Raw genomic sequence first — 72,089 nt, 5'->3', positions numbered from 1 at the left:
GTACCCAATTGCCAATTATGTGTCTACACATAGGTTGTCCAAGTCATATGAGTCGTTTGTGCATTAGATTTCCTCTGTATCTATTCCTAACAAAGTGCAGGATGCTTTGAGAGATCCCAAGTGGTCAAAAGCGATGGAAGAAGAGATGGAATCTCTACAGAAAAGTAACACTTGGGAATTGATGGCTCTACATAAAGGGAAAAGACCAGTTGGATGTAAATGGGTCTACACAATTAAACATGATGCAGATGGCTCAGTTAGTAGATAAACGCGAGATTGGTAGCAAAAGGGTTTACACAGACGTATGGTGTAGACTTTGATGAGACGTTTGCACCTGTAGCCAAGATCAACACTATAAGGGTGCTTCTTTCTTTAGCGGCTAATCTGATTGGCCTCTCAAGCAACTTGATGTGAAAAATGCCTTTCTGCATGGAGATTTGGCTGAAGAAGTGTATATGAGTCTACCACCAGGATATGAGACTGCTGATAAGATAGATGTTATATGTACGTTGAAGAAGTCACTCTATGGGTTGAAACAATCCCCTCGTGCATGGTTTGGGCGCTTTACTCAGGCAATGAAGCTGTTTGGTTACAAACAAAGCAACTCGGATCATACTCTCTTCCTTAAGCATCAGAAGGGTAAACTAACAGCGTTAATCATCTATGTTGATGATATGGTGATTACAAGTGATGATCAAGAGGAAATTAGAAAGTTGCAGCAGCAGTTAGCTTCAGAGTGTGAGATGAAAGACCTCGGTGACTTAACATACTTCCTTGGGATAGAGGTAGCCAGGGGGAGTAAGGGGAGTAACAGCATTTTTTTGTGCCAACGAAAATATATTCTAGACTTACTGTCAGAAACGGGCATGTTAGATTGCAGGCCAACAGATACACCAATTGAACAGAATCATCGGTTAGCAGAGTACCCTGATCAAGTTCCAACTGATAGGGCGAGGTATCAGAGGTTAGTTGGCAGGTTAATTTATTTGGGTCACACTCGACCGAATTTGGCGTATGCTGTGAGTGTGGTGAGCCAATTCATGCACAACCCAAGTGAAGAGTACCATATGGATGCAGTCGTGTGAATCCTGCGGTATCTGAAGCGTGCTCCTGGGAAGGGCCTTATGTTCTCGAAACATCACTGTTTGGAGGTGAGTGGTCATACTGATGTTGATTGGGCTGGTTGTATTACGGATAGGAGATCGACCTCGGGTTAGTTTACATTTGTTGGAGGGAACCTTGTCACTTGGAAGAGTAAAAAACAAAAGGTGGTGGCAAGATCTAGTGCAGAAGCCGAGTATAGAGGAATGGCACATGGGGTATGTGAGTTGTTATGGTTACGTAATTTATTGCGTGATTTGGGGTTCAAGCCAAAAAAAGCTATGAAGTTGTTTTGTGATAACAAAGCAGCCATTGAAATTTCACATAACCCTGTGCAGCATGATCACACAAAGCATGTGGAGGTTGACCGACACTTTATCAAGGAAAAATTGGACGCAAACCTGATTACCTTCCCATTCGTACCAACTGAGGAGCAATTAGCAGATGTTCTGACTAAGGGTGTGTCAGTTAAAGCATTTCATGACTCACTTGACAAGTTGGACATTCGAGATGTGTATGCTTCAACTTGAGGGGGAGTGTTGTGAGTCATAGATATTTTAGGATACTATTAGGAATAGAATTATGTTAGTTGTATAGAATCAAGATTGTAATTGTGTTTGATTACTTTTCTTGTGAGCCCAGTTTTAGGGTTGTATAAAGTTGTATAAATATGCCTCTGTATGTTGATTGGAATAGTACGTGAGAATTCATCCTCAAAAGCTTCTTGTTCTTTAGAGGTTATTAGTTTTAACTTCCACCCGCAAGAAGAAGCTCAATATCGAGATCTGGCCTCCGTTCGGCAAGAGCATCGCTGCTGTCGGTGCCTGATCGCTGAGAAAGTATGGACGTCCGCACTTTTGCGGCACTGTATACGTCCGCTTCTGATCCTCTATGTTTGTGTGTGTCTATAAGCACGACTAGCAAGTAATTTTTTCACTAAATGATTTACTAATATTGGGCGTCAGGACTGTAGTTTTCAATGAATAATTCTCCTGCAGATTAATTTTATTTTGAACATTCTTGCATACTACATTATTCAACCACAGTTAAACAGCTGAATCAAACACCACATTATCACTTGGCTGGCTAGCCATCAAGTTAAGTCAAGTCAATACCTACCCGGCCTGCTTCATTAACCAATATTTCCACTGACGAAATTGATATGAAACACAGCTCGAAACCAAATAATATTTCCTAATTTTATAATATCTCATAAATAAATAACAAGAAGAGGTCGGTATCAACACACACCAAAGTTGAATAACTCATCACAGAGTTGAATGTACAAGTTCTCTAATTCATTACACAAAACCAAGAAGCGTTGAAGCAAATCTAATACCAAAAGATCGATATTTGAAGAATACGGTGGCTTTCCCGTAAATAGTTTTAACAGACGGTGGCATTTCTTTAAGTAATGAAATTCTAAAAGCTGATATTTGGGATTTGGCGGATCAATAGCTCAAGCGTGTGATTTTTTTTTTTTTTGTTAAACATATCATTAAAGATTTAAAGATCCCTTGGATTGCTGCTGGTCATATTCTACATAACTTTGTTCAATTTACTTTTTCTTTCTTTATTTTGCGAACTAGTTTTAGCCATTTAGGTGTGTGTTTCAGATATATATCTTATAAAGTGAGACTAGTGGTTCATGTTATATAGCCTGTGATTAAGAGGGGGATTGCTTTAACCTAGATTAATTTTAGTTATAAGCATGGGCGGATGCTTCTAACTTGTTTATGCCTGTATCCCTGTAAAGAGTCAATACTGCAAAGAAAGTTAACAATCAGCATTTCTTCATTATCGAGTTTTCTCATCAGATTGCAATGCCACGTGTCACAAATCTAGAGTTTCAGTTAGTAAGGTTGTTAGAAGAAATGTGTGGCTTAGCTGGGTTGAGATATATAGAAGGCTCTAAGCATTTTCTTTATTTCTAGGCTTCATTTTCATTCTCTCAAATTGTATCTACGACTGCTGTAACCACAGAGTGGTTTTACTGTAATTCTTCAATTCTTGTAATAAAATCAAATACAAGCTTTATTATGATGGTATTAGAGCCAAGTTATCTCACGTGTACATGTAGGGGTCATTATTTGGCTTTTTGGCCCTAAACCCGCCCAGCCCGTAGAGCCGAAGCCCGACCCAGCCCTTGCATTAGAGCACGCTGGGCCGGTCCGACCCTTTCTTAAACAGGGTGGGGTATGAGCCATGCAAATGAAGCCCGGCCCTTTAAGCCCACCCAATTAACTTATAATTTTCTATTTTTTCTATTTTTAAAATATGTTTCTCTTTTTCTATAACATATATACAATTAACTTATCTCTTTCTTTGTAATTGATTTCCTAAGCTTTATTTTGTTTCCATTGTTAAACAACAACTAATTTTAGGAGATTTAGAGACATACTTAATTGAATATAACCATCTTCACTAATATTTATAAATGTTATAAGTTAATTTCAATATATATGTATGTATGTATGTGTGTGTGTGTGTGTATTAAATATGATCAACAAAAATAATGAGTCTTATATTAACTATATAATCATTAAGCCACATTTTGAGAAAAAAAAAATAATGTATTTATTTTTGTTAAACAAAATAAGGCTCCTTTTGGCCCTATTTGAAAGGCTGGCCCTACCCGGCCCTTTTAGTCCTAGCACTCGAGCCTTTCGGGCGGGTTATGGTTAGCATATTTAAGCCTCGGCCCGACCCTACCCGGCCTTAATTTTGTTGACTTTGACTAGGTCCGACCCCACCCGACCCTAAGCTTTAAAATTTATGGTAGGGCCGGCCCAAGCCCGGCCCATAATGACCCCTATGTACATGCCTTGCGACCACAAAACTCCACTTCACTAAATATAAGTTGTCTACGTGTATAACCCTCAGCTCCAAACATTTGATGCAGCTTATGAATGAAATTATCAACTATGTCAACCTCCACTTCAAAAGAAATGTCCTCCACAAGATACAAATCCACAAATCTTTGAAGCTAAGGTGAGCTTATAAAGGGCTTTTTCATCAGTATGGGGAAGAGGCAGCATATTACTGAGATAGAACAATCTATTAATCAGGTAAAACTCCAATGATCATATAACCTGATTTGATTCCATAATGTTTGTAGCCAACAGGATCTACTAAGCGGGATAACGAGACTCAGGGGAACAGGCAAGCAAAAGCAAAATTCATAGGCTGCTACCAACATATCATATCAATAAGCCTGCTTAACTATTATGCCCTAGGATTATTATGCAGGCAATATATATATATATATATATATATATATATATATATATATATATATATATACAGATCATAACCAGAGCGGAGCTCCGCTTTGAAATTAACGTGTGAAGTTCGAGTTTTCGGTCACTTTTCGGTCGCATATCCACATCTTGACAGTTTAGTTTTTAGGTACTAGTGTATAAATCATCTCTGTAAATTTTCAGCCAAATTGATGATCGTTAAGGTATCTAACTCGCTTAAACCAATGGACGGACTGAATCTGTCAACCTGAACCGTACTAGCTTTAAGGCAATTATCAATGCCTTAACGATCATCATTTTGGTTGAAAAATTTGCAGAGATGATCTATACACTAGTACCTAGAAATTGAACAGTCGAGATGTGGATATGTGACCGACAAGTGACAAAAAACTTGAACTTCACAAGTTAATTTCAAAGCGGAGCTCCGTTCTGGATATATATATATATATATATATATTTTAAATGAACATATGTTTTATTTTAATTCAAAGGGTTTACAGATTTAAATGAATATGAAATTTACTTTTTGGTAATTTAAACTTTCTATTTTAAAGGTAGATTTTGTGTTTTTCATCAATTTACTTGCAATCTGACTTAAAGTTAGAGGTTTAAGTTTTTAACCTATCTTATAGGTTTTTATTTTAATTACAACCTAAAGATTAGACGTGTATGTTTAGCTAACCTCACTTCTTGAAATTTTCATATCAATCTCTTTCTTAGGTATTCTATCAATGTGAGTTTACCATATTTCTTAGGTTAAAAATCTCTAACTTATCCCTATATGCATATATCTATCGATTAGGTAAAATCTGATAATGAACAATGATCAAATTAATATGACAATATACAAAAAGAAAAGTTTAAACCTAGAACAAAATTTACCATAAGAAAATTAAAGGTACATTGATGAGAACATAAAATATTTGAAAAACTAGATCTCTTGAATAACATACCTTATTAGTAGATAACATACTTTCGAAAGAGAATATGGTCACGAATGCATAGGTGATACACAAGTTCACAACAACAAATTTGAATTTCTTTCCTGTGGCCTACAGAAACTGAACTAGTATTTGTATAGTTTGACAATCATGTTGCTATATATAAAAGTTTTCCTCAATGAAAATTTGAAATCAAAGCATGCATGAATTAAGCCATAAATCACATACTTTTCAAAATGTTATAATTGTACATCAACACTTTGTAAGAAAGATTGCCTATGGGTAAGTCAGGCATATAGAAAAACAAGAAAAAATATGGACTAAATACTAGTTACTACCTTGGGGTTTAGTTCCAAAATCAATTCAGTTTCTGGACTTCTAATTTCATCAAAAATATCCCTGTACTTTCAATTTTGATCTAATAGGTCCAATTCGTTAATATTCTGTTATGAGTTCAACTTATAGTTGGATTATTTGATGAAAAACTTTTTATTTGATAGATTTCTAATAGTGAGACCCACTCCTAAATTGATTATGCATGCCACCGCAACACCACATCATAAAACATAGGCTATATATGAGCCACGTCAACAAGTTAAATGACTCAATTATCGGAAGACAAACAGATTAAACCTATTAGATCAAAATTGATACTGCAGGGGTGTTTTTGATAAAATTAGAAGTCCAGGAACTGAATTGATTTTGGACCTAAATCACCAGGTAGTAACCAGTATTTAGCCCAAAAAATATTAATTATACATCAATACTCTACAAGGAATGTTGCCTACATGGATTGGGTATAGATTGATAGAAAAATATGCATGAGTTTTTCCCAATACCTCTTTAAAAAATTGGGTTTATATCTAATTTTCTCTTCTTCTTTTTTCATTATGAAATCAATCAACAAATTCATGTAAATAAACAAAACAAGAGATTATGTGTGGGAAATACTCTTTTTTTTTGTTCCAAAACTTTATGCAGCATAGTCTTTGTCATGTTTCCTATAGTGTGCTCATTTGTATAGGAATTCCTTTATTTGATTTAATCCCTTGTGCACTATACAGTATCATTTGGAAATTTTGTTGTATCTGCTACTATAGCTAGAATTGTGGATCCATACGAGTTATTATTTCCACAATGCAATTGTTGCCTAATATTGACTCGACTTAAATAACACATGATAGAAATACTCCATTTTCCTTTATCACTTTGTTTTTTGTTGTTGTTGTTTTTTTTTTTTTAATAAACATCATCATAGAGATTTCCATTAATAAAGAAGGTCAGGCCACAGCAACCATTACATACCCTCCCGCTGCCATCGATAGACAGACAAGGAGTTGTCGAGGTAACACGATAGTACATAGGATAAGTCTACTTATTCGACATGTCTTGCTCACTTATTTAAAGCAAGCCTATTCAACTATGAACTAGATAAGCATAGTAATAGGCTAAGTTTAACAACAAAACTAAATTTCTCCTTGCCCTTCAAGCTAGGTCTAGGAGGCTTGCCAGAATAGAGCATGTGCAACACCTCATCAGCAGGCACCTTGTTGGATTTTGGGGGATTTTTGTTCTTGGACCCGAGAGGCCAACCTCTCTTCTTTATGCCATCTGCTTTCTCAGCTTAAGTGCCATCCTTTGGCATCATTGCTTCTGCAGGCAATAACATGCCTCCTGGTGTCTCTACTATGCATAGTGACTTGGCAGTAAAGAGCATTGCACGAATCTTCACCTTCTTGAAAGGTATAGTAGTATCTCCCTTTCCCTCAAGTCCATTGCTCAGCAGGAGTTTTAGTTTCTTTGGAGAAGAGAATGGTGAAGTAGGCCTACCTCTTTTCTGCGATTCCTGTGACTCATGCTCCGGAGCGAAACTTGTGCTTCTTTAAAGGGAACCAGCGTGGGGTCACTCATATCGGAAGGTTTCAATTGTGCACTACAAATGACCGCCGGTTTTCGATGCTAATTTGCATCCTTGGTGCCAAAGAGATTTCGATCTATGGGAGGCAAAACCGGTGTCTGGATGCCCTTGAAACGAAAAGTCCCATTATGAAACATTCTCTTTGCCACGCTCTGAAAAGGGCCAAGTAATTCGAGTTTCTTTTCACCTTTTGTTTATCTCGACCTGCTGCAATTCAGGCTGAGTTGCCATCTTACATGCACCTTCATCATGAAGAATCAAGTGACATAGCTTGCAGACTCCATTTAGATTCTCAAAGAAATAAGATATCTCCTCCACAATCCCAGGAGCTAACCTTAGGGTTTTCTTTTGGAAGAAAGGCCTTGTGATCTCAAGGGAGACTTGAACCCTAATTCTACCGGTATTGTCGAAGAGCTTCTTGTCAATGTCCAGGAACTTTCCAGAAATGTAGGCCACATTTATAATGGTTTGTTTCACCTCCATCGCCGGCAGAATGTTCTCGATCTGGACCCAAAAGAACAAAGTGTCCATCTTCACTACGCTGGGAGCCATCAAACCATCATACTCCTATATAATCTTCAGTGCACGATTGAAATACCAGGGCCGTCCCCACAACACCATATTTCGATCCTTTCTAAGACCAAACACAAACACAAAGTTCCTCTGGGCACGTTCCTGAACTTTGAAATGACCATCGAGGACCCACACTCGTCAGAAATTGCGATGCAGGTTAGGCAGCAAATGACTTCGCCATCAAAGGCTTTTCCAGCAGACAGGATTGGGAGATATGTTGTGGTGCAGAGTCATCCGAGATATGTCTATGACGTCCTCCCCTGCCAAAGCCAAGGACGCAGCAAAACTGGCAGTAACAGCATCAATGGAAAAAGCCATGCTAGGAAAGGATCAGAGAAGAGAAGCATGATCGCAAAGAGGATAAGACAATGACGTAGGTCGCCATATTTAGGTTTAGGGTTTGGGAGCGTCAGAGTGGCGCTTTAGGGGTTTTTCCTATGTTTTTCTTCTTAAACTAAATAGCACAAGAAAAATAGAAAATTCTTTCTTAAAATTGTTAAGACAGAAATATAAAATGATGGATGAATTCCTCTCAAACAGCCCTTCATCTCTGGGATTGAACCACTGGACTCAAATTACTGTAAAAGACAATGTAGCATTTTCTCTAGCTCTGTTTCCCCACTTAAAAGTTTAGTGGGATAGTATTACTGCAAAGTTAATGTGATGTCTCACAATTACATGCATGTGCTCCATTGTCACTCAATATACATTGTCCACGTATATGATTTAAAATTTCAACACACTTGTAGGGACATGTGTTTATATGCAGAGTTTATCCTAAGGTGAGATTTGCAAAAATGTTTATAAGAATTTGGGTCTTTTCAACTATTTTCAATTAGTTTTGGTTTGATAATCATATTATTTTATCAACACAATAAGCAAAACTTGCATGGATTTTAAAAGAACAAATCTATTTCATGAAGGGGGTGAGGATAAAGAGACATTTTTGGCACATTTTTTTACATCTTTTGTTAGCCTTTAGATGTAACTACATCAAACAGTTCTTATAACTCCACTAATGATGTGATAGTTGAAATTAAATAGATTTTTTTCATTAAAAATAAAAAACTAAAAAATAAAATAACTCCCTGGGCCTATGTCCCTAGGGATTGCAATAAAGCAACTCAAAGTGTAGCTAATGTTGCTCATTCACTTCCTTTCCCTACCTATTGGTGGCAGATGGTGCCAGAGCGGTTGAATTCCATTCTAGTTACTGAGTTGAGCAGGGACGGATCTAGGCCCTTTTTGGGGGGACTCAAGTCCCACCGAGAATTGTGGGATGAAAAAAAAAACTATATATATATATGCTACTTCTCCCAATTACCCAAAATCGAACTATATATATGCTATATTGTCATTGTTAGTTACTTGTTATATGTTAATTTCATAAATTATGTGGAGCGAGGAGCAATTGCAAGTAATCGTGTGAACAAGAGTATTATAACTTGTCTAGAAGGGTGTATATTTTTTCTTTTAATCAATAAAATTCTCTCACACCGTCGAGATTCTCCACAGTAATTTTTTTCTTCTTCTTGTTAAGAAATTCAAGCCCCACCAAGGTTTGAATCCTGGATCCGCCACCGGAGTTGAGTGATTGAGTTGTATTATGGAGTGTGGTACTCTTCCTTATGTTTTGTAAGATTTAATGAGGCCACTATATGCTCCTTGATGTAGTTCTTGATGATTCATGAATGAATTATTCTTTTGATAAAAAAATACTTTAAAAAAAAATCTCTCTCTCTCTCTCTCTCTCTCTCTCTCTCTCTCTCTCTCTCTCTCTCTCTCTCTCTCTCTCTCTCTCTCTCTCTCTCTCTCTCTCTCTCTCTCTCCCCTTATATTTAGAGAATATCTGGGTGAATACCAAATTCGGAGGAAGTAGAGAGGAATGTTAAAAAGGGTCAGTGGTCGATGATATAGATGGAGGACTCAACCTTTTTGGCTTAGATATTGAGCATTGGTTCGGAACATGAAAAGCGATGTGGTTATTATGGGAGTGGAGGAAAAAGAGAAAAGAAGTATAAGATGATGAAGAAGAAGCCTATTGTTACTGTTGTGCAAGACTTATTTTCCAAGAAAAAAGGTCGTCCATCTACTCTTCTCCATGACCATATTTACTTACCTTTTCATGACTATTATTTTATACCCCTTTTTTAGTACACCAATCTAATCTTAGGCTATCTATTAAAAATATGGCTCTGCGCTCCAACCCTAGCCTCCTAAACTCTGGCCTCCTTGGCTGTGCATTCCAACAATGGCTGTCGACTACGGTCTCCGTTCTAAGCCATCTGCTGATCTATGGCTCTCCAATGCCAACCTCGTGCGGAAACCACCCAATCTAACCCTTGAACCTTCATCAACTCTTTTGACTTTCGCCTAAATAAATTGGATGAGGTGAATGAAATGGATTGGTGGTCTGATCTGTGTAGACCCAAGGCTCGGTAGATGCAAAATTGTTTGTCCCGGATTCGCCCAAGTAGAGCTCGACTCAACATAGACCTAGGCTTGTTTGGAAAGGACTATTTCTTGAGACCATAGGCGAGGCAATCGTCTATATGGTCTGGATCTAGAGATGGTGGTGATTGGCATCACAAATCTTGGATGGCAAAGAGCTCCTGGTGTTTGGCATAAAGGATAGGAGCAGAAGACATATTGGACAGACTGGCGGCGGCAGGGCGGCAGGCTACAGATCTGCCTTTGCTGTAGATATTTGAAATTTGGTGAGCAATGTCTCCATTCGACTGTGATCAGAGGTTGGAATCGGCGATACAGCCTGATTGCTCACGACCATGCAGACTAAGGATGAAGAGACACATACATTGATCATCATGTGCGACAGTAGAGTCTGCTTGTGTGGCAGCGACGGATGATTACATGGCAATGACGCGGTTGGTCGACATGTTGAGAAGCACCCGTTCGGCTAGAGATTGGAGGCCGGGTTTTGATAGGATGCCCGAACCATGCTGGGTGCCCAAAGTAAAGTCTGACTTGGGGCAGGGACGGAACCAGAAAATTACATTGAGAGGTGGGGGGCCGGAAATTTACCTTAGGTTGCCAAATTATTTCTTCAAGGTAAATTTTAAAATAGCAAAAAGGGTTCAAGACAGAAGAGAAAGGCTTTATTGGGGTTAGCATATGAATGCAGAAAAAGGTTGGCATATCAATGGAGAAGATATGCTTATGCATATTCACCCGAGTTATAAAACATAAAAAGGTTTTACAAAAAGAAAAGCAGGAGAGGTTTCAGGAAAACCTCTTAGGGCCTCAGGCTTTGTTCTCTATACATATATACTTTTTCTTTTCAAAAAAACCTGGGTGGGCTGCAACATAACCCAATCTCACCCTAGTTCCGTACCTGACTGGAGGCCCAATAGAAGTTTCGAACCTAAATGGGTGTAGGCTTTGAAGTGGGCTCATCTAGGGGCTCTGAGCTGGAATTGGGCATTCTTGTAGGCCAAACTGATGAGCTCTAGGGTTTCGTATTTGGGATCCAAAAGATTTTGATCTAGCAAAATATGTTTACCTTGACATAAGTGGTACTATTGAATCTTCGATCTGGAGTAGTACTGAAGGAGGATTCAAGTTATTCCGTATTAACAGAGCATGAAATGTCAAATGAGTTGACCTTTTTTTATGTACCACCGTGGGTACTACCACATCTTCTTGTTCTGTCTGTAGATAGCGAGGGAAGGGTATGTAATGACCACTCTGGTTTTAGGCTAACACAAATTTGTAGTAATTTGATAACACTCCACAAATGTTATCTGGATGTGTTACGATATGCTTGTAAGTTGTAACCAAGCTCTATTAAGTTTCTATCTATAAAATTATTTCCTTGTTTTTTGTTTTTAAAATCTAATCTTAGGCTTAATTACATTTGCAATTTTTTTCTCATTGATATATGAGTGATTCTAGTTGGACCTCCAAATTTGATATTTGGATCTCCAATTTTTTTTAGTTATTAATTGACTTTGTCAACTTATATGAAAAGACAAATAAGGACAAAGAGAGAAAAATGAAAAATTATGTAAGTAAATAAATAAATACTCTTCTTACCTCCTCCAACCAAATATAACATTTAATTAATTTTTTTCCCGATATTTCCTTATATTGCCTATATAGTTTTATAATTTACTCAAAACAATTAAGTAAAAATAATAATTTCTATACATGGCCTATCATTTATTACAAAAGTAAATTCAAAACAATCTGATTTGAAATTTTCTTAAACTAAATTAATTGAATATTATGATATAGTTATTATCGATCTTCCAACCCAATACCCTTGAAATCCTTCTTTTAGCAAATTCAAAGGGGTTCTAACAACATATCAAGATCGAGAACCAATTATCTGATTAATTTTGGTGCAGGAGAGACCTACTCATAAGAAAGTAATGTGATTTTGATTAATTTTTCTTCTCGTAGTTGAAGATAGAGATAAAAAGTACAATAACAAATTGTTGTATGTCATAAGGGCATTTTGGTAAAAATAAGGAGGTCTGCTTAGCTTTTCAAGTATTATAAAAAGTAAATTAGAGGTGTACTAAGTATGAGAGGTCTAAATAGCAAATTTGGAGGTCCAACTAGAACCACCCTTGATATATTCATAGTGATAAGAAAACGAAAGCTACTATACTTATCCACTACTTCTGTTAATTTAGCATTCTGGCTTGTGGGTATCGGGTTGTGTGGTTTATGTTTATTTATTTTTATGATTCTTAATTTTTGTATTTCAAGGAAAATTATATATTTATATTTTTACATTATTGTCACATTATTTAGTGAAACTATAAGAATCATTGAATGTAATGAAAGTTAAAGGCTAAAAAAGAATGTAAAAAAATTATGTTAGATAATGTGTTCCTTAATCTGAAGTATGTTAACTAATTAAATGAATCTTCTTTATGATCAAAGATATCATTTTGAATTCCTGCAATCCTGCCCACCCAAATATTAAGATAGCAACCTACACAGTTCCACCAAATCACCACATACCTTGAAGATAAATGGAGTCTTCTTTATGAAAGCACCCCGACATAGGTGAGTCTTTACCAAAAACCTAATACTCTTTCTGATTGACCGAATCATAGTGTTATCAAAGCCATATCTTCCAAAAGTGAATCTCTTTCCAAAAGTGAATCACACAAACATATATATATATATATATATATATATATATATATTGTTGTAAAAAATATGGGACGGAATTCCTGTCACATTAAAACATAGAATAATATGATAATATCTTGGGAAATAAAAATTGAGATATAGATAAGAAAATGAAATAAAGTAAGAAAATAATATAATATATAGGTTTTATATAGGAAAACTTATCGAGTCGAGGCGTGCAAGCGCACTGTCCTAACAGAAGATTCGTCCCCTACTGCACATTGTTGAATGACGAACTTCCCCCAAGATACAACAACTCTTCGAGCTCCGTCATGCAGGTAAGAAGCCCTATTGAACCTTAATCATCCGTGCACTCAAAACGGTATATATTTAAAATAGATATATGTATAATATGGAAGAGGACTTTAGATAGCTAGGGTGTTGTGCTAGAGTGGTTGCATGATGGTGGAGTGCTATTTCTTCCTATGATATCCCTCATATATATCCGACCATCTTGATATTTCATATCCGACAATATGTCCAACCACACATGCCTTCCAACCATATACCTTCCAACTCTAGCCATGTACCCTTATATAGGCCACACTTACCATGACCATAATTAGCCTCATAAACCATAAAACGGTCAAATAATAATCATATATTTAAAACATAAAACCGTTAAAGCATAAATAGAGAAATAAACAAAAAATAAAAATAACCCCAAAAATAAATAAAGAAATAAATAATATATATTTTAATTTTAAATCATAAAATTTCTAACATATATATATACACAGATCCTATCTAGAGCGGAGCTCCGTTTTGAAATTAACGTATGAAGTTCAAGTTTTCGGTCACTTTTCGGTCGCATATCCACATCTTGATCGTTCAAGTTTTATGTACTAGTATATAGATCATCTCTGCAAATTTTCAGCCAAATTGATGATCATTAAGGTATTGATAACTGCCTTAAAGCTAGTACGGTTCAGGTTGACAGATTCAGTCCGTCCATTGGTTTAAGCGAGTTAGATACCTTAACGATCATCAATTTGGCTGAAAATTTGCAGATATGATTTATACACTAGTACCTAAAAACTAAACTTTCAAGATGTGGATATGCGACCAAAAAGTGACCGAAAACTCGAACTTCACACGTTAATTTCAAAGCGGAGCTCCGCTCTGGTTATGATCTATATATATATATATATATATATATTGCCTGCATAATCCTAGGGCATAATAGTTAAGCAGGCATATTGATATGATATGTTGGTAGCAGCCTATGAATTTTGCTTTTACTTGCCTGTTCCCCTGAGTCTCGCTATCCCGCTCAGTAGATCCTGTTGGCTACAAACATTATGGAATCAAATCAGGTTATATGATCATTGGAGTTTTACCTGATTAATAGATTGTTCTATCTCAGTAATATGCTGCCTCTTCCCCATACTGATGAAAAAGCCCTTTATAAGCTCACCTTAGCTTCAAAGATTTGTGGATTTGTATCTTGTGGAGGACATTTCTTTTGAAGTGGAGGTTGACATAGTTGATAATTTCCTTCATAAGCTGCATCAAATGTTTGGAGCTGAGGGTTATACACGTAGACAACTATATTTAGTGAAGTGGAGTTTTGACAAGGCATGTACATAGGGGTCATTATGGGCCGGGCTTGGGCTGGCCCTACCATAAATTTTAAAGCCTAGGGTCGGGTGGGGTCGAACCTAGTCAAAGTCAACAAAATTAAGGCCGGGTAGGGTCGGGCCGAGGCTTAAATATGCTAACCCTAACCCGCCCGAAAGGCTCGAGTGCTAGGACTAAAAGGGCCGGGTAAGGCCAGCCTTTCAAATAGGGCCGAAAGGAGCCTTATTTTGTTTAACAAAAATAAATACATTATTTTTTTTTCTCAAAATGTGGCTTAATGATTATATAGTTAATACAAGACTCATTATTTTTGTTGATCATATTTAATACACACACACACATACATACATACATACATACATACATACATACATACATACATATATATTGAAATTAACTTATAACATTTATAAATATTAATGAAGATGGTTATATTCAATTAAGTATGTCTCTAAATCTCCTAAAATTAGTTGTTGTTTAACAATGGAAACAAAATAAAGCTTAGAAAATCAATTACAAAGAAAGAGATAAGTTAATTGTATGTTATAGAAAAAGAGAAACATATTTTAAAAATAGAAAAAATAGAAAATTATAAGTTAATTGGGTGGGCTTAAAGGGCCAGGCTTCATTTGCATGGCTCATACCCTACCCTGTTTAAGAAAGGGTCGGACCGGCCCAGCGCGTTCTAATGCAAGGGCTGGGTCGGGCTTCGGCTCTACGGGCTGGGCGGGTTTAGGGTCAAAAAGCCAAATGATGACCCCTACATGTACACGTGAGATAACTTGGCTCTGATACCATCATAATAAAGCTTGTAGTTGATTTTATTACAAGAATTGAAGAATTACAGTAAAACCACTCTGTGGTTACAGCAGTCGTAGATACAATTTGAGAGAATGAAAATGAAGCCTAGAAATAAAGAAAATGCTTAGAGCCTTCTATATATCTCAACCCAGCTAAGCCACACATTTCTTCTAACAACCTTACTAACTGAAACTCTAGATTTGTGACACGTGGCATTGCAATCTGATGAGAAAACTTGATAATGAAGAAATGCTGATTGTTAACTTTCTTTACCGTATTGACTCTTTACAGGGATATAGGCATAAACAAGTTTGAAGCATCCGCCTACGCTTATAACTAAAACTAATCTAGGTTAAAGCAATCCCCCTCTTAATCACCGGCTATATAACATGAACCACTAGGGGTGTGCAAAACACGGTACAAACCGTCCTAACCAGTCGAAACCGACCGGTAAATATGGTTTGGTTAAGGTTTTTTAGCGTTAAAATATGAAAACTGGTTCAATACTGAACCAAACCGTTTATGAATTGGCTTGGTTTGGTTTTTCTTTTACTTAAACTGAGAAACCCGAACCGACCGGTATGTATTAAATATAATAGGAAAAAAATTTAAATTTATATACATAATATATATATATATATTTATTTGTTGGTAGTCTTTTATAAGTAAGTTATAAATCTCCAATTATAATTTGATTCTCAAAATGATATACTACCATATTGAATCGTAGACCCAAAAGGCTTAAAACCCAAACAAGTGAATCATTTTGAAACTATTTTGGATTTTGTTCTTTGAATATTAGTTTTGGATTTTGATTATTAAATTTTTATTATTGAGATTGAGCTTTAGTATTTTTACTATGAATTTTTCATAAACAAAACGTCAATGCTATATAGGTTAAAACGGTAAAACCGCCTTATCGACCGAACCAAACCATCTTTAAATTGATTGGATCGGATCGGATTAAGTTTATTTTCTTCGATGACCGGTTGTCTAAAATGTCTAAACCGCTTACTTTGGCATAGAGACGGTTTGGAGTCAAAATTGATCCAATCCAATCCGCGTGCAGCCCTATGAACCACTAGTCTCACTTTATAAGATATATATCTGAAACGCAGACCTAAATGGCTAAAACTAGTTCGCAAAATAAATAAAGAAAAAGTAAATTGAACAAAGTTATGTAGAATGTGACCAGCAGCAATCCAAGGGACCTTTAAATCTTTAATGATTATGTTTAACCAAAAAAAAAAAAAATTCACACGCTTGAGCTATTGACCCGCCAAATCCCAAATATCAACTTTTAGAATTGCATTATTTAAAGAAATGCCACCGTCTGTTAAAACTATTTATGGGAAAGCCACCTTCTTGTTCAAATATCAACGCTTCTTGGTTTTGTGTAATGAATAGAGAACTTGTACATTCAACTCTGTGATGAGTTATTCAACTTTCGAAGAGGACTTTAGATAGCTAGGGTGTTGTGCTAGAGTGGTTGTATGATGGTGGAGTGCTATTTCTTCCTACGATATCCCTCATATATATCCGACCATCTTGATATTTCATATCCGACAATATGTCCAACCACACATGCCTTCTAACCACATACCTTCCAACTCTAGCCATGTACCCTTATATAGGCCACACTTACCATGACCATAATTAGCCTCATAAATCATATAACTGTCAAATAATAATCATATATTTAAAACATAAAACCGTTAAAGCATAAATAGAGAAATAAACACAAAATAAAAATAACCCCCAAAATAAATAAAGAAATAAATAATATATATTTTAATTTTAAATCATAAAATTTCTAACATATATATATACACAGATCCTATCTAGAGCGGAGCTCCGTTTTGAAATTAACGTATGAGTGCTAGCTCTCTGTCAGTAACAATCACACTTGGAAGACAGTCTTCATTCATCACACTCTTCAATCTAGATAAAGCCCATACATAATTTTCTTCTTTCTCAGCATGGATGTATGCAAATGCAGCATGGAATGTTAACTCTGTAGATGTCACCCCCACAATCTCTAACAATGGATATCGAAACTTATTTGTCTTGTATGTGGCATCCATTATTAAAACATAAGGAAATGCACGTAGCAGATTTACACTATCAGGATGAGTCCAGAACAAGTCACTCACAATGTTCTCTGTGTCATAACTCCTATGCCACTCCACATAATTGTATTTCTGCAAATTGTTTAGCAATATTTGCATCTCTGACCTACCAGCTTTTTCAACCACCCTTTGAATATGTCGAGCATTGTAGATTGTCTTCATAGTGCTTGAATTGAGTGGGTCATTTTGCTTCAAAGTGTATAATATTTCTTTTGGATTCACCAAGTTCTTTGACATATCAACCAACAAATTATTTTCTTCCTTGGTTAATCACCCCAGAAAGGAATGCCCTTCAGGATACTTTGCAGCATGATGGTTATGCATCCCATTAACCACCTCAAGGGTCCACTCATCCTCAGGGCCAACATTTTTTCCCTTCAAGCGAAATGGGCAACCACACCTCTTTGTACCACCACTCCTATCACGCTTCTTCTTTTGAGGATTCAAACTAGCATTAAGTTTCTTCTTTTGCATGCATTCTGAGGCTATACTATTCTTTTGATAAAAGCCACCTCTCTCACAACCAAAAGTTATTCGCCCTCTTTTTAACCTACAATTCCCTGGAGCATCAGACCTCCTGATTACAACTACTATTCCACACTTTCTTCCTTCTTCACGAGTCCAGTTAACTAATTCATTCCGACTTTTGAATACCTGTACAAACAAACATTTACTATTCAAATTGGAATTGAAACCCGAAGCAAATCATCCTGACGTTTTACAAGCTACTCACCTCACTAGTTATAAATTGATTTGTTGTTTCAAAAACACATTCAGTCCAACCATTGCCACTTTCAATAGACTCAGAATTAATCTATTAAGAAAAGAACACGTCACAGTAATAAATAATTAAGCTATAAATATTTCATATAAAAGGAACTGAAAACAGTAAAAGAATAGCATTCGGTGGTTAAGTACCGAAATTATACAAATATTCGGTGGTTGTCACCCGAAAGAAGCAGTGTTATTCGGTGTTTATGCGCCGAATATATTGCCCAATTTCGGTTATTATTTGCCGAACATTTCGGTGGTATAGTACCGAATATTCTACTGATTTTCGGTGTTTATTGACCGATTAAAATGCGATAAACTGCAGTAAATTTTTTTTTTTCTGGTTCTATGATAAACAAAATACACAAACCTTATTTGACGCCTCCGAAATCATAATTGCAGTCACAACTTTGTCAATATCATGCGTATTAAACCCTTGAAGCAATTATAAAGGAAAGTGAAATTTGGGTTTAAGGCTTTGCTAGAAGAAACAACGTAAACACAGTGAATTGCTGGGTACAACTGAACTGCTGGGTTCAAATAGAAAAAAGAGTTTTAAACTTTATGGTTTCTTTTGTTATTATTTTTATTTACCATGACTATTATTGTCATTTCGTACGAGGATATAAATGTCTTTTCATGTAAAATTGATTTGCTGGGTCTAGATAGAAATTTGCTGGGTACATTTAGAAAGACCCTATATATATATATATATATATATATATATATATATATATATACACAGATCCTATCCAGAGCGGAGCTCCGCTTTGAAATTAACTTGTGAAGTTCAAGTTTTTTGTCACTTGTCGGTCACATATCCACATCTCGACCGTTCAATTTCTAGGTACTAATGTATAGATCATCTCTGCAAATTTTTCAACCAAAATGATGATCGTTAAGGCATTGATAACTGCCTTAAAGCTAGTACGGTTCAGGTTGATAGATTCAGTCCGTCCATTGGTTTAAGCGAGTTAGATACCTTAACAATCATCAATTTGGCTGAAAATTTGCAGTGATGATCTATACATTAGTACCTAAAAACTGAATGGTCGAGATGTGGATATGCGACCGAAAAGTGACCGAAAACTCGAATTTCACACATTAATTTCAAAGCGGAGCTCCGCTTTGGATAATATATATATATATATATATATATATATATAAGGGAAAATAGTCCAAACAGTGTCTGAACTTTTCCAGACTATTAATTTTCATACCATTAATTTTCATACCTATACTTTAAAAAACCTCATAATGGTACCTGAAGTTTTGGCCCCGACCCAATTTCCATACCTAGCAATAGTAAAATCGTTAACAGAGTTAACTTTTGAAGGATATTTTTATCATTTTACTGTTCATCTTCTTTGAAATGACCACCGACACTCGTCTCCATCCTCTTCTTCTCCTCCACCGAAACCATCACCAAGACCAAAAAACAAAATTCCAATTTTTTTTTTTTTAACATGAATTCAAAAGATGAATGTTCATCCTCACTTCCTCCTTGCTTATCAGTTCTTCTTTCTTACTTCGATCTTCATTTCAATCATCCTTGAGAACCAGCAGCAACAACAAGGATTGAACCTCTCTATCTTGCCCCACTTCATCAAATTTCAAACGTCATCTTTCTGGGTTTCTTTCCACCTTTGCTTTTCTGGGTTTTCTTCCCCAATTTGATTCCAATCTCGTCCCACCTAGTTGACTTGAAACTGAAGAAAAATCAAACCCATTTCCTTCTTTCTGAAAACCCCATAATGCTTCTGTGCTAAAACCCCCATTTCTTGACCTTTCTTCCTCTCTCTCTTAGGAAAAAAAAAAAAAAAACAGACCCACGAGAGGGGGAGCCATTTTTGTTTGCTGGGTGTGTTTTATTTCAAAGAGGCTCGAGAACAACGACAACTCACGAAGCCTTACCGGTCTCCGCCGGGGCTTCGCCGGTGAACAAGCGAAGATGGTCCAAGCTTATGCTTTTCATCGTGGCCCTTGTGGTCATTGCAGAGATGTCGTTCTTGGGTAGGATTGATTTGGCCAATAAAGCTGCTTTTGTCGATTCTTGGACGGAATTGTTCTCACCGACTTCGATGGTGGGTTGTGATGATTTTGACCGGATTCTCTCGCTCGGTTTGGCGCTCAGGTAGTCGGATCTACCGCCACAACTCTTTCCGGTTTGCCATCGTGGATGAACCTGCCTTCTCCTTCAGTAAGTGCACTGACACACCGACATCGTTGTGAAACAGAGAATGAGAAGAGAGTGGTAAACATAGATGGAGGGGGGAAGGAGGGAGGGAGGGGAAGAGAGAGAGAGAGAGCGTCGGTGGTGAACATAAACGGAGGAGAGAGAGAGCATCATGGTCAACAGAGATGGAGAAGAGAGAAAGAGAGAGGATTAGATAAAGACAGAAGTGAAAAACAAAAGATGATTTAACAAAGCAACTGATTCCATTGGAATGTACAGACAAAGTAAATTGGTGAGTGAGAGAGGAGAAAGTTTGAGCTCTTATAGAACCCAGATTTATGCAAGAACTGAGGACCCAATTTTATGAACCCAAATTTCAACATAAACCCAGATTTTATAGAAGGATTCCGATGTTAATTGGTATCAAGGTTAATTGGTTGATTTGGGCTGGTGATCTTCGGCGGGTTATTCGTAGAGAGTAGAGACTGAATTCCGGCGTTAATTTGTATCGGGGTTCGATCCGGGTTGCAAGGTTGATTTGGGTTGGTGGTCATGTTAGATAAGATGAACAGTAAAATGATTAAAATATCCTTCAAAAGTTAACTCTGTTAACGATTTTACTGTTGCTAGGTACGGAAATTGGGTCGGGGCCAAAACTTCAGGTACCATTATGAGGTTTTTTAAAGTATAGGTATGAAAATTAATAGTCTGGAAAAGTTCAGACACTGTTTGGACGATTTTCCCTATAAAGAAAGGCTCCATAATTGTAGCAATAATAATGAGTAGAAGAAAAACTGTTATAACAATGGGACAAATAAAAAAATCTGCAATTAAGGTATTTAAACAGAATGTTAATTTTGCTAATTGACTAATGTTTGTCAGTTTAAAAATAGTGGCAATATGTGTAATTTTGAAAAAAAAAAGATAATATTTTATCCTAGTTGGCAATAATTGTGTATAGATTGAAAAAAAAAATAGTAGTGGGTTTTTTCCTTTATTGGAAGAGAAATTTTAAATACACACCCCAAAGTACTTAATACACATCCAAATTATTTTTTTGGATTAAATTCAATTTAGTCCTTTGAGCTTTAGGGCTAAAATCAGTTTGGTCCATCTTTCTGACAATCAATCTCGATGGTCCCTATACTCTCAAATGACATCACCTGAGTCTAAAATTTGAATTTGGCTCCAAAAGTGACGTCAGCTGCTGACTTGGAGCTGACATAAGGCCCCACTTTTCAGTATTTAACCCTCATTTGGATGAAATGTCCAAACTACCCCTTATTACCTTTGACTTAGCCCCCCATACTCTTTTCCTCATCGATCTCTCTTCCTCTTCTTCTTCTTCTTCTCAACCCATCTCTCCGACCCAATTTCCTTCTTCAAATCCCAATCCCAAACCCTAATCAAAGCCCTAAAACCCAAGAGCTCATCTCTCTCTCCCTCTCTCTCCCTCTTCACCTCCACCATGAACTCAACCAAATTCACATATCAGAAATTAAAAATCAAAATCAAATCCCAGCAGTGGCTCTCTCAACATCGACATCAGGGACCTCGGCACTTCCTCCTACTACTCCATCGCCGCCGCGTCTCCTCCTCGCCATTGACACCAAAACTCGCGGACTTGTCGCCTGCAGCACCGGCGTCAGCGTTGCGACCTTCGCCAACAAGTTCCCCGGAGTCTTCACGGCCATGTGTCTCTTCCCGTCCGATGCCCTCAACGCCCAGCTCCAACGTCCTCCTGCCTCCGACATGTCCACGATGCCAGAATCCGCCATCGAGATCATCGACACGTGGCTCAACACTCCCTTCAAAGTGCCCTGTCCTGCGTCGAAGTCAAAACCTTGGCCAGAAATTGGAGCTGATTTTGATTTAAAGGAGAGCTCTTGTTCCATCTGCTGTTTGGTGAACAATCGGAATTTGAATTCGATTAATATAATTTCTGGTCGTTCAATGAAGATACTGAGAGTGAGTTCTTTATCAAGTGGGATGGGAAATGGGATATGTTCTTTGATAAAGATCTCGAGGCTGCGAACAAGGCTATTAATCAAGAAATTGGAGAATGGGGGTAAGTGAGTGACTGGTGATTTTGTCTATGAATTATGTAGTTTCACAAATAAGATGGCCCCCACTCTCTACAGATAGGTGTTTGCTTCAATTCTTGTTTTAGGGTTTTGGATTGAATCCCAAATATGTGTATGTGATTGGGAGCAGTTTGGAAAATTAGATTTTGTCTAGGTTGAGCTCAGTTTGATATCATGGGTATGGGATTTTGTTCGAAGTTGATGAGGTCGAGGAGGGTTTGGAGTGGGGCAGTGGCGGTCGTGCTCTGTATTGGGATGGTCGGTTAGAATTGCAGGTGTAGAGAGAAGAGAGGAGTGTGATTAGAAGAAAAACGGAGGTGAGGTGGTCGGAGGAAGGTGTAGGGGAGGATCTAGATTAGGTGGACGATCGGGTCTGGGGATTGAATTGAAAAAGGAGAATGAATCTGACATTATCAAATTGATTGACTAGTTTTGATCGAATTGAAGAAGAAGGAGAAGGTTCAAAGGCAAAATGTCCGTTTTACCCTTCTTGAAGGGTCAAATACTGAAAAGTGGGCCCCTATGTCTGCTCCAAGTCAGCAGCTGACGTCACTTTTGGAGTCAAACTCAAATTTTGGACTTGGTGATGTCATTTGAGAGTATAGGGACCATCGACATTGATTTTCAAAAAGAGTGATCAAACTGATTTTAGCCCTAAAGTTCAAGGGAGTAAACTAAATTTACTCCTATTTTTTATTATTTCAAATCGAATTTTGTAGGTAGGTTAAATGACTAAAATAGATATCTATGTATAATCCTATCTTTCTTAGATATATATTATTCAATAATTATAAACACAATGAATTTCTATACATGACATCCTCATTTAAAACAAGTATAAATTTAGAAACCATCTAAAATTTAATTTTTCCTTAAATAAATTGGGATTAAATGAGGTGAGAGACCATATAATTTAGAATTTCGAATTAATGTGTTTTTAAAACATATCGCTTTGCTCCCACGAATATAAAACTTTGTAAAAGTTATGATTAGTCAAATTATTATCTAATATAAAACATCATAGATATAAAACATTGTAATTATTAATTTGTTTGACCATCTTATGATAACTTCGTAGTTCCGCCATTGTGGAGAAAGTGAGAAACTACTGATACAGTTTTGGTTGAATATTCGACTCAAAATTTTATACTTGATCAATAGAGTGTTTGGTAGATGAGAACTCAAATAATACAAAACCTATTTCTATGCATCTATTTGAACTTTGATGGAAACAATAATGAATTCTTATGGATTTCCCAATAACTAATACATGTAATTAAGATGGTCAATTATATATACTAATCAAATTAAATAGTAGCATTAATGTAGTTTAATAATAGTGTATTTCATGGTCTTTTAGTTTAAGGATATTTTAGGTAATTTGGGTTGTGTATTTAGTAAAATGTTAGAATTGTTTAAGTAAATCCAAATTGTGTCTGGCCCAAACTTTAGGTTATTTGACTTAGTGGTAATAGGGTTTTAATTAGAGATAATCTCAGAGAATTTTAGAGATATCAATTCAATGTATGGTTACCTTTCCTTGTACAATTCAGATTCGATGCATTGTAATCCTCTATATAAAGAGACCCTATTATCAATGAGAACACACAACAATTCTCTCTCAAATATCGATTCTCTAAAACACGTTATTAGCACGAAGCCCTAACCCTGAAACCCTAAATTCGTAGCCTTCAAATCTCAGAAACCTCCGCAGCCCACCTTGAAGCCCTCAACTCTAGGAGTCCAGAACCGGTCGTGCCACCCCCGGTACAGCCCAGAAAAACACCGAACCGGCCCTGAGAAGAAGCAGAAGATCTCCTGCCTGGTTCGCCTTTTTTTTTTTTTTTTTTTTTTTTTTTCCGTCGACCAATTACCGTCAAACTCCGTCAGAAGCTATAGCCCTAACCCAAAATCCGGGAACCGAAAAGAATTTTACCGGAACAGGCCATATATGCCCTGAACCGGCCAGTTGAAGGTTTGAAATTCCGAGCCGATCAGCCACTGCCAGCCTATACACCTGCAGCATCACAGAGCCCAATCCCAATCCCAGAAGCCTGCAAACCCAAAACGAAAGTAGCCTAGAAAAGAAAAGGAAAAGAAGGAGGCAGCTTAGAAGCCCACTGATGAAGCCCAGAGGCTTGCTGACGTCAGCCACACACGGCAGCATCCACTTCATCACCTGCACTGCCATGTCACCTCCGACGACTTTTTCCGGCGACCTATTTCGAGGTATTTTTTTTTTCTAAAAGTTTCCGTTTTTGAAGTTTTTATTCTTTTTCTTGGGGACTTGCAAACTCCCTTCTTCTACCTCCCTTTCTTCATCATAGGGAATACCTAATTAAGCCGAATTGTGGGGGTTCATACTCACTCGAAGCTTAGAGCTTGTAGAGTCCTCCAAACTTAGAGTTTGTTGAGAAGAATCGATCGACCACAAAACATCATTGTTTTGATCTAATCCAACCCCTCTTGGAAGCGACTACGCTCAGAAATTCTTAATTTCTTGGAAGCGACTACGCTCAGAAATCCTTATTCAGAGTGAATTGGGATTACGCTAACCACAATCAATCCTTTACAAATACCAATTTAAGCAAAAACTAACCTTACCATCGCATACGCATAGACCAAAATAAACACCTTCTATTACCGCCATCGAGTAACATCAAAGCTCTATTAAGAAGACAGAGAGAAGAGAGACGTTTTTACAAAGGGATCTATTGATTTCCAAAGCTCTGTTAGCAGACATCAAATTTGAGAGCGGAGGAAAAGATTCTGATACTCCTTCCTCAACCCATGATAATAATCAGAGGTGACAATGATGATGGTTCCTGATTCATGAGAGGAAAAGAAAGATGAGACTGGTTTTTTTAAATCAGAACAATCATTCTTAAATCCCAATTTAAATCATATATATGGGGTTGAATATCCTGCTCTCAAAAGGATGGGGTTGAATATCCATATCTACTTTAGCAAGGAAACATATTAAGGTATGACTAGTATGGAGGAAGGAGACTTACGGATAGTTCTTGCCATCCCAGCCAGAAAGATTGGCGACATCAACAGCTTCGTCGCCAGCTTCACCCTTCCACTTCATCTCCGGTTGCGGCGAAAAGACTCGGCATCAAAAGCTCGTAAGGATTCTATCTTAATCTTTCGGAAATTTGTTTGAGTTTCTTGGTTTGTATGATTTTGATTCTGTTTTGCGATTTGGATTTTCGATTTGATTAAATTTGATTTGTGGTGGAATGAATGTATAGGAGTCTGATTTGGAGGAGTTGGAGCGCACGGTGGAGCTGGAGAAGATTGTTGAACGATTGACCGCATAGTGTTTGTTTTCGACAACGGAGGCCGGAGGAGCCGACCTTGGTCACAGGGACAACGACGACAGTACTGGATCAGAAAGCACTGTAGTTGGTGCATTGAACACTCATGATACCGGAAAGTGATGCAAATCAATTTTGGGTGCCCAGAGCATTTTCTGGGTGCCGAAATCCCTTTTTTTTTTGGTAAAATATGGGCAGAAGGCCCAAAAAGAAATAAAGAAGGGAAAAAAAGGTTCTATTGGGGGGCAATAGACATCTATTGCCCCAATAGATGTTTTGAATTGACGTAATATCCTCTATTTTTTGCTTAATTAAAGTTTTATTGAGTTTAGTTCCCATTCCGTGACTAAAAGTTCTATTAAGGGGCAATAGACGTTTTAAAATTGATATAATTTCTTCGTTTTTTTTCTTTAATCAAAATGTTATCTGTCTAATTTTAGGAAGATTAGTTCCTATTCCGGCTACCGAAAGTTCTATTGGGGGGCAATAGAAGATTATTGGGGGGCAATACATGGCTGATAGTCGTCTATTGGGGGGCAATACATGGCTGATAGTCGTCTATTGGGGGCAATAGACGTCTATTAGGGGGCAATAGAAGTTAATAGACGTCTATTGGGGGGCAATAGACCTCTATTAGGGGGCAATAGATGTCTATTGGGTGCAAAAAAACTTTCTGGTGATATTTTCACCAAATTTTGGTGGGACGTAACTGGTGACCGGACTCAGGCGGCCGATGACTGGAATCCGGCTAACGTTGACCGGCATCTGGCAAAAATTGACAGGAATCCGGTCAACTTGACCGGATTCCGACGGCCGGTGACCAGACTCTAGCGAAGTCTCCCATGGTTTCTCTCTCTTCCATTTTCTCTCTCTCTCTCTCTAAGTAACAAAGGGGTAAGGGTAAAATGGTATTAAAAAAATAAAAAAAACAAAATAAAAATCTTAATGGGGTATTAGGAAAGACCTTCTTAGAGTGTTTTAGGTATGAGAGAATTAAAAATGGGGTAAATAGACAAAAACCCAATAATATAAAGCTAATCTATACTAGTATTAGCCAAAACTGAAAAATTGTACCAAAATAACCCTGAAATATTAATAAACTTTCATACTCATAAAACATATACGGATAATATAGTCAAATTACAAGAGAAACAGAAAAATAAGAAAAGAAAAAAAAGGGAAATAGATAAATACGTGGGAGAACTACCAACCCATGAATAACTATCACTAAATCCATTTTCTCTGCAGATAACTTTTTTTTTTTTTTTTATAACGAAAGTTTTTCTTACACATGCAAAGCATGTGACTGCAGACTAGTTATCTATAATATAACTTATTAAGATTTTGTCCATAAAACATAAATAGAACCTCATTTGTCATTCCATCATCTTTATGTATTTAGTTTTAGAAGAAAAGCAGAGTGATAAAGAAAAACAGAGGATTTCTATTTAACTGCATCTCAAGTCAAGTCAATAGTAGGCGACGATTGCATTATTGAAATAATTACTCCAGTGGGTACACCATTCTATAATTGTAGCTGTAGTAGCAGATACTACACAATTTCGAAATTATATTGTATAATGCACAAGGGATCAAATCCAATAAAACAGAAATTTTTGAAACTAAAACAGAGTGATAAAAACAAAAACAGAGAATTTCCCACACATAATCTCTTGGTTTGCTTATGTACTTCAACTTGTTGATTCTTTCAACATGGAATATAATGTTATTTACCGTTACTATTGTGATAAATTCTGTACTCTCCACTTTTCAAATTCTTATCACACGCCCACAATGTTCTCTGTGAGCAATTTCTGAACACAAGCTCAATGTCCTAATAAATAGATTATGGTTAATATGGAAATTTAAATATCAGTACACAGTCAAGTCAGTACTTGGCCACATTTAAATTGTATAAATTATAACTTCTTTACATACTAGCAATAGTAGTAGTAAGAGATAATTTTGTCCAATTTTTCTTGTTTTGTAGCAAGTTGTGGCTATCTACTGCTGCATCTCATTTATGTTCAAATATTAATTCTTGAGGGCACTAGTGTCTAACATTATAGCAATAGTAGCAGATGCAAGGCAATTTCCAAATGATTGAGACGCCAGCGATTTGGCGAAAAAGCAATTTTCTTTTTCATCTTCTTCACGACTTATTTTTGATATGAAATACTTGGATTAATTCTTCTAGGGCTCGTTTGGATTAGGAATTTTGATTTTGATATGAATTTCAAATTTGAAGATTTTAAATATGTAAATTTCAAATGTAAGAATTTAAAATCTACTTGTTTGGAAATTGTAATTAATAGATAGATTTGAATTAAAGATTTCCTTTTTTTTTTTTTTGAAGGGGTTTGGAACCCAGCCAAGCTGGGAGGCTCAGCCCCACGCCTGACTTATTATATTAGAATGAATTAACCTTGTCGAGGGGGACATAAAACCTTGACCTCGAGCATCAATACAAGAGTCCTCATAGAGAACATCCCGAATAATAACAGGAGTCTCCTCTAACCATACATCAGAAATATAATTATAACTAGCAAGGTGCGCTAACCTATTGGCTGCACCATTTGCTTCACGGAAGATGTGTCTAACCTGAAAAGGGTGAAAAGATGTCAAATATGACTTACAATCATCGATAATACGCCCAATCTCAGATCTATCTTCCACGTTATGTTGTAGAGCAGTAATCACAAGAGAGCAATCGCTCTCCAAATCAATAGCAGACATGTTCTGATGGATTGCCAATAGTAGTCCAGCCCGACATGCTTCAGCTTCCATGTGTAGAGCAGATGAAGCATGTGGAAAATAATGAGCCAAAGCAACCAGGCACATACCATTTTCATCCCTTATCACAACTCCCACTCCACCATCACCAAACTCAGCCCTGTAGCTACCATCAACATTCACCTTCAGCTGCCCACTAGGAGGGTTCCTCCATTTTGACTTCTCCCTCCTTGCTTTTGTATTTTCATGCACATGAACTTGCTGATAATCTTAAAGATTTCCTTTTTTATCTAACTTTTGTTCTTCTTGAATCACACCGACGAATAACTGATTCACTGTGCCTTTGTAAAGAAGCAGATCGAAGTCGTTGTAGCAGCAAGACTCGCCGACAAGGGTGATGACGTAAGCGAACTGGACGGCGAAGACGAGGACGGCGAAGGTGAGGAGGATCCATCTGGAACACTAGAAGAGAACCAGCGAATTTGAAGCACTGTGTTTTTGAGGGGGAAGAAGAAGAAGAAGAGAGATGGTAAACAACGATCATAAATCCAGACCCAATCTAAAGGAAGAGACTGAAAGCTTGAAGAAATATTGGAGAGAGAATCGTCAGGAGAGGAGAGAGAGAGTCTTTAGGAGAGGAGAGAGAAAATTGGTGAGGAGGAGAAAGAAGAGAGTCAGAGACACGTGCTTAGGAAAGATAGAGATGATTTCAAATAACTACCTATCCATAGTAATTTCAAATTCTTAATGAAATTATGGTGTGGATTTTAATGAGTTGATTTGAAATCCAAATTCACCCCAAAATAGAAAGCCAAACAGACAGATTTGAATTTGGGGGTTCCAAATCCAAATCCACACTGTCAAATCCCTATATCCAAACGGGCCCCTAAGGAATTATTATAAATAGGGAATGATTTGCATGCAAAGATAGTATTCTGAGATATAATCTCACAGTCGTGCATATAAATATTTGGAGTTCTATAGTGATTCCTATTCCATTATACCGGAAAATTACATTGAGGGGGGCAAAATTTACCTTGGGTTGCCAAATTATTTCTTCAAGGTAATTTTTCAAAATAGCAAAAAGGTTCAAGACAGAAAAAAAAAAAAAGGTTTTACAATTGGGGTTAGCATATGAATGGAGGGTTTACAAACAGAAAAAGGTTGGCATATTAATGAAGAAGATATGCTTATGCTTATTCACCCGAGTCTTATAAACATAAAATGGTTTTACAGAAAGAAAAGCAGGAGAGGTTTGAGAAAAATCACTTATGGCCTCAGGCATTGTTCTCCATACATATATACTCTTTCTTTTAGAAAAACTGGGGTTGGGAAGGTGGCTCAGACGTGCTTAAGCAATATCAACTGTACTTCTTCTGCATATCAACGCTTTCTCATCCCTCGGTCACCACCATGCTAAAGTGACGATAAAGTGCCTAGAGAGGGAGAGGGAGAAGCGCTCCTTGCTATCTTACAAGGCCTTTTTAACTCCATTCGACTCCTTTCATGGGGAAACAAAGCTAAAAATCAAGATTGTTGCAAATGGAAAAGGGCCTACTGTGACCACCTAAATGGTTATTCAACTTCATCTTGGAGGGATATGGTGCCTTCGCTAGATGAGATAATAGATTTCCCACATTTTGAAGGTAAACTTTGTCCTAGACTCATTGAGTTGCAGCATTTGGAATATATAGACCTCAATTCAATTAGGTTGAGCCAAATTCCTTATTTCATTGGTTCTCTCTCTAATTTAAGATACCTCGATCTCTCTATGTTCGTTTTGCTCGTCAACTCCCATATCAAATTGGATATCTTACCCAGTTGCGACATCTTGAGTACACAAATTACATGCTTTTGTCATACATATGTTCCTCCAACTGTTTTCTACAACAAATCCATATACTCTAGTTGAAGTATAAATGTTCTCTCTGGTTAATTGAATGCTGTTTACCATATTACTTTGTCTCTGTCTCTCTGTCTCTGTCTTTTTTTGTAATAATAATAATAATTTTGAATAACCCAAAAAATAAAAGGGGGGAAGAATCTATACTTGTTTGATCTGGGCCTGTTTTACAAAAGCCCAACCCACAACTGACAACCCGAAAGGCTTGCATATAAACTGGGACTGTACTGTTGATATCACAACGGTCAGCCCCAAATCTGGGTTGCACTTAGATACTAGGGTTCTTCGATTAAGAATTCAACAATCTAAACTTTTCTTCAAAACTTGTTGAAACCTTAATCGAATAACCTCAGCATCTCCTATTTTGCCTTTGGATCGTCGCTGGTGACCAAACCTTCATAAAGTTCTCAAACCCAGGTGTGTGCTAATTGAAATTTCTTTTTCATATATGCTCCTGTTCTAAGATTTCTGCAATTTAAATTCCAATAGCTTTGTTGTGGCCTATATATATGACTATTGCAGATGGTTGATTGATTTTATGAGTATTTGTTTTCTCTTGTTTGCTGTGTTGTTTGCCTATAGAAAATCAAAGTCTTCTAATTCCTTGTAAAACTACACGGTAAGCCTTTATTCACAAAACCCAAATTAAACAATTTATAATCGTCTTGATCCAGTTTTAGTTAAAGATTTTCACATATAGTATTGCCCACAGCAGTCCCATGTAAAAGATTTTAACTCAACAACCTTAGTATTGGATCGATAACTTGTGATATTGGTTTTAGAAGTTGGAATCCATGCTCCCCACAGGAGGTTTAGATGACTATGGCTCCTGAGATCAATGTCAGCATATAATAAGATTTAAAACTCACATTCGGAGGTAAGTATAACTGTTCTTCTTGCCACTCTAGGTGTTGACATGATCTAATTAACCTACAGTGGAGTTTTTATTTTGGGTATATTTATGATTAAGTGTCTGTAGTTTTTTTGCCACTCCAGGAAAAGCAAGACACTTTCATGAGCATGTCGCCAAGGCACTTCGTTTTCCAGCCTATTTTTCTATCAACCTAAAAGTTGAGTTTAGTTTCTGGTTATAAGATTCAGTAAAGTGTTTGAAGTCCTTTTAGCACTCCAGGTAAGGCTGACACAATTAATATATATTGGGGTTCTTCATTAATGCCTAGTATATTCTACAATTTTATCTTTAAGGAACTGTTAATGTTCACATATACATGAGCTTATATTTGAGGAGGATAAGTAAACTCAAACCTCTAAATAATTTTGAGTGGTGAAATCATGCCATACAGCTCGTACTAGGTCTATTGATTCTTAAAGATAAGACTTCGTATATCTTATAAAGTCCATGGGCGTATTTGCATATATTACTTTTATATACCCTTGAGTAATACTGTTCCTTGATGCTGGTTATGTGGTTATATAGATTTATTAAAAATTGGGATGAGTTTATATAGAACGACCAGTTAACGTACTGAGTTTTTACCTTTGTACATAAAGACCTACAATTGTTGCATTAACCCTACAGATCAGTTGTAGTTAACTGAAGACCATTTTCTCAGTGAAAATAAAGAATAAAGGAAGCATCTTTGCTCATTTCAGTATCAACTAATAAGAGAAGTTTTTGTGAGACTAAATTCATTTTTCAACTCTGTACCAAAAGATGTACCTCTAATTTTCCTCTGTGATTACTACAATTTTGTAATACTAGTTTTCATTTAAGCTTGACCTATATTTTCCTATGTGATATTTGTGTAACAGTGAATCATTGAGTCCATCATTCTTAATTCATGGTACTCATTTTTCAACTAAATTGTGTTATTGATGATTCACATATGGGCTACAGGAACATTATAATTTTTTTTAGTAAATAAAACTACTTTTAATTTTGACAGGCTAGTTTAATGAGCACGCATTATCCTTTCTGTTGTGAAATTATATTGTTTAGTTTTACAAATCCATGGACATGCGGTTAGGAAATTGAAAGATTTAATTGGGGCCGATAGACATAATATTTATTGAGGTTTTGTTTCTTGATTTCAACTGTTTTTCATCAAGAAGAATAGACAGGCATGGTATGGTATCTGTACACAAATTATATGCTTCCATTATACATCTTTTCCTCCAACCGTCTTCTACAACTATTCTTTTTCTTCTTCTTTTTTTTTCCATGTTTTTTCAAAGTTATTTGTATAGGGATCAAATCAAATAAAGATAAGTATCAAACATCACCGTAATTTCTGAAGCTCCAACTTCACTGGTTTGGAACCTTGTGTTGAACCTATATAGGTTGGAATGAAAAGTGTCAAATTTAGTACCTGAGCCTTTATTCTCACTTGTGTCCAGCAGTAGTGTTCCTTTTGGCTTCAAGCATAATTCCTTCACTGCTGATTGTGCTTTATTCTAATACAAGTGCAGAAAGGGCAGCAGCCTGAAGATAAGATGCAAGGCCATATTAGGGAAGTTACTTGAGCTTGCATTACATTGTATAGAGCTTTCTGAATGGCAAAATTTATGGGAGAGACCATGTTTCCAACATCAATGAACTGCAAGTGAAAGCAACTGTTGGCATGATAACTGTTGAAAAGTAATTGACACTGGGAAGTTCTAAATTAATCTACTGTTGAAGAATAGACAGCCATATAAATACTTGTATGGCATGAGCTTCTTCTTCTGTCGTCTGAAATAAATCTTGTTTTTATTTAAATGTTATGATGGAGACTAGAAGGCGCTTGAAACATCTATCCAATATCGACGCTTCCTTATCCCTCAGCCACCACCATGTTAATGTGACGACGAGGTGCGTACAAGCGACTCTCTTCATGGGGAAGCGAAGCCAAAAATCATGACTGTTGCAGATGGGAAGGAGTGTACTGTGGCCCCCTGACAGACCATGTGATTCAACTTCATCTTGAAGGAGTCTCGTCACAAGGTGAGTTTTTTAAAGGTATAGGTAGTCTTAAACTCATTGAGTTGCAGCAGTTGGTGGATCTCAGTCACAATGACTTAATTGGGAGCCAAATTCCAGCTCTCATTATCATTGTCGTGATAATGATTTTGTTTAACTTTATCTTTAGGACTTTCATCTTTGGAAGAAGTAGATGCGTGCTTCCCTTGAGTTGAGGAGTCCACAGTTGCCATGGACAACAATAAAGCAAGTTTTCGAGGTTGGAGTGCAAGTTAAATTCACAATTAAGAGATAATTGAAGCCTAGCTAGTAACTAATTTTTTTTTTTTCCCTGCTGCTTAAAATACCATTTGATTCCGAGTATACGTGTTGCTCGAGGATGAGTTTTTCACTGGAATTTGGTAACCTTTTAAGTGATAATCCATAAACTCTAGTGGAAGTATAAAATGTTTACTCTGATTCTTTCAGTTTCATTGTCAATGAATGGTGTAAACCATATTTAACTTTTGTCCTTTTTTTTTTCCTTCTTCTTTTATTAGAAAGAAGTTTCAACATTGTTTATAGATGTTTCCTCTAATACTATTCCACAGAGGTAGATGAAATGCTACATTATCTTTAACAGTAATTTGAGTGCACTGTTCAATCCCAGAGATGAAGGGCTGTTTGGGAGGAATTTTTTTAGATCAATATGTGTTTCTGTACTAACAATTAAGAAAGGATGAAAGGAAAACAGAGTATTTCCATCATGTGCTACTTCTCAAGTCAAGTCAATATTAGGCAACAATTGCATTGTTGAAATAGTAACTCGTATGGGTACACAATTCTAGAATTGTAGCTGTACTACAAAATTACCAAATGATATTGTATACTGCACAAGGAATCAAATCAAATAAAGGAATTCCTATACAAACTAGCGCACTGCAGGAAACATGACAAACACTATGCTATTAAGTTTTGGAACTAGAACAAAAACTAAGTATTTCTCACACATAATCTCTTGTTTTGTTTATTTACTCCAATTTGTTAACTGATTTCAACATAAAATTAATGTTATTTACCGGTGATAATGAGATGACTCCTTTACTCTGAAAATTTTTCGAGATCTTATCAGAAGCCCACAAGGTTCTCTCCGAGCAATTTCTGAACACAAGCTCTGTGTCCTAATTGATTAAGAATCATGGAAGATTGAATATCTCTACCAAGTCAAGTCAATACTAGGCCATGTTTTCTTTGTGGAAAATTACAACATCTTTAGATTCTAACGGTAGTAGCAGACTGAGATTGGGCCAATTTTTCTTGTTTTCTATCAAGTCGTGGTTGTCTATTGCTGCGTCTCCTTTACGTTAAGCTTATTGACCACCATCACAAGACAAGTCAATAATAAGCGGCAATAAGCAGATACTATGCAATTTCCAAACGATTGTGATGCCGGCGAAGAAAGCAATTTTAAGTTTCATCTTCTTCCATACATGATACCCTTTTTCACTAATCATAGAGAAGAAAAATATGGAGGCACCTTGCAGTGTCCATGAAATATTTGTACTTTACTCTAAGTAAGCTTAATCGTATTCTGAGAAATCTGACTACTTCAGTGTTATTCAGCTTTTTTGTGTTATAAGCAAAAGTTCTCTTTGTTTTAATTGTTTTTACTAAATGATCCTCCTTATTCCAATAATAACATTCCACGAAGAATCTCATGCAATTATTAAGTCAACACTCATGTCAGTTAATGCTCAAAGTAGAGGATACTCTCTTCCTTCTTTCCACTTTTGTCCTGTATGAACTTGTGGCTCTGTTTCATGGCTTAATTAGTTCAGATATGAAATCCTTGGATTAATTGTTCTGAGGAATTACTATAAATAGGGAATGATTTGCATACAAAGATAGTATTCTGAGATATCATATAAATATTTGCAGTGCATTTGTGCTTCTTATTCCATCATCTTCTTGATTACATTAATTAAGATGGAGTTGGGAAGGTGGCTCAAACATGCTTATGCAATATCAATTGTGCTTCTTCTGCATATCAACGCTTCCTTATCCCTCGGCCACCACCATGCTAACGTGACGGCAAGGTGCCTAGAGAGGGAGAGGGATGCACTGCTTGCTATCAAAGGAAACCTGGTGGATGAATACAACCTACTCTCTTCGTGGGGAAGCGAAGCCCAAAAGCGAGACTGTTGCGGATGGGAAAGAGTCCACTGCGATCACCAGACCGGCCATGTTATTCAACTTCGTCTGAATGGAGAACCGAAGATGATCTATTTGCAACGTGAGTATGTATTGAAAACTTTGCAAGGTGAGCATATATTGAAAACTTGGCAAGGTGAAATTAGTCCTAAAATCGTTGAGTTGCAGCATTTGGAATATTTGGACCTCAGTCACAATTTCTTCAATGCCAACCAAATTCCAGCGCTCATTTGTTCTCTATCCAATCTAAGACACCTAGATCTCAATTCCAATGACCTCACTGGGAGCAAAATTCCAGAGCTCATTGGTAATCTGACCAATTTAAGATATCTAGATCTCTCTGATGCTGTCTTTGGAGGTGAAATTCCATATCTTCACCTTGGAAACCTTACTCACTTGCAGTATCTCAATCTCGGGAATAATTTCTTCACTCCTACTGGAGGAAACCTCAATTGGCTCCCACATCCTTCTTCTTTAAAATACGTGGACCTGAGTAGGGCCAATCTAAGTAAGGTTTCTGATTGGCTGGAAACAATAAACAAGCTCCCTGATCTAAAAAACTTGACCTTAATAGGATGTGATCTTCCTCCACCAATTCTTTCCACTCTTTCTCACATAAATTCTTCCAATTCTCTTGTAAGTATTGAATTGTCCAGAAATCCTGCTGTCATTTCTTCAATATTCAAATGGTTTTGCAATTTCAATACCACCCTTGTTCATCTTGACCTCTCTTCCAACCAATTAAGTGGTTTGATTTCAAATGCTTTCTCAAACATGAGCTCACTTGCATATCTTGACCTCTCATTCAACCAATTAAGTGGTTTGAATCCCGATGTTTTCAGAAACATGAGCTCACTTGCATATCTTGACCTCTCTTTCAACCAATTAAGTGGTTTGAATCCCGATGTTTTTAGAAACATGGGCTCACTTGAACATCTATCCCTCTCTTCCAACCAATTTAGTGGTTTGATTCCCGATGCTTTCAGAAACACGGGCTCACTTGAATATCTTGACCTCTCTTCCAACCAATTTAGTGGTTTGATTCCCGATGTTTTCAGAAACATGGGCTCACTTGAACATCTATCCCTCTCTTCCAACCACTTTAGTGGTTTGATTTCGAATGCTTTCACAAACATGAGCTCACTTGCATATCTTGACCTCACTTCCAACCAATTTAGTGGTTTGATTCCCGATGTTTTCAGAAACATGGGCTCACTTGAACATCTATCCCTCTCTTCCAACCAATTTAGTGGCTTGATTTCGAATGCTTTCACAAACATGAGCTCACTTGCATATCTTGACCTCTCTTCCAACCAATTTAGTGGTTTGATTCCCGATGCTTTCAGAAACACAGGCTCACTTGAATATCTTGACCTCTCTTCCAATCAATTTAGTGGTTTGATTCCTGATGGTTTCAGAAACACGAGCTCACTTGAATATATATCCCTCTCTTCCAACCAATTTAGCGGTTTGACTTCGAATGCTTTCACAAACATGAGCTCACTTGCAGATCTTGACCTCTCTTTCAACCAATTTAGTGGTTTGATTCCCGATGTTTTCAGAAACATGGGCTCACTTGAACATCTATCCCTCTTTTCCAACCAATTTAGTGGTTTGATTTCGAATGCTTTCACAAACATGAGCTCACTTGCATATCTTGACCTCTCTTCCAACCAATTGAGTGGTTTGATTCCCGATGCTTTCAGAAACACAGGCTCACTTGAATATCTTGACCTCTCTTCCAACCAATTTAGTGGTTTGATTCCCGATGCTTTCAGAAACATGAGCTCACTTGCAAGTCTATACCTCTCTTCCAACCAATTAAGTGGTTTGACTCCCGATGCTTTCGCAAACATGGGCTCACTTGCAAGTCTATACCTCTATTCCAACCAATTAAGTGGCTTGACTCCCGATGCTTTCGCAAACATGAGCTCACTTGAATATCTTGACCTCTCTTCCAACCAATTAAGTGGTTTGACTCCCGATGCTTTCAGAAACATGAGCTCACTTGCAAGTCTTGACCTCTCTTCCAACCAATTTAGTGGTTTGACTCCCGATGTTTTCAGAAACATGGGCTCACTTGCAAGTCTTGACCTCTCTTTCAACCAATTTAGTTGTTTGACTCCTGATACTTTCGCAAACATGAGCCTACTTGCAAGTCTTGACCTCTCTTTCAACCAATTTAGTGGTTTGACCCCTGATGCTTTCGCAAACATGAGCTCACTTGAATATCTTGACCTCTCTTCCAACCAATTTAGTGGTTTGATTCCCGATGCTTTCGCAAACATGAGCTCACTTGCAAGTCTTGACCTCTCTTCCAACCAATTAAGTGGTTTGATTCCCAATGCTTTCGCAAACATGAGCTCACTTTCATATCTTAACCTCTCTTCCAACCAATTAAGTGGTTTGAGTCACGATGGTTTTGCAAACATGAGCTCACTTGCACGTCTTGACATCTCTTATAACCCATTCGGAGGAGGGATCCCAGCATCCATTGGCCAGTTATGCAGTTTGCGACATGTGTCAGTTTTAGGTTGTAATCTGACAAGTGGACAACTTTCTAAGTTTGTTCAAGGATGTTCGACATGCGTTCAAAACTCATTACAGAGTTTTGATCTTTCCAATAATCATCTTGCTGGGTCACTTCCTAATCTTACAAGCTTTTCATCATTGGAGGTATTAACTCTCTCCAAAAATAAGTTGAGTGTTCTGGATAGTATTGGAAATTTTTCTTCTCTGAAACAATTATATGTTGATCAAAATCAATTACGATGGATGATACCGGAAAGTATTGGGAAACTCTCCGGTTTGTATGTCTTGGATCTCTCTGGAAATCTTCTGAGCGGAAGAATTCCAGAAGGTATTGGGCAACTCTCATCATTGGAACGTTTAGTTCTTTCTGGAAATCAATTAAGCAAAAGCATACCTGAAACTATTGGGCAATTATCATCTTTGCGAAGTTTAGATCTCTCTAGAAATCTGTTAAGCGGAAGAATACCGCAAAGTGTTGGACAGATGTCTGGGTTGGGCTTTATAAATCTTAGTATGAATCGTTTGGAAGGGGAGATTTCAGAAACTCATTTCTCAAAACTCTTCCATTTACATGAGTTGGATTTATCCTATAACTCATTATTAGAATTCAATGTCACTTCGGATTGGGTTCCTCCTTTTCAATTGTCTTATCTAAGTTTGAGGTCTTGTAAGGTGGGGCCGGATTTCCCAAAATGGATTCGAACCCAAAAAGGTCTTTCCAACCTTGATATGTCTTATGGTGACATTTCAGATGTCTTTCCAAGTTGGTTCTGGAGTCTATTTGGTGACACTCCGACTATAGATATGTCTAACAATCAAATTAGAGGAACATTAGGGAGTTCAAAGGTTGTATCATTCAGCGGAGTTGAAGTTCGATTTAGTTCGAACCAATTGGAAGGTCCAATACCCTCATTTCTATCAAAAGCGTCATATTTGGATCTCTCTGATAACAAATTTTCAGAGATGACTTCCTTCTTGTGTTCTTCGAATGTTAAAATTTCCAAATTTCTTGATCTCTCCAGTAACCATATTCCTGGAGAACTTCCAGATTGCTGGAGACATTGGGTTAATCTAGAACTTCTCGATTTGAGTAACAATTCTTTTTCTGGGAAAATCCCACCCAATATAGGATGTTTACTTCGAATCAAAACATTGAAATTGAGGAGCAACAGACTTGTGGGAGAATTGCCTTCATCCTTGAAGAATTGTACAAGCTTAAATGTTATTGATCTTGGGAACAATACGCTTTCAAGTTCAGTCCCTGAATGGTTAGGGGTCAGTCTTCCAAATTTGGTTATTCTTATGCTTCAATCCAATCAGCTTAGTGGAAGTTTGCCTTCACAATTATGCCATCTTGCACGCCTTCAAATTTTGGATGTCTCTATGAATGAAATCTCAGGAACTATACCAAAATGCCTCGATAGTTTGACTTCTTTGGCGCAAGAAGGAAATTCAAATCTAACCATCAGACATTCTTTTAATGTGACTTATTCTAATGGAAATGTGAGTTCTCTTTATTATGAGGATGATGCAACCTTCATGTGGAAGAGAACATTGTCTACATACAAAAACACTTTGGGACTAGTCAAGAGCATTGATCTCTCAAGCAACAGATTAACTGGGGAGATTCCAAGTGAAATCACTCATCTTGTTGGGCTAGTTTCTCTGAACCTTTCAAGGAACAATTTGACTGGACAAATACCTCTAGAGATCGGAAAGTTGAAGTCACTAGATTCTCTTGATTTGTCTAGGAACAAGATTGGTGGCGGGATTCCGACAAGCCTTGCTCGGATTGATAGACTTGGTGACATGGATTTATCATATAACAACTTGTCTGGTGAAATTCCAACTGGCACTCAGCTCCAGAGCTTTGATCCGTCCTTTTATGCCGGAAATCCTCAATTGTGTGGACGTCCACTTGAAGCTTGTAATCCAGAGGGGACTGGTCGGCCAAATGTCTCGAGTGATCAAGCAGATCCAGATGAGCTCATCACACTAGGCTTTTACATTAGTCTGGGCCTTGGATTTGGTGTTGGATTCTGGGGAGTCTCTGGGTGTTTGATATTCAAGCGGGACAAGCGGTCATGGAGATATGCATACTACAACTTCTTGAATGGTTTAAATGTTTGGCTTTATGTGAGGGTAGCTTTGATCAGACGGCAATTAAAGGATATGCTTAGTGGACAATCTTAAGCGGTAATCTCTCTCTTTTTCCACGTGTATGTTCATCATCTTTTATACTGCATCATCGTTGGAATAATTGGTTATTATAAGTTTGTCTTAATTTTCCCACTAATCGACTAATGGTATTCCACTTATGTTTTATATAGAGCCAGCATCTTCTGAAACTGTGCTTCCTTTCAATTGAGCACATCACATACTTGCGCTGTACAATCATCTGCTCAAGTCTTCCAAGTATACAGAGTGTTCAGTACCCTTGTTCGGTCATGTTTTTCTTTCTTTTGTCTTTACCTTGCGAAGTTCGGTTTCCATGTCTCATTGTATTAGTTTTCAAGAATAAGTTAGCCCTCATATCCCTTGGTACCATTGACATTTATGATAAAGTATCAGAAATTTCTGGTATATTATCTGTAATGTTATTGTAATAACTTGTAACTGGCTTCAGTTAGCCAGTTGCAGGTTCATGTCTTTCACATCTTTAGGGAAGGGAATCGTGTAGCTGACAAGCTTGCTAACTTTGGTGCTGTGAATGCTGGTTCTACCTGGTGGGATTCAATCCCGCAATTTCTGTTTAGTGCATTTGGTCATGCCTTCTCAGCTAGGACTGGCTACCGGTCTCAGTAGTCAGAATTGGCAGTTGGTCATTTTCTTCATATTCATGTTAGAGTTGTGCTCAGTTAGTTATTTTACCGTTCTTCATTATTGTACTTTTCAGCTTGTATTTTATCCTGGCAAGGTATTGGCATAGTCCCCCTTTGCTATGTATCTTTTATTTAATTTTCAATAAATTCGGGTAAGAGCAATGAGTTAGCTCTTACTCCGCTTCATTAAAAAAAAAAATAAAAAAAAAAAACCCTTTGTTGGTCCAATCCCTTGCCTTAAATAATTTCTATTCTAGCTAGTGTTATTTCAGAAATTTTTGCAGTACTATAGTTTAAATGATAATGTATGCGCTCAGTAACTACTGAATGACCAGTGATTAGGGACTGCATCTTAAGGTTTTCTTTCTTGAATTCAACTGTTTTTCATCAAGAAGAATAGACAGGTATCTATACACATATTGCATGCTTTTGTTATACATCTTTTCCTCCAACTGCCTTCTACAACCAATCTCAACTAATCTTCTTCTTTTTCCATGTTTTTTCAAAGTTATTTGTATATGGGTCAAACAAAATAAAGATTTAACTACAAACTAGCGCACCGGAAAATAACTAACACATATCAAACATCACCATAATGTGTCGAAGCTTCAACTTCCCTGGTTTGGAACCTTGTGTTGAACCTATATATGTTGGAATGATAAGTGTCACATTTAGTACCTAAGCCTTTATTCTCACTTGTGTCCAGCAGCAGTATTCCTTTCGGCTTCAAGCATAATTCCTTCTGTGCTGATTGTGCTGTATTCTCCAATCCGAGTGCAGAAAGGGCAGCAGCCTGAAGATAAGATGCAATGTGCCATATTAGGGAAGTTACTTGAGCTTACCATGTTTCCAACATCAATGAATTGCAAGTGAAAGCAACTGTTGGCATGATAACTGTTAAGAACTAATGCACACTGGGAAGTTCTAAATTAATGTACTATTGAAGAATGGACAGCCATATAAATACTTGTATGGCATGAGCTTCTTCTCAACAATATAATTTACATCGCTAGACTCTTTTTTTTTTATCATTTAAAATTTTTTTTTTACGAAGAGAGAAGCAGTTGCAAAAATGATAGCAAAGCATTAAAATGAAAACTGAAGAAAATTTATGATAAAATTCCAATATTTCAACTCTCAATCTCTATCAGCTAGAAAGTCTACAAGATGGCTTGCCGATCTGAAACGAACCATATCATGTTTTCTTGGATCAAGTTACAGCCAATTGCATATCATGTTACGGCCAATTGCTTGTACAGAAAATAAAATTTCTCAGGGACAATTATACAAAACAGACCAAATCACTTGCAACCCTCTAGCAAGAGCATATCATATACATTACATCGATTAATGCATGGCACATAAATCTGTTGAAATATTGCAAATAAACAAACTAATATGTACAATAGAAGACTAAAATACGAAAGAGGTATACAGAAACAGAGGCACAATTACCAATTTGAGGTCTCTTTGAATAACCTTGAAAAAGAACGGGGAGCGGTGGCAAGAAAAAGTCTGCTGACCAAGAGAAATCATTTCCACACTAATCGAGTGTATCATTTGCTATCAACTGAATCGTTACTGCACAAATCTCAAAAGAATGGAGTTAAAATATGCCTTAATTATTCTTAGTGAGTGATTAAGCAAAGCTGATAAACATATTACCATAAATCCTATTAATATACTAATAGATTTCTTCTGCACAAGTCAACTGAATCATCACTCTTCAAATAGGGAATACTGGTGTGCAGCAATCAATACATTATACATTGGAAATGACCAACTTGAATAATGATACCTTTACAATGAATAACTAATGATACACCGAGACCTATTGAATAACACAAAAGCACCCATTTAGATGCTAAAGAGAACCCATTTAAATGAGGAAATACATATTCATAGAATGACTAAAAATATATATTTTTGGCTCTGGAACCTCTCAAAAGCCATATAAACTAAAAACCACTATGGACACTCACAACCAAAGAATCATCAAATCGATTGAATATAGGAAAACTTGCAGAGAAGAGAAGAAAAAGAAAATAATAAAAATCAACATACACAAACATCCAAACGCATCTTGGATACCATTTGTAACACCCCGGCCCGGATTAATCAATCTAATATCAACCCATTTCTTTCTTAGTCGGAATCCAATACCAATAAGCGTCTCGCAGATCTTACCTTTGGAGAATCAAGAGGAGAGGCGATTGAGGAAGTCGGTGATCAAAAGAAAACGTCGTAACAACGACAGCAAGAGAAGAAGAGATAGAAAGAGAGGTTCTTTTCAAGAGATGAAGACCATCCCCTTTTCTTGATCTGACTTGGTATTTATATAGTTCCACATTTAACTGATTTTCAACGGTCCTGATCAAGTGGTGCATAATTTTACGGTTTAGATTGCACCACACAAATTTCTTTTTCCTCAATATAATTTTCATAAAAACTAGAACTTCTAAAAATCATAATAAATAGTTTGGATGTCTGAAAAATTATTTAAAAATTCTCGTGATACATCTTTATTAATTAAGCCAATTCTGTAGAGAATGGTTAAATTTTTGAAGTACCTGAAATGCCTATACTTTATTAAAGCTCCATAAATAAATCTTTATTAATTAAGCCAATTCTGTAGAGAATGGTTAAATTTTTGAAGTACCTGAAATGCCTATACTTTATTAAAACTCCATAAATCTATTATAGCAAATTACCAATAGATACAATCTCATCCCATTTATTACCACTAACAGACCTGTTTTTTTTTAATTCCCTTGCGGTACTGTAGTTGAACCCTGCGCAAGGTCCAGGCCCATGCGGCCATTTTTTGAATTGATTCTGTTAACTAGTAAATTACCAAAATAACCTCTATAGACTTAATGTACTGAGCTTCAGTATCATTATGAGGCATTGCAGATTTAATGTACTGAGCTTCAGTATCATTCTGACATGCACAAATTACAGTTCTTTCCAGTTTCTAGAGACAATTCTAAATGATTAACCTATTGGATTGTTTGTATACACATAAAAGAAATCTCTCCACCATGGTTCTTCTCATGTTCTTCAATCGGTACATCTTCTTTGTCTATTGCAGCAGCATTCCTCCTTGCCATTTGTGATTAATCTGTATATGATAAATGCAAATATATGAATACTGACCCTCAGTAGTTTACTGACCCTCAATAGTGTATTGACCCTTAATTTGATTAAAAAACCATTATAGCTTATAAGAATGCAAAAGACCTAATCAAAAGATACTCACAGTTGCAGCAAATCAATGACCAGAATTTCAAGCAGAAAATAAAGACTGACAGCAATAATAAGATCAAATATCCACAGAGCCTAATAAAATCAGCTAAAGCTACTGACCCTTAGAAATAAACATAAAATAAGCTTGCAATAAACATAGGGTTAGTGAAGTCATGAAGCTAAGGTTACTGACTCTTAGAAACTGAAGCTCGTACAATTCATTTTGTACTATTGTTGGTCACAGAACTCATCATTTTCCATCAGAACAAAGAAATCTCAAAAACTAAACATACTGACCCTCAGAAACTAAAGCTAATGATCTTTAGATGGTCCATATAATCATAGATTGCACATATTGCAGAATTTTAATGCTACTGACGCTCAATCATCATAGATTGCACATATTGCAGCATTTTAATGCTACCGACTGTCAATAAGCTCAGACAATTCATTTTGTACTATTATCAGCCACATAACATCAATTTTCACCGCCTAGCTACACATAAAAATGAGATTGCAATACACATAGATTTACTGACCCTCAATAGCCTAAATGTTAATTTCTTAATTTGTTAAAGCTACTAACCCTCAGAATTTCTCAACCATTGAGAATAATTAAAATTTCTCAACCAAAATCATTTACCTGAGGGAGAGACTATGACAACACGAGGCTGAAGGTACTGACCCTCAGAATTTCTCAACCAAAATTTCTCAGGTAAAGCTGCTAAACATAATCAAATTTCGACAGTGTTGAATGCATTGCACAAAAATCAGACCATAGTTATTGACCTTCAGTAACTACAAATTTCTCTACTGACCTTCAAGACTATAGCTACTGACCCGCCGGTGTCTCGCCCTTACTTCACTGTTGGGGTCGCGCCCTTGGTTCGCCTTCGAGGTCGCGCCCTTGCTTCTCCGCCGGGTCGAGCGCTTGCTTCGCCGCTGGGTAGAGCGCTTGCTTCGCCGCGGGGGTTGCGAGCTTGCTTCTCCGCCAGATCGGGTCCTTGCTTCGCCGCCGGATCTGGTCCCTTCTTCGCCGCCGAGTCGCCCCCTTGCTTCACCTCAGGGTCGCGCGCTTGGTTCGCCACCGGGGTCGCCCGCTTGCTTCACCTCTGGGGTCACGCTTGCGCCCTTGCTTCGTCCCCTAGATTCACCGGAGCCCTAGATGTCGATTTAGTTCAGACGGTTTAGATTTTGGGATCGCTTTGATTTTGGGAGAAATGGTTTATATTGGTCAGTGGCATGTTTGGTAATTTTTTGAATACTTGAGAGTTATTTCTTTACTATTATGGCCGCACGGACTCCGTATTTTGGATTTTGCTATTGGTAATTAATAATGCCATTTTGTAGTTATTGGTCATTGTCTCAATCTATAAATATTGTATGAAGGATATGATGGTAATCTTGACAATAAAATAAAGGGGTAAGGATTCTGCTGCGGCAGAGAAGAGAAGGGAAAAAAAAAATTCCCAACAAATTCTGCGGCAAAAGAGAGGGGGGAGAGAGAGAGAGAACAAAGACGCAGTCGCGCACGATCTCCAGACTAGAGAAGAACTGCCGGGCCACGATCTCAACACAGATCGATGCACAAGACGACGTGGGAGAAAATCGGTGTACAAATGGATGCATCAGGACTCATCCCTCTTCCAACTTACAGTTCATACGAAAATAAGATACACAGAAAGAAAGAAGAGCAGAGCACAATCAAACCCAGGAGGAGGAGAAAGAGAAAGAAACAAATCGGGTGACGGTTTGCAGACTTGCTAATTGCCATTGGGTCATTTCAGATTTTGGGTTTTGTTTTGCTCAAGTAGAAGACGAATCCACTATTGCAGACTTGATAATTCCCATTGGGTAATTTTCAAATTACGTTTTTCAGATTCAATTTGTTATCTTCTCGGGTTTTCTATAATCCAATCACGGGTTTGATTTATAATATCAAAGTATGTTCTGCCATCAAGGATCAAACCCACCCAGGAGGATAGGTTTGGTCCTGCCGAATTGTCCTTATTTGTGATGTTATGTTTTTTGAAAGTTTGTAGATTCACTTGAGGTTGCCATTGGGTAAATTTTGAAGTTTGGTTTTCATTAGAGACTTCCAGTCGAATGATCATTCTGTTTATGTTTCGCTTTTTTTTCCTTTTGGAATTTCCTAACTGATTTTTTTAATGTGGTTTTCTTTGAATCTTGCAGATATCAAAGAAGTTATGGTTCCAGGTAATCTAATCCCTCTGTTCTTCTCGATTGAACTCATTTGGTTTCCCAATTGCATAGTTCTTTTTATTTTTAATTTTTAATTTAATTCTCTTTTTTCATGTCGAGGGGATAATGTATGCATAATCTTTTTGTTCATTAGATTGTTTTTTGCATAAAGAATTTTTATTCTTCTTCTTTGTTTACTTTGATTGGGGTTAGTAATTGATGATACTATGACTGTGTGCGATGATTTTAGCATTTTTTTCTGGGTCTTCTTTTTATTTGTTCCTGAATAGGGTAGTCGTCTAAAATCCTATCCAGGAAGAAAACAAGGAAAGGGCAGTGGCTATCTAAAGTTGGGATTCCATGGTGTATCTGCTAAGAGCTTCCAGCAAAATTGGTTAGGTTCTTCATTTTTTGTGTTAGATATGAATTAGGACTGCAACTAATAATTGTGTTTGAATATATTATTCGTAGATATCGATGTTGGTCTTCCTTTCAATTTGTTTACTGTTTTGGTAGTGATTCTGATGTTCCTTTGGCTTTCCCATTCATATTTTTACGTTTACACATTCATGTCATATTGATGTTGCTGATTTTTCCTCTTGGTTAGAGATAGATCTCACTAAAGTTCTTGATTGGCCCTTTTTTCATTTTGATTTGTTTCTACCTCCTCATGGTCTGGTAACAATTCTCTCCCTGGATTTATGTTTTACAGATTATTAGATTGAGGTTTGTTATTTTCCTTCCCTCTGTTCTTCCATTTAGATTGTGATCTTATCTCCATCTAAGCATTTTGAGATTTATTATTTTGGGTGTTCTTATTACTGTTATATGAATTGAGGTTCTGATAACTTTTATTTAGTGCAGCTTTGAGGTTTTCTTTGTTTGCTCTCTTTAAGGTCATAAAAGCCTCTATTTTTTTTCCTTTGTATTTGTTTACAGATACTTAGACATAAGGTCTACAGAGAGACTATGAGGTCTGCAAATTCTTTTTTACTCATTTTGATATGCAAGTTACAATCTATGCTTCTTGAGTTACTACTTACTATATACATTAATTTGAATCCTTATTTTCTATTGCCAAAAGACTTTAAAAAAAAAAAATAGGGATTGTTTGTGATTGTGCCATCTGTTTTGTTAGAGATATCTCCCATGTTGTTAGAGATATCTCTTTTGTCTTCGGTTCTGTTTGTTTCTTTATTTTCATATGTTTGATCCTTTAATTTGTTTTCATTAATTTTGTTTCCTATACAGGTTAAGGAAAATAATCTCAGTGGTCAAGGAAAACAATCACATTATTTGGGTTCGCATTATCAAGATGTGATGTTATGTTTTTTGAAAGTTTAGAGGAACCTCACAGATCAGCATTAGCAAGTTTTTTGTACTTGGTTGATGCAACGTGTGAGATCTTGCTTATGCTTCTCTCCAGTTGATGGTGTCTCATAAAACGAAAGTTAATGACAAGGTAATTCTATAATCACTCCAATATTAATATGCTGATCTATGTGCGAATTATTTTTAGCTATAATGATGTTTGAAGTTTTGTATCATTCCATAATTTATTTATTTTTTAATCTTTTTCAATCTTTTCCCAAAGGAAATTACCTGCTTGGAATTTAGGTTTTCCTTTAATCTGCCCCCTAATTGCATTTTTACTTCTCTTGCTTTAGGCTGTCTAAGTGAAACTCATTGATGACCTTTATTTCTCTTTAACGCGTACATTGCTCGGAAATATAGTTATAAGACAATTAGAAAGTAACAAATATGCTGAAAGTAACCTCTTTGTATCCTCAAGACATACCTGGCAAAACTTTTCAGTGAAAATTTCAAGTCAAGTACGTTTGAATTGGTGTGTGCATCAATTGTTTTTTTTCCTCTGTTTTTGAGTGGGATTTTTTGGTTGTGATTTGAAGACTTTTTTCTTCTTCTTCTTCTTCTGAGAATTGCTGAGAAATGTTAATACTTTGGTCACCTAGCATGATGCCTGATACATTTTGACATTTTAGTTCTTTCACAGGTTTACTTGCTTTGAAGTTCTTACATTTTGTTGAATCTGCTTCTAATTCATGTGCCTGAGAATTGGCTTAATTAATAAAGATTATAGTGTACGTCTTTTCATGCAGTAAACACCAAAAGACTGGGCAACTCGACAGTTAAATCAGGTCATGTTGGGTTCACATACCACTATGTCTAACTCAGGTTCACATACTAGACCGAGTCAGGTTCACAGAGACGAATCAGGGGCAACCCAGACTGTGGATGCTTCAAGTACGTACTGGCCTAAATGGCTAATACTGAAACTACCATAAAATTACTAGAGGAGTTGTAGCTATGTTTTGATGCGGTGTTACCGTAACACACCGTTACCACTCGATCATTTAATTGTTTAAAAGCAAGTAAGGTGTTGATGACAATAAACCAGTAGATTGTCTTTGGTCGTGGTAAAAGTAACCATATATCTAAATATGTTGTTCAGAATGATTTATCATTTCATTCGCCGTAAGTAAGCATGAGTTTGAAAAAGACATTTTCATTGCAGCCTGTGATGATATGATTAATTTCATCAGTAATGCAATTCTTTATAAATCAGTGAATCATATCTTTTGTCTATGAGTTGTAAATAGAGATGGCTAGAAAAAAATAAAATTAAGGATAGTAGTTTACATGGATAGTACACGTATACCAAACTATATAGCAGTTTTCTCCACCAGACCCAACAATGGGTTAAACTTAGTAGGGAGAATGAAATTGAATGTGTTTTCTGAAATTAGCAATTACAAACTTTTCTATAGGGAGACTGAAATTGAATGTGTTTTCTGAAATTAGCAATTAGAAACTTTTCTATTTTCAAACTAAAATCGAAAAAAAAAAAAAGATAAACTTTTCTGAAATTAATAATTTACTATCAGCCCTTTTTGCTCAAGATCTTTTTGTTATCTTCCACTGAAAAGTATAGAAAGAGAGATGAACGGAGCAACAGCTTTGGAAAAATATTAATATTTTATTATATTTTTATAGGAACAGGCACGACACAAATGGATCATAGAGAGCGTGCGCGTGCTAGCCATCAGGAATGGAGACAATCGATGAGTTCTACACAACATGAAGCCTATTTGGCACGGCGGCGAGCTCATGCTAGGGGAAAGCGACTAGCCGTGGAAAATGTAAGTGACCATGGACAAGAGGCGGGCCCAAGTAATAGGAATAGGCTAGCTCCAGGTACTTTTGTATTTCTTAACTATGCCACTGTTAAGAGTTTTTATTTTTATTTTTTTCCTCTTAATACTTGCAAGTTACATCGCTAGAGTTTACCGTTACACGATGTATGGATATGTGTACTAATAACACGAAACAAAAATTCTAAACTTAATAGTTGGAATTAAAATAATTGACAATTGCTTATTATTATGTTAATAGTACACTCCGACAACGAGAGCATAAGTTCAAGAGTTTCATCCTATTCCCAAAACCATGACCAAGATGCTGCAAGGGTGCGCTTGACCCACATAAGACAATTAGCCCGTTCGACTACGTCTCGACCGAGCAATGTGGTTATTCAGAATTCTGTGCCTTACGGTAAGCTTACCAAATATTTATATCCAACCTATTCACATAAGTGAATTTTTATTAGGTGTTTTTGCTAAAATTGTATATTTTCACTTATAAATAGAGATGCCTAATGTCACAATGAATAATCACGATGAGGACCGCAATAACAACGAGCATATGGTGAATAATCATGAGGATCAGAACAACAACACTGAGCTAGAGAATAACCCACAGGATCAGCGCAGCAGCAGTGTTGACCCAGTGCGGCGTACAAGGAGAGCAGTAGTAAATTCAAACTGCGCTAGAGATTTTAATGAGGGATGGGGTGTCCCATTTTGTCGATTGCCTGCACTAAGAACATGTCCATACTGCAATGCACGGTTATTTCATCGAGAGACCTTCAATTTGTGTTGTTCGAAAGGAAATATTGTTCTGCCTCTAATACCCTCTCCGCCAGAGATGATCCAGCTCTTTTCTGACCAAACAGATGTGGGTAGAAAATTCAGACAAAATATCCGAGCCTATAATAATGTGTTTGCGTTCACTTCAATGGGTGTGCATGTTGATGAATCCATTAATCTTCGAGGTCGTGGAATTTATACTTTTCGTGCACAAGGTTCTATATATCATAAGATTGGTGGGCTTTTACCAAGTGAAGGGGCGAGACCACGATATCTACAAGCTTACATATATGACACCGAGCATGAACTTGACAATCGATTGTCTGAAAGTGTAGTTTTAGACAGGGCACTGGTTAAAAAGATACAACAGATATTGAATCACTATAATCCATTTGTCCATCAATTTCGAAGCCTCGGACAGCGCCAAGACTTGCCCAATTGCAGGCTCATCATAAGAGAGCAGCCTTCTAATCAACGTCAGTATTGTTTACCATCTGCATCACAAGTTGCTGCTATTATAGTAGGAGGGGGCGACATCAATCCGAATGGAAGAGATTTAATTGTCCAAACAATTAGTGGAAGACTCTGGAATGTTAAAGACTCGGTCGGATATTACGACCCCATGCAGTATCCTTTGTTATTACCTTATGGAACATATGGGTGGGATATTAATAGTCATGATGAGAATGGAAGACCTATGTCATGTTGCGACTATTATGCATATATGTTACAGGTTAGTACATTTTTTTTTTCCACTTTAGTTCCTATTGCATTAAATGAAAAAAAAATCATACTTAAACACCTGCTAAATAAATAAAAAATTGATTGTGCAGATGCGCCTAGGTGATGAAAATCCTCTACTTCGAGGCGGACGGCTCTTACAACAGTATGTTGTAGATAATTACGTGAAAATTGAATCCCAAAAACTCAGATGGCTTCGCAGTAACCAAGATACAATTAGGAAAGAATTTTATCAAGGACTTCAAGACTCTTTTATTGCAAGGGAAAACAATGCAGGTAAGAATTAATATTTCACTTTCACCTATATATCAGATATGTGAGTTTTTCAATTGTACAATTGTAGAAATATTTAATATAGATTCACATTTTCTTAGGTAACGTCGGTCATAGGACAATTCTGCCATCATCATTTGTTGGAAGTCCACGTGATATGTACCAACGGTACCAAGATGCGATGGCTTTGGTTCAAAAGTATGGCAGACCAGATTTGTTTATCACTATGACGTGTAACCCGAATTGGGAAGAAATTAAAAGTGAGCTACTCCCTGGACAAACATCACAAGATCGTCCAGATTTAGAGGTCAGGGTATTTCGTTCAAAACTTGAGCAGCTAAAAGAAGACATCATCACCAAAGGGGTATTGGGAAGAGTTATTGCTCATGCTTTTGTCGTTGAATTTCAGAAACGGGGCCTACCACATGTACACATGCTGGTCATGTTGGATGAAAATGATAAGCTTAATAACCCTGAAGATTATGACCGCATTGTTAGAGCAGAAATACCAGATAAAGATGAAGAGCCTCAACTTTATGATCTGGTGTTGAAACATATGATTCACGGTCCATGTGGAACCTTAAACCAACAGTCTTCATGTATGAAGAATGGGAGATGCAATAAAAGTTATCCAAAATCATTTGTAAATTTCACTGTGCAAGGAAACGATGCATATCCTATATATCGAAGACGAGCAAGTCGCTTACCAGTCCCTCTACGTAGATCTGGAGACACAATGGTGGATAATAGTTGGGTTGTTCCTTATAACCCGTGGTTGTTGCTACGGTATGATTGTCACATCAATGTTGAAATATGTGGGAGCATAAAGAGTGTCAAATACTTATATAAGTATGTCTACAAAGGTCCTGATAGAGTTGCAGTTCAAGTGCAATCTGACCCAGAGTTTGATGAAATAAGACAATTTGTCGATGCAAGGTGGGTTTGTGCACCAGAGGCTTTATGGAGGATATTTAAATTTGTAATGAACAGAATATATCCAACAGTCGACAGATTACAAATACATCTTCCAAACATGCAACAAATCAGATTCGATGCAAATGAGACTGTAGAAGACATTCTAGCAGATGAGCATGCACAGAAGTCTATGCTTACTGAATATTTCACCATGAACCGTATGGATCCGGAAGCAAGACGATATCTGTATCGAGAATTCCCTCAATACTATAGGTGGGATAGTAAGCAAAAAGCTTGGGTGAAAAGAAGGAACAACTACAAGGTAATTGGAAGAATATACAGTGTTTCACCCTCTGAAGGTGAGAAATTTTACCTACGTGTCCTTCTCAATCATATAAGAGGACCGAGATCATTTCGTGATTTGCTTACTATTAATGGAGTTCTGCAAACTACTTTTAAGGAAGCGGCAGAGAAACGAGGTTTGCTGGAAGATGACAATAGCATCCGACAATGTCTGTTAGAGGCCTCTGCAATTAGAATGCCATCAGCTTTGAGAAGATTATTCGTCACAATTTTGGTGTATAGTCAACCAACTGGTGTTCGAAGATTGTGGGATGAATTTTATCCTTTTATGATTGAAGATTATTCTTCTTCAAGTGATATTGTCGATATTTCTGTCAGAAACAGGCTACTTCGAGATCTAAATAGAATGCTAGAACAATTTAATAAGGGCACTGGAGAATTTGATCTGCCTGAAATGACAAGTGAGCCAGAAGAGAGTCTAGGAATACCGAGATGTATTGAAGACGAAATTTCTATAAATATCCCGCAAGAAGATATTGATGCAATTGACCACCTTAACAACGACCAAATGATTGCATTCAACACCATAATGGCCGCAGTTGAGGGAAGAGAAAGTGCATTATTTTTTATCGATGGTCCTGGAGGTACTGGGAAGACGTACTTATATCGTGCATTGCTAGCAAAGTTGAGAAGAATGAATCATATAGTCTTAGCCACAGCATCATCTGGAATTGCTGCAAATTTATTGTCCGGCGGGAGGACAGCTCACTCTAGATTCAAGATTCCACTCAATGTAGATGCATCATCCGTGTGTTCCATAAGTAAACAGTCTGCTCTAGCACGACTGATACAAGATTCCACTGCAATTATTTGGGATGAGGCACCTATGACACATCGACATGTGTTTGAAGCACTTGATAGAACATTTCGAGACATAATGGATGTCGAATTACCGTTTGGTGGAAAGATAATGATTTTTGGGGGAGATTTTCGTCAAGTTCTCCCTGTTATTCCTAAAGGAACGAAGTCTGAACTCATTCAAGCCTCCATTGTGAAAGCAACATTTTGGGCACAAACAAAGATATTGAGATTGAGACAGAATATGAGATCCATAAATGACCACCAATTTGCAGAATTTCTACTTCGTGTTGGCGATGGAAGTGAACAAGTCATTGACGACGAAATGATGAGATTACCAGAACGCATGGTGGTTCCATGGGAAAGTGACCAATCTATCAATCAAATTATTGATGAAGTTTTCCCCAATTTGGGTGATCATGTAAATGATGCAAGATACATGGTGGACAGAGCATTGATTACTCCTATAAACGATGATGTGGACGTGTTGAATGAAAAGATAATCAATATGTTTCCGGGTGAAGAAATTACATTGTACTCATTTGACTCTGTTGAAGATGACATGAGAAATTTGTACCAACCAGAGTTTCTGAACTCAATAACTGCAGGTGGGCTGCCACCCCACAAGTTAACTTTGAAAGTAGGTGCTCCAATCATGCTTTTAAGGAATATTGACCCTAAATTGGGATTGTGTAACGGTACTAGATTGTTGTGTCGTGGTTCGTACCAAAATCTGATTGATGCTGAGATACTAACAGGACAGTTTGCTGGGACTAGAGTTTTTCTACCTAGAATTCCTTTGAAAAGTGCAGAAAATGCTGGGCTACCATTTCAACTAACAAGAAAGCAATTTCCAGTCAAACTGAGCTTCTCTTTGACCATAAACAAATCTCAAGGTCAGACTATCCCACATGTAGGTGTTTACCTCCCAGATCATGTTTTTAGTCATGGACAATTATATGTTGCATTGTCGAGAGGAGTATCAGAGTCAACCACAAAAGTTTTGGTTAAAAAAGGATCCATAGTTGGTGAAGATGGCGTATTTACGAAGAATGTAGTATTTAAAGAAGTTTTGCTTCATTCAAACACAAATGATCGATCGTCTTCATAGGTACATCAACATTTTAATTGATTATAAACATACATATTTGATTGAATTTTTTTATATTGCAATATGTAACTTTGTGTAATTTTTTCTATTTGTAGGAATGGTTGAGACAGAAGCTTTAGGAGATGTGTTTCCATATTTTCATGTGGTTGGTGCACGAAAACAATCAATAAAAATGAACACTTCTTATCTCAGTAAACTTATTTTCAAAGAGTGGAACAAAAAGAAGCATACAGAGTATGTTCTCTTAAGCTTTGTTTCTTTTCCATTAAATATATTTTTATTTTTGTGGTAGTTAATCAATTCCAATACTCTTAATCTATGTATATGTTTTTGTACAGAGTTTTATATTTTTTACTAATGGATATGCCCTCAGTTAATCAATATTCCTTAAAGAATTAGTTAATATGCAACACGGAAATTATGTTGCACTCATGAGTAACATTTCAAATATGCTTACCAAGAGAGGAAGGACAATACGCACGCGCGAGCGCGGCCCTTCCGCACGCGCATCGCGCGTGCAGGAAGGCTAGTTATTAATGACTCCACAAATGGAAGATTTGATATAAAAAAAAATTTAGAAAAATATTCCCGAACGCCCATATGACCCTGAGATCGTAAAATAATTATCAAACACTCTTACATTTGCTCGTTTAATGTTTCCGGGTCTCACATTAATGGTCCAAATCTACCATTTTTTCTTCTTCTTTTATTTACCTTCAAACTTCCTCTATTTGTATATTTAGAAAAATAGTAAAATACTAATTAAAAAGGGGTAATTCCCGCATACCCAAAAATCCTTGGTATTTTTCCCAACTGCCCAACACTTTGGTATTTCACTATTGATGAAAGGCAAAGACTAACAGGAATAGTTTTAACAAACAAATGCCATCTGTATCCTATGTTGACCTTGGATTCTTCTACCGTTCTATTCAGTCAAAAGGAAACAACAAAAAACATTAAAACAAAAACAAGACTAGCCTTCAACATGCCACATTTCGCCTAACGACTTCCTGTCTAAACGGCTACTCACAGGGCGGAATCACTGCTGCTTGTCCTAATTTTTCTGTTTTAAAACTGATTCTTTTGGCTGAACAGTAAGGCTTTAGAACTTTAGCTTTCCATGGGATGCATGCATTCGAATGTTCAAACTTTGACATAGTAAACTATGCATGATAAAGATGATTACAATATGTAAAGATAATGACATAAACATTTTATAAATTAAAGAAGTGGGTGAACATCCATCTGAATTTATTTATTCAAATATACATATAAAACTTTAAACAATCAGAGCCTCATTCTCAGGTAAACAGCAAAAGCTGTTTAACTATTCATAAGAATAAGACCAGTTACTTACTTGTAATGGAAGCTCACTACTTCACACCTAGGAAGGGAAGCACACTGCTATTCTACTATTTTTATTATCAGAGGAGTTTTTCTGATCTAATTTTCGAATCTATATCTGATATCGAAATTTTCGAATGCCTTCTAAGAGAAGCTGAAGCTCCTTATATAGGGAGCGGAACTCAAACTAGAATTCAAAATACAAAAATGTACAGGACAACTCCGTGACTTCTGCTTTTCGTAGTGCTCCTGCTGGTGGAGGTCGGTCAGGGAAAAGCAAAAGGAAAAAGTGAAATGTTTTTCACTTAACCTTTTCTTTTTGAAAAGGAAAAAGCAAAAGTAGCTTTAGAAAAGTCTAAAGTTCTACAGTTGCTATTTTGGTGCTGATTCTTCACCTGTAGCTTCACATGTTCTCGTCCGTTTCAGAATGGTGGCCAAAGACAAAGGAGTTGTTGTCTGCCTGGGCCATGCGAGTTGTTGTAGCATTATCCTCGACGTCTGTATCAACATACATCTTGTAGTGGTTGTCATTTTCAAGCTTTTCCACCCAACGCATGCATGCCATTGTCGAGTCTATCTCTTTTCTGGTTAGAGATAGGAATATATCGCTGCTGACTACGTCAGGATGATCGTAAGCAGTGATAATTGTCTTTTCTCCTGCTGCCAGGAATGTGTTGTTGATGTCTTCAGAGATGATCTTTTTGATGTAGTCAAGAGCCATGGCCTTCATCCAGGGAATGCTAGAATTCGGTTGGCCGTTGTATGCTACACAGGCTGGTTGAAGATATCTTCTTTGAATAATTCTCACATAATGATACGGAGGAATATATTCAACTTCACCATCTGTCTTCTGGATCCATTCAGGAGGTGTGGATCTGAACTTCAGACGAAGCATACAGTTGTCTTTTCTGATGTTCTTGACCGTGTTGACAATAATAGGCGGCAAGCCTCTCAGATCATCATTAGTTTTAGTCCATAAATTATGGACAAAACCATTTTCAACAAGCCATAGCTTGTGTTCCTGAGGATGTTCACTCTGAACATTTACCAGGTATCTTCCAACATATGGTCCTGAGACAATAAAGAGGGTTGGAGGAACTAGGTTTTCAGGATTGTGCCTTCCTATCAGATTATGGAATTCATACCAGTCTGATTCATTGAGTGCTATGATAGGGACCCTAGCACTTTCTGGACTTTCAAGGAAGGATAGTTTTTCTTTCCTTACAGCACTCTGCTGTGTATGAAGCTCTTCTCCTTGTGGTCTACCATTCTCGTAGAGTTCTTCAGCTAATGCAAACAGAGCTGGGAACATTAATCCACTGCTTCTTTCTTGAAAGGCAAATAAGAGATTGTCCAGGATTGCCTTCTGGTGATACGCTAGTCTCCTGCCAGTTCTGAACACAGGAGTATCAAAAGTTCTTAATTCATAATTAAAAACATTTATAACTCCACTAGGAGTTGGTCTGCTTTTTGGCAAAGCAGCAGCCGTCAACGGTCTTGATGTGCCTTTACCGTCTGCCGTTTGAGACGGGCTAGCCAATCCTTTACCCTGGGATTGATCAGTTGAGGCCAAGCCTTTTGAGCTTAGCAGAAACCTTTTAAGGATTTTTTCCTTGGTTTCTTTTGGATCTTCTTCAGATTCCTGTTCTTTCCCAGTCCTTCTGCTTCTGGGATTACGACCTTCGTCGTCTTCTCTTTGGCTGAACATTGCCAGTTCTCTGGTCAATGCGTCTGGAAGATAGTTCTTGTTTCCTGCAATTAATTCAACAGTATAATCATATTGGTTAAGAAACAATTGCCAGTTGGCTAATCTTCCTCTATCAGCAGCTTTGTCAAGTTTAAAATTTTTAAAATTCTTTACTCTAGCACAATCGGTGCGGACAGTAAAGGTTTTTCCCAGATAAGCTGGAGAATTTAAAATTGTTTTCTTGACAGCTAAAATCTCTTTTTCCCCTGTGGGATAATTCAGTTCTGCAGGGCTGAACTTGCCACTACAAAATTTGCAGATCTTTTCAATGTTAGTTCCAGGCGCTCTCGCCAGAACAACACCGGACCAGTAATTATCACTCGCATCTGTCTGGAGGATAATCTCATCATTCTCTTCTGGTTGTTGAAGAGGAGGGAGGTTCTTGCAGAGGTCTTTTATCTGCTTCACGATCTTTTCATCATCTTCTGTGAAGTTCCATTTTCTTTTGGAACTTGTCTTGGGAGATAACATTGCTGTTAACCCTGAGATTCTAGGGATGAAATCTCTTCCATAATTTATGACACCAAGGAATCTCTCTAGACTCTTAGCATCAGGGATTTTGTCTGGGAACTTCCAGATCTTTTCAAGGATGTGAGGTTGGAGCTTTATGACTCCATTCTTGATGTTTAATCCTAGGAAATCAACTTCATCGAGGATAAAGAAGATTTTCTTCTCGCCTAGGATAATTCCATGCTGGACTATCAGCTTTGCTACCTCGTGGAGGTGCTTCATGTGTTCTTCTCTGTTTTTGGAGAAGACCAGGATGTCATCTATATAGACGACGCAGAACTCCGCTACATGCTTGAAGATGTTGTCCATCTTTCTTTGAAAGATTGAGGGAGCTTGCTTGAGACCAAAAGGCATTACTAGCCACTCGTAATGACCTTGTGGTGTTCCAAATGCAGTGAGAGGTACACTCTCAGGATGCATCTTGACCTGCCAGAAACCCGACTTTGCATCGAATTTCGAAAAGACTTTAGCTCCTCTGAGCTGGTTGATCAGGACTCTGACTTGAGCAATTTGATATCCGTCTTTGACAGTCTTCTTATTGACATCTCTATAGTCAATAACCATTCTAGCTTTTCCTCTTAGATTCTCTGCATGATTTCTCACGTAGAATGCTGGAGCATGATGAGGGCTAGTGGAAGGTTGAATTAATCTCTTCTTCAGGAGATCTTCAATATCACTTCTGAATTCTTTTTGATCTTCCTCTTTGTACTGAGGAATGGCTTTGACATGGCAGATAGCATTCATGTCATGCAATCTCAATTCACAGACCACTGGGTCTTTTTCCCAAAACTTCTGAGGATTTGTATCCACATTCTGCTCGAGTAGTTTCTTGATTTTGTCAAGAGTGGGAGTTTGTTGAGACTCAAGCTTGTTCTGAAAGTGCTTGAGGTTGTGCTCATGGATGAAACTAGCTTCTTCATCTTCACTAGCTTCTTCTTCTTCTTCTGAAGATTCTTCAACAAGCAGTTCTTCTTGTTGTTTGATTTGGAGTATGGGTTGAAATTTGGGTTTGTAGGGGGTAAGATCACCACTATTCTGTTGCGATCTCTGATACTGAGTAGTAAAACCGGGACCGACTACACTGAATGCATGTGTGAGGCGGTCAGCCCAGAACACCCGTTCTCCTTTTCTGAAGCCTATCGCTTCTTCATCCTGAATGAATCGTTGTTGGAGAATAAAATCATTGCCCAACAAGAAATCAGATCCTTGGCCTTCAGATTGCCAAACATTCTGGATGATGAATGTTCCTCCACCAATGGTGATATGAACATTTTTTGCTACTTTCTTCATGGTGAGATGGCTTCCATCGAATGTAACACCAGTAGCTGACTTTTTCTTTTCTTCGTTCCAGAGTTCTTCTGGAATTGCAAATCTCTTTGCAACAGTAAAACCTGATCCATTATCTACAAAAGCATGTAGATGATATTTCCTGTGATCAGGGAACTTGAGTCCGATCTCTATGTAGTTGCTGTATCTACTTGTAGAGACGACTTTCGATTGGTGAGGCTCATTTTCTTGAGCTTGTTCCGTTGGAATGAATGGTTTACATTCTTCTGGAACATTTTCCTGAGTGGGTGATTTGTCATCATCATCCCAGTCTGTAGGAGTTATTTCCTTGCTGCCTGGGTTACTGAACCAGGGGGGAGGATCATATCTGACTTTGTAATCAAACTTGCCGGAAGGTTGGCCAAGTAGATCCCATGTATCAGTATCCGCAGCTATCTCTTGTCTTTCTAAGAGATGAACATTTCCTGGTATTTCAACCAGTTCAATATCTTCATCGATTGTTTCTTCACCGATGATTTCTTCCTTTATTTCTGAGGAAGATGGTTGTTCCATAGTCATTTCTTGGACTACAGTTGTTGCAACATTCTTTGTTTGTTCCATGGTTTCCTGGAACAGAGTTTCAACTTCTTTCGCTTTTTTCTCAGCAAAATACTCTTCATATTCTTGCTCAACCCATTGGCTGACAAGACCATTCTTGGTTTTTCTTCTTGCTTCAGCTATGAAGCATTCTTTGTGATAAGTCTTCTTAGATTCTTCACTGAACATAGGGAGACCATTCTTCTCGTGACATAGGCAGTAGTCACAGACGAATGAACCAGGGTTCACCTGATAAGAAGACATGAAGGATTCTGTCTTGCTTTCTTCCCAGTTTTTGACTTTCAAAACGTTCATTTGTCTGGATTCGAAGTACTCTACTTCAGAATCTATCTCAGACTCTTCTGATGAACAACTTTCTTCTTCTTCAGACCAGGCAGAGTAGACTGACCTGTCGTCATCTTCATCATCAGAATAGGCTATTTCGTAGCCTTTCATGTTTGCTACCTCTACTATTTGCTCATATTCTTCAAAGAGAGCTTTAGTAGATCTGTTACCCTTTTCCGGGCATTCATTGGCATAGTGCCCTTCAGCTTTACACAACCAACATCTACAAGCTTTCTTGCTAGGTTGTTTATGCTGCTGAGTATTCTTCTTTTTCTTGAAGAATTTCTTTTTTGGATCTTCATCCTGTTGCTTCTTGTAATTGGAGCTTTTCTTGAATCTCCAATTCTTTTTCTGATTACTCTTTTTGAATTTTTCGAGTAATATTTTTCTTTTTCTTCTTTCTGTGGAATTTGGATTCATGACATCCCCAGTTTGTGGGCATATCCAGTATTCCGTAACAGAAATTTTCAACTCCTTTGAGTTGCTTCTTGGCCATCTTAGCTCTAAGATTGGCTTTGCATTGCTCCTTCAGTAGTTGCCGGATTCTGTCGGCAATTCCTCCAACTGAAAATCGTTCAATTGGTTTTTCAGCTATGCTTTCTCTCACAGCTGTTCTCCATGGTTCAGGGAGCTTTCTGTGCAACAGATTAACTAGATCAGTATTCTCTAGTTCACCAATTGTACAGTAATATTCCTGAAATTCATTCAGGTATTCTTCGAAATATCTCATGTCACAGATCTTGAGAGCATAGATATTCGACTTTGCCGTTTCTTTGGCTTTCTCACTCAGATTTGAGAGATCTCCACAGAATTGATCGTACAGGGGTACTGCAAAATCATACGGAGACTTTGAATTTTTTATCTCTTCAAGCCAGTCTCTTCCTCTGGTAGTTTCTTTGAAGGATAGGTAGTACTTTTTTGCTACGCCGGTGAGAGTAGTTTCATAGTACACCTGCAAATCTGGTGCTTCAAATTTTCCAAGGGTCAGTGCAGAAGCCATCATCAGGCTATCTACCCATTGGTCAATAGTTTTTCTTTTGTCTAGACTCTTGTCTAGATTCAACCAGATGCCATAGTTCGTGATCGGAACTCTTGGCAGATTGTCCTCGGGGACGAATCTTTGAGAATTTCTTTCTCCTTTTTTACCCGTGGGGGCTTTCTGAACTGGGAGTTTCATTTCCCTTGTTTCTTTTTTTATGAAAGTTTTGGAGCTTCCTCCTTCTTCCATTTCAACATCTTGGTAAGGAAAGACTTTTCTTGTCTTTCTGCATTTGAATTCTTTCATTTCTTCGATTAGTTTTTCTAATCGTTCAGGACTTTCACAATTCTCAGCTTCTTTGTAAAGATCATAGAGCTTCTCAGCTCTGAGCATATGGACTGGTCTGCATAGATCAGCTTCCAGATCTTCTTCTGATATTGGTTCTTCAATAGTGGGTTTTGTACCACTGACACCGGCTTCTCTGGTGCTGTAGCTTCTTCTCAGAAGATTGCTGTTTATCCTGATGTTTTCAGGACAGACATTACTTTTCCTGTGATCTTCAAAGTTGAGGCTGATTTCTCCAGTGCGTCTACTCTCGTAGATCTTTGCTTTTGCTCTTTCCGGCTGCTTTTTTGGACCGGACAGTTTCCATTCAAGAGGAAAAGTTACTTCATTCCAAGCAACCTTATGAATCTGCTGTGAATGGTTTTTCTGGCTGGTGAGGAATCCAGTAGTGAGACCAGGGATGTTGGAGATCCTTGTCTTTGGTTCCACTGTGGTGCTCATCAGTTTATAGTACACTCTGTATACTATTGCCAATTCTTGCATTTCTTCTTTCATTGAGATCCCGTCTGTCTTGACTCTCAGTCTGAGGCAGTGGGCTGCATCCTTCAAGCTGGTTGAAAAGTTGGGGAAGCAGTTGAAATATGCTACTTGGTTGCATAGTGATGCTTCTAGAGTTCCCAACAGACTAGCTTGGAAGTCTGTCAATCTGTTGTCTTGCAGGACACATAGGACTGAACAGTTGATGCCTTCTCTTGCCAATAGTTTTATGCCGACTTGGACTGCTCCAATGTGCATAAATTGATACTGCTTTGCTTGTGCTCTGGCAACTTCAGCAGGGGTGATCATCAAGAGATCTGTTTCTCCTGTTGTTGAGGGGGTTGTGAATTCAAGTATTTTGAAATGATGGCTGTCCATCAGGTCAAATGTTCCCCGTCGGTAGATCTGTTTGAAATCTAGCTTTGGAATTGAGGAGTTTTTTACCTCATGCTCGATTTCATTGTATTCAAATTCTTCAGAATTTAGGAGTTGAACTCCTTTCTTTTTTCCAAAGATGCTTAACATCTTCATTTCTCTTTTTCTGTATTTCCCGGGTTTTCATACCGGATACTAGGCTGACTAGTAGATGGTTCCAGAAAAATCATGTTAGGAACACGATTTAAATCTGGTTTCTCTAATGGTTTGAACCCATTAATCTTCTTTTTTACTGTAGGCAATTTCTTGTCCTTCAGTATAGTTTCCAGCGTTTTTTGCTGTTCTTTGATTTTTCTACTGACACTTGTCAGTCTTTCTTCTTCCGTTTTTGGAAGATCTTTGATATAATCCAGTTTGTTTTCCAATCTTTCTAATTGGTGGATTATAGCAGGTATTGCTTCTAGTGTCGACTGACATCTAGATATTTCTAGTAACATCTTCTGATATTTCTCATCAGAAGCTTTTAGTAGAGAATTTATTTTCTCTAGTAACAATTCGGACATTGTCCCCATTAAGGAGGGGTTCTCCTTTGAGCCTTTTACAAGCTCTGATACCAGTGATGTGCGGATCTAACCAATGCTCAAATAATTCAGAGGTTTTTGTTCCTCTTCCAGAACATATAGGAGATTTTCTATCTCTTCTTCTATTTTATAGATTCTAGTTTGAAGTCTATAAATAATTTCCCAGTAATTGGGAGATTCTCTATCAAGGCTGTCCCGATAGGTTTTTAATTTTCTCAGTTTTTCTCTCTCTTTCTGCAGTTCTTTAGTAGTATGTTTGCATATAGCAACAAGCTCAAGTCTGTCTACAATTGAAATTATGAATAGTAAATTGTACTGTTTACCTTTCGAATTAGAGGATGACTGTCAGCTTCATACATATATTCAAATGAAACAAACTCTGATGGGCCCACCACGTTTCTAAAACAACATATATAGATTTATGAAAGAGACATATGCAGATGCAGACTCTAACAGACCAAAACAACAAAGGGGTACTAATGGTAGAGATTTTGAAAAGACGGGTAGGTAGGAAAGAAGGTGAGAAAAAGTTGTGTAAAAGAGAACAAAAATAATACACTGGGGTGTATGAGAAGTATTTTCTCAAATTTGGGGTGTATGAGCATTAACCCAATTAAAAAACGAAACTCCCTTGTAATATTTAAGTATTTGTCTTTTTTTAAATACCTCAGGTACTACATCTTTATTAATTAAGCCAATTCTGTAGAGAATGGTTAAATTTTTGAAGTACCTGAAATGCCTATACTTTATTAAAGCTCCATAAATCTTTATTAATTAAGCCAATTCTGTAGAGAATGGTTAAATTTTTGAAGTACCTGAAATGCCTATACTTTATTAAAGCTCCATAAATCTATAAATATTGTATGAAGGATATGATGGTAATCTTGACAATAAAATAAATGATAACTATTGAAATTAAAGCAAATCACTTGTTTTTCAGCAAATCACATGACGAGCATATTTTCAAAAACTTGTTTTCTGGGTTTTGGGTTCTAGAGTTCCATAAGCACGCAAATTGGGGTTTTCTTTCATCAAGGTTTTGGAATCAAATTGACATGTGAATTAGGATCAGAAGGTTTTGAAAAGCTTTTCTGCATATCTATTTTGCTTCCGCTAACTCTCTTATGCAGCACTGTGGAGATGTCCTGGTTAGTTTTCGAAAAGGCCTCATTTTTGGCATCAAATTCGTTGTTTTCTGTTCTGGGTTGAATGGATTAATTATGCAGTTTCTATATGTGATGCTAAGATTGTGATTAAAACAATATTGCTATTATGAACATTGATGCATTGCTGCTGTGAATTACATGCAAAATATTCTCCATCAAGTATTGCTTACAGATATTCACAAGCATCATAAGTTGGCTTTTCAGAATGAAAAGATAAAGAAACCAATTGTATTTGATCGATGGATGCATGATGGACTTAATGAACATGTTGCACTCAGCAATTCTTCATTGAGTTTATTGTGTAATCATAAGGTTAAAGATTGACCAAAGCTTGTACTTTCATGCAATAGAATTGTGATTGTATATCTTTCAGGAGGCTATAAACTTTACATAATTCAATGTATGAAAGTAGCATGTATATGATAAGGCAACTGGAACATATATAGACTTCCAGATTTTTTCTTCAACCATGCACGTGATGACTAATCTAGAACAACCATGTTTTACTTGTTTTAGTCGTATGAAAAGGAAACTAAGGAATATATGTCCTATGCTCACATGTTAGGATGATATTGATAAAGAAAATTCTCTCCATGGTTTTGTTAAATGCAATATAACATTTGTTTTACATTGTATTTGGAATTTTGCTGAAATTATTTTTTTTCTGTGTTTTTCGTACTCTTGAAACATCATATTACAGGCCATATTACAATGCACACAGAAAATTAAGAGAAAGTTTTCAGCTTAGCAAAATTTGAAAGATAAATACGTACATAAAATTTTCTTTTGCTCCATAGTAATACCAGTTTTCAGCCTGAACCAGATCCCAATCCTAGGAGGTTCCAACTATATTGACTGGAAAGATCAACTATTGCTACACCTAGGAATGCAGAACTTAGATGTGTGTCTGTTGCAAGACAAACCTACTGAACTCACCCCAGAAAGCACTAAAGATCAGAAAGACTAATATTATAAGTGGGTTAGAGCAAACAGTATGGCCCTCAACATCATAAAACTTTCCATGTCCAAAACTGTCAAGGGTAGCATACCAAAGAAGGAGTTGGCAAAAGAATACCTGGAAGCTGTAGCCCTGAAATTTAAAGAAAATGAAAAAGCTGAAGCCTCTCAACTTATGCACATCTTTGACACTATGAGATATAATGGCACTGGAAATGTGAGAGAATACATAATGAAGATGATAGATATAGCAACCAAACTGAATGACCTTGAGATGCCCTTGAAAGATGACTATGTCATTCAACATGCACTGAACACCCTGCCAAATATGTTCAGCCAGCTGAAAACCAGCCATTTTTCTCAGAAGGACAAGTGGAGCCTTGATGAGTTTATTGCCATTTGTACTCAAGATGAGAACAGAATAAGGAGGGAGAAAGAGTTGACTGTGAACTTGGTTGACAAACCTGAGTGGAAACATGCTAACAAGCTGAAACCAAATAAAACAAATGGTGCTGCTGTTGTGAAACCTGACCAGAAACTCAAACCTTTCCAGTTTATGTGCTATTTTTGCAAGAAAAATGGTTATATGAAGAGGGATTGTAATAGTTACAAGAATTGGGTGTCAAAGAGAGGGGTTCACAAAGAGGAGGGCACCGAGGAAAAATAAAGTCAACATTTGTGTAGGCTATAGGCAGTTTAAAGCTAGACTTATGATTTGGAGTTTCTTGTTTTGTTTTTAGATGATGTTCTTTTTATGTACCTTTCGTGAGAATGAATTTGTTAAGTTTTTCTAGTTTAGTCAAACTTGGTTGTAGTTTCTTAATTAATGATTCTGAAATAAAAGTTTCAAAAATTCTCAGCAAACTGCTTCTGGCTCTTATATTGTTGATTACTTGCTTCTACATTGTAATATTTCTGAACATGTTTTGGCTATTGAAAACACAGAAAACAATTGAAGTTAAAAGAATTTTGTTTAAAGAAAATTCACCTACACTTTGTCACTGCAGGTTAGGGCACATTTCAAAAGAAAGATTGATTTTGTTAAATATAGAACAAGAATTGTGTTCTACAAAACTGTTTTGATCACTGAACTTCTTGAACTTATTCACAGACTTTTGTGGACCATTAAATTCTCTTACAATTTGTGAGGACCATGATGTGCACCTCAGTTCTACTAATTTTGGGGAAGCCCTGAACCTTGGAACAACAGAAAACCTATCTTGTGTCACACACATGTTTGGGGCTGCAAAGTTGTAGCCAAAATCTATAACCCTTAGTTACAGAAACTTAAACTTGATCCCAAAAATCTCTGCTATTTTTCATAGGTTCAGATTTTACTCATAACACCACTCCACCAAAATCATTCAAACCAACAAGGCCCAATTTTTGTTGAGTTCAACGCAGAAGTTCTAAATATTTTGAGTTTGAGTTGGACTCAGATTACTGTTGCATGACCTCTAGCACCACAAATACATATTGCTCCACCACCACCACAACCCAAAAGGTCAAATATGACATATCTGCAGGAGGATGAATGTGATTGGGGGGAAGATAATGATCCAATCACATTCAGACAAGCCACTGAGATTGTTGAAACAATGATAAATGGAGTGAGGCAATGCAATCTCTTTTGGAATCCATGTATAAGACTCAATGTTTTTTGAACTTGTAGAACCACCTACAAACCAAAAACTAATAGGAATACCGAATACACACTAGAAACAGAAAAGATGAATTCCAAACCTTTTTGCTAGGCTTGTGGGCAGTCTTATGTATCTAGGTATGCACAAGACCTGATTTGTCTTATGTAGTAGGAATATTATCCAGATTCCAGTCAAATTCAGGCCTTCTCCTATAATACTGCTGCTGTGTTCTTCACCAAGAACAATAAAAGTTGACAAATTAATTAGATGCATAGAATCAGTGGGAGCAAAATTAAATTTTAGAAAGTTTTGTAAGTTATTTTGTTTTTCAATTTTCACTTGTAATAAAGTATCTGGTTTCTGAGAATTTTATTTGTAATCTTTGATAAAAGTTTCAATAAAGTTCCATGGCATCATTCAGTTCAGTTTGAGTTTGCAGTGTTCTATTCTTATTTTAATTATGCATTATAGTTAAAATAGCTATTTTGTTTTGTGGATGGAAGCTGTGAAGTTATTCATGGCATTAAAGTTACAGGTATCTGCACTACATGTTCTTGATGTCCACTCAAGAAACTGTGCAGAATAAAGGGTTTTGAAATTCAAAATCATCAGGAATGGACCACTTGCATACACATTCAGGTTTCAAATTTTACAGAGTATATGCACATATTATTGACATATCTTGCTGGTGACATATGTAGAATGCAGTTCTCATTTTTGTAGTTCTGGAGTGATACATTTCACTTAAATGTGTTCTTTCCTTAGCTCAGAATGGTGTGTTGCATTTTGACCGTGTCTTGAAATGGGAGCTGAATAATTTTACAATCCATCTGTGCACACTAAGGTTATTGTTTGTTTTTTGATATTGCCTGCAGTTTAGTGTTAATGACAGTGATGGTTCAAGTGGGAGAATGTAAGGAAAATTTGTGAACACATCACTATCATTGAGTTGATTAACACTGATTGTATGCTTTACTTGGAGATCAAATAATGGGGTTGTATTGTGAATCAAATCTTGTAGTTCAACATGTAATCTGGAATGTTGAATATTTGAGAATCCTATAGCTATTTACTTATGGTTAGTAGTATATGGTATGTCAGAAGGAAATCTATAGAGAACATATTGCTTAGATATTCTTTATAGGAGATATCTTTGCAGGTTCTCTATATAAAGGCTCTGGTCCCTGCTTTCACTATCATCGAGAATACAGAACCTTGACCCATAAAGAGGAACTCAATCTTAGTGAAAAGCAGAAGATCTCAGCCCCAATTTCATGGACAACATGAACTTTCAAGGTTAGTCTTCTTGTCTTATATGTTTGGCATAAATATTAGCATGTAATTGTATCTAAAGTAATTGAGATTGATCCTTGATTGTTGTAGTTTACATTCATAATATCAACGCTTCTTATCCCTCAGCCACCACCAAGTTAACGTGACGATGAGGTGTGTACAAGCGACTCTCTTCATGGGGAAGCGAAGCCACAAATCAAGACTGTTGCAGAGGGAAGAGTACTGTGGCCCTCTGACAGACCATGTGATTCAACTTCATCTTGAAGGAGTCTCTTCACAAGGTGAGTTTTTTAAAGGTATAGGTAGTCTTAAACTCATTGAGTTGCAGCAGTTGGAACATTTGGACCTCAGTCACAATGACTTAATCTTAATGGGAGCCAAATTCCAGCTCTCATTATCATTGTCGTGATAATGATTTTGTTTTATATTTAGGACCTTCATCTTTGGAAGAAGTAGATGCATGCTTCCCTTGAGTTGAGGAGTTCACAGTTGCCATGGACAACAATAAAGCAGTACAAGTTTTCGAGGTTGGAGTGAAAGTTAAATTCACAATTAGGAGATAATTGAAGCCTAGCTTTAGTAACTAATTTTTTTTCCTGCTGCTTGAAATACCAATTGATTCTGAGTATATGTGATGCTGTAGGATGAGTTTTTCACTGGAATTTGGTAACCTTTTCAGTGATAATCCATAAACTTCAGTAGAAGTATAAAATGATTACTCTGATTCTTTCAGTTTCATTGTGAATTGAATGGTGTAAAACTGTAAACCATATTTAACTTTTGTCTTGTTTTTTTTTTTTCCTTTTATTAGAAAGAAGTTTCAATATTGATTATAGATGCTTCCTATAATACTATTCCACTGAACTTTTATGGGAAAACAGAGGTAGACAAAATGCTACATTATCTTTAACAATAATTTGAGTCCACCGGTTCAATCCCAGAGATGAAGGGCTATTTGGGAGGAAATGTTTAGATCAATATGTATTTCTGTACTAACAATTTCAAGATAGAATTTTTTTACATGACACAAAATAGAATTGTAGCTGTAGTAGCATAACACAACATTTCCAAATGACACTGTAAAGTGCACAAGGGATCAAATCAAATAAAAGGAATTCCTGTACTTCAGTTTTAGGACAAAAACAGAGTATTTCCCACATAATCTCTTGTTTTGTTTATTTACTTCAACTTGTTGACTGATTTCATCATGAAATATAATGCTACTTACCGGTGATAATGAGATCACTGCAATTTTTATGAAATCGTATCAAAAGCCCACAAGGTTCTCTGTGAGCAATTTATGAACACAAGCTCTATATCCTAACAAATTGATTATGGCTATTACGGAAGATTGAATATCGATCACTACCAAGTCAAGTCAAGTCAACAATAGGCCATATTTGGTTTGTGGAAATTACAACTTCTTTAGATTCTAGCAGTTTTCCAATGTTTCTACGTACTTTCTAGTTTTCTATCAAGTTGTTGCTGCGTCTTCTTTACGTTCAAATATTAATTCCTGTAGGGACTGTGTCTAGCATTATAGCAATGGTTGCAGTCCGATGCAATTTCCAAATGATTGTGACGCCGGCAAAAAAAAAAAAAACCAATACTAGCAGATACTGGATATCCAAACCCCACATAACATGAATTCGTACTAATTAGAGATTAACAAACTCATAATTTAGGTCCTCCTGATTCCAATAATTTTCCACTCTAATGCTCATGCAATCAGTGTTGGAGAGGGCGAATTTCTACTCCAGGTTAGCTTCGGTTCATTTTGTGAATTTCATCCAGTTTATTCAGGTAGCAATGGAAAGACTATCGGTGAATGAATTGATGTTCTTAATTGTCATGTTATGGGTCAATTGGAAGGAGCGAAATGAGGTTCTTCATGGTGGTGCTATTAGGCAGTCTGAGATCATTTTTAATGAGGCTTTCAATTTTTGGTCTGACTTAATTGCTTCCCAAACAAGGGCTGACTGCAGAAGTGAAGGCAGTGTTCTTCTGAATCAAAGGATAGAAAGACATATTGGGTGGCAGGTTCCACCTGATCACAGTTTGAAATTGAATTGTGATGCTTCTGTGATTCAAAATGGGAAGGGTGTGGGGGTTGGCGCTGTGCTACGTGCTGGTGATGGGAAGATGATTTGGGCACTGGGTCTCAGGGTGCAAGACCATCTTTCTCCGCTGGCTGCTGAATTGATAGCTCTTAAAGTTGGTCTTCAAGATGCCATGCTTTGTAGGCCTTGTTCTTTGATGGTGGAGACCGACTGCTTGGAGGCTGTGAGGCTTGTGGTGGAGCCTGGAGAGTGTTTGGCTGAGGTAGGTGTTTTAGTGGAAGAAGTAAGGAGTCTTCTGCTCGTGAGTCCTGCTCCTAGGATAGAGTTTGTTCCTAGAGAAGCAAATCAAGTTGCTCATTCAATTGCTAATTTTGTAGCCCGCGAGGTTGGGCGTTTTAAGTGGTTCGAAGTTGGGCCTCCTTGGCTCATGAAGGTTATTTCAAATGACCTACTTGTAACCTATAATGTTCCTGGGGTTGTGCGCGACTCATCAATCATTCGACCTGTGAATGAGGGTGGAGCTGCAGCTTGTCACACCCGTGCTTTGTAGTCTGTTTGTTTGGTGTTGAATAAAGGACTATGTTTTCTTCTCAAAAAAACAAAAAATCAGTAAGTTGGAAGTCCATACTACAGCAGAACTGATGGAAAGGGGTGACAATTAGATGGTGGCCTTTAGTAGTGTAGTTAAATTTCACCAACAAATTACCCCTTCTTGTACGGTCAAGGTTTCTTTTGGAAACAGAAAATCTGACCCATCAACTTTTAGAATTTTGCCTCATGGACATGGTATCAACATGTATTTCTGTACTGACAATTTCAAGAAAGAATTCTTTTACATTGATTCACTGATACTATGCTATTTTGTTTAGAAAAGATGAAAAACAGAATAATTCATTTAAATCTCTTGTTTTGTTAGTTTACTTCAAATTGTCGATTGATTTCAACATGGAAAAATAATGGTAGTTACCAAGTCATTTATTTTAGATCTCCTTCAAACTGATCACGGCTAATATGGAAGATTCAATAGTACCAGCTACCGAGTCAAGTCAATACTTGGCCCCATTTGCAGACAGAGTTACTTCATTACGGCCTATTTTTCCAGCAATCTATTAATTGTTGCTTCTCAAATCAAGTCAATATTAGGCGACTATTGCATTGTTGAAATAATACCCCAATGGGTACTGCTGTCTGCCATTCTTGTAGTAGTAGCATGTACAATGCAATTTCCAAATGATTGTGACACCGGCGAAGAAATCAATTTTCTTTTTCATCTACTTCCGTACATGAAACCCATTTTAACTGATTACAGAAAATAAAAATATGGAGGCACCTTAATGAGATATTTGTATTTTAGGCTAAGTAAGGTTAATCTTATTCTGAGAAATTTGACAACTTCACAGTGTTATTTAGCTTTTTTGTGTTATAAGCAAAAGTTCTCTTTGTTTTAGTTGTTTTTACTAAATGATCCTCCTAATTCCAATTATAACATTCTACATTCTCATGGAAGATGGAACTATTAAGTCAACACTCGAGTCATGTCAATTAATACTCAACCGTAGAAGGTACTGTCTTCCTTCTTTCCAATTTTGTCCTGTATGAACTTCACAGCTTAGTTCAGACTAGTTACAAATCCCGCGCTTTGCTGCGGGTAGTATAACTACTTTTTAGTCATTTAACAATTATCAATTGCTTTATCTATACTATTATTAAGAGAAGAGGGTTTGTTAGCCAAAACAGAATTTTTTTACCAAAATATCCCTCAAATATTAAAAAACATTTGAACTGAAATATTTGAGAAAGACAAAATGGCCAATTCACAAATAAACGAAAAACAAAAGAAATTTAAAAAAAATCAAAAATAAAAAACAAAATATGTGCAGCAATTTT

At 37.0% G+C, this 72,089-nt stretch overlaps 4 protein-coding genes and 2 long non-coding RNA genes across 23 annotated transcripts; 4 read left to right on the top strand and 2 right to left on the bottom strand.

The window, feature by feature from the left end:
* Window positions 1-28,206: 28,206 nt before the first annotated feature.
* Window positions 28,207-29,283, bottom strand: LOC112168311. The gene is made up of 3 exons (XM_024305438.1): window positions 29,276-29,283; window positions 28,872-29,008; window positions 28,207-28,787 (listed from the first exon to the last, which is right to left on the bottom strand). Exons 1-3 carry the CDS (start codon window positions 29,281-29,283, stop codon window positions 28,207-28,209), a joined length of 726 nt encoding a protein of 241 aa, XP_024161206.1.
* A 1,405-nt stretch (window positions 29,284-30,688) lies between these two features.
* Window positions 30,689-33,732, top strand: LOC112181568. Its single transcript, XR_002928959.2, has 3 exons — window positions 30,689-30,874; window positions 32,888-33,401; window positions 33,547-33,732. It is a non-coding gene; the product is annotated as an uncharacterized LOC112181568 (long non-coding RNA).
* A 1,493-nt stretch (window positions 33,733-35,225) lies between these two features.
* LOC112189580 (receptor-like protein EIX1) lies at window positions 35,226-39,973 on the top strand. Its single transcript, XM_040507114.1, has 3 exons — window positions 35,226-36,285; window positions 36,646-39,903; window positions 39,960-39,973. The coding sequence occupies exons 1-3, from the start codon at window positions 35,343-35,345 to the stop codon at window positions 39,971-39,973; spliced, it is 4,215 nt and encodes a 1,404-aa protein (XP_040363048.1). The 5' UTR covers window positions 35,226-35,342.
* A 1,286-nt stretch (window positions 39,974-41,259) lies between these two features.
* Window positions 41,260-43,233, bottom strand: LOC112181537. Its single transcript, XR_002928935.1, has 3 exons — window positions 43,109-43,233; window positions 42,377-42,502; window positions 41,260-41,714 (listed from the first exon to the last, which is right to left on the bottom strand). It is a non-coding gene; the product is annotated as an uncharacterized LOC112181537 (long non-coding RNA).
* A 2,323-nt stretch (window positions 43,234-45,556) lies between these two features.
* On the top strand, window positions 45,557-54,836 carry LOC112181529. 15 transcript variants are annotated; one of them, XM_024319904.2, is made up of 12 exons: window positions 45,557-46,021; window positions 46,361-46,384; window positions 46,685-46,763; window positions 47,309-47,343; window positions 47,621-47,831; window positions 48,490-48,634; window positions 49,385-49,585; window positions 49,784-49,942; window positions 50,037-51,049; window positions 51,150-51,333; window positions 51,432-54,517; window positions 54,613-54,836. In XM_024319904.2, the coding sequence occupies exons 6-11, from the start codon at window positions 48,532-48,534 to the stop codon at window positions 54,515-54,517; spliced, it is 4,746 nt and encodes a 1,581-aa protein (XP_024175672.1). In that variant the 5' UTR covers window positions 45,557-46,021; window positions 46,361-46,384; window positions 46,685-46,763; window positions 47,309-47,343; window positions 47,621-47,831; window positions 48,490-48,531; the 3' UTR covers window positions 54,613-54,836. The 15 variants fall into 15 exon arrangements, 13 of the variants coding, with proteins under 13 accessions (XP_024175672.1, XP_040372295.1, XP_024175670.1 ...); XM_040516361.1 differs by having other exon boundaries at window positions 46,685-47,095; XM_024319902.2 differs by having other exon boundaries at window positions 46,660-46,763.
* A 9,167-nt stretch (window positions 54,837-64,003) lies between these two features.
* LOC112181538 lies at window positions 64,004-68,926 on the top strand. 4 transcript variants are annotated; one of them, XR_005808259.1, is made up of 4 exons: window positions 64,004-64,231; window positions 67,725-68,145; window positions 68,233-68,423; window positions 68,575-68,926. XR_005808259.1 is itself a non-coding variant. In XM_040516383.1 (2 exons), exon 2 carries the CDS (start codon window positions 65,244-65,246, stop codon window positions 65,871-65,873), a length of 630 nt encoding a protein of 209 aa, XP_040372317.1. In that variant the 5' UTR covers window positions 64,004-64,231; window positions 65,047-65,243; the 3' UTR covers window positions 65,874-67,023. The 4 variants fall into 4 exon arrangements, 2 of the variants coding, with proteins under 2 accessions (XP_040372317.1, XP_040372315.1); XR_005808261.1 differs by lacking the exon at window positions 67,725-68,145 and having other exon boundaries at window positions 68,269-68,423; XM_040516383.1 differs by lacking the exons at window positions 67,725-68,145; window positions 68,233-68,423; window positions 68,575-68,926 and adding an exon at window positions 65,047-67,023.
* The last annotated feature ends 3,163 nt before the right edge of the window (window positions 68,927-72,089 follow it).

Source organism: Rosa chinensis, chromosome 1 (assembly GCF_002994745.2).
Source record: "Rosa chinensis cultivar Old Blush chromosome 1, RchiOBHm-V2, whole genome shotgun sequence".
Taxonomy (NCBI): Eukaryota; Viridiplantae; Streptophyta; class Magnoliopsida; order Rosales; family Rosaceae; genus Rosa; species Rosa chinensis.
This window is presented reverse-complemented; position numbering and strand designations above follow the sequence as displayed.

What these genes read in the sequence shown, in the direction of transcription:
- LOC112181529 (XM_024319905.2), top strand. Translation starts at nt 48,532, where the DNA reads ATGTTGGGTTCACATACCACTATGTCTAACTCAGGTTCACATACTAGA. An exon ending in TCAGAATTCTGTGCCTTACG is followed by an intron (nt 49,943 to 50,036) that starts GTAAGCTTACCA and finishes ACTTATAAATAG; the next exon opens with AGATGCCTAATGTCACAATG. An exon ending in ATTATGCATATATGTTACAG is followed by an intron (nt 51,050 to 51,149) that starts GTTAGTACATTT and finishes TTGATTGTGCAG; the next exon opens with ATGCGCCTAGGTGATGAAAA.
- LOC112168311 (XM_024305438.1), bottom strand. An exon ending in AGTGAATCAGTTATTCGTCG is followed by an intron (nt 28,788 to 28,871) that starts GTGTGATTCAAG and finishes AAAATACAAAAG; the next exon opens with CAAGGAGGGAGAAGTCAAAA.
- LOC112181538 (XM_040516383.1), top strand. Translation starts at nt 65,244, where the DNA reads ATGGCCCTCAACATCATAAAACTTTCCATGTCCAAAACTGTCAAGGGT.
- LOC112189580 (XM_040507114.1), top strand. Translation starts at nt 35,343, where the DNA reads ATGGAGTTGGGAAGGTGGCTCAAACATGCTTATGCAATATCAATTGTG. An exon ending in TTTCAATACCACCCTTGTTC is followed by an intron (nt 36,286 to 36,645) that starts ATCTTGACCTCT and finishes GCTCACTTGAAC; the next exon opens with ATCTATCCCTCTCTTCCAAC.